A 72,089-nucleotide genomic window follows, 5' to 3' on the forward strand; every position below is an offset into this window, starting at 1 on the left:
CGAGCAGCCTCTTGGAAGAAAATGCAGAGCAAGTGTGCCCAACCCAATGGTCACTTGTGCTCCATCGGACGGACTCGCTCAAACACCGACACGCACCAAAGTAGCAACTTCCCAAAACGATGGAGTCCAGCAGCATATTCACCACAAGATTGTCAATGGCCACAGGAAGAAGCGGCTATCTTCAACCTGTCCCACTCACAATCTCACTCCCCGCTACAGTTACAACTCCACGCACTCTGTTACTGATACACACTCCCTGTTACTAATTGTGCAAGACTGTGTTACTCATATTCTGACACATTTATAATGATAGTTATACACTGTTACTGATATTCTTAGACTTGGTTACGACATACACAAACACACTGAAACACACACAGAAATGCTCAAACATACAGCAATACTGAAACATAGACATACATTCTAAATAAAGTCCAGCTTAAGCACACATACACACATAGCAAAACGCTGATACATTGAAACACATACATGCTCTGAAACTCACACGCCCACACACACAAATGCAGACACACACTGAAACTCACACGCACACACACACAGAAACTCACACGCACACACACACACACGCAGACACACACTGAAACTCACACGCACACACACACAAATGCAGACACACTGAAACTCACACGCACACACACACAAATGCAGACACACACTGAAACTCACACGCACACACACACAAATGCAGACACACACTGAAACTCACACGCACACACACACAAATGCAGACACACACTGAAACTCACACGCACACACACACAGAAACTCACACGCACACACACACACACGCAGACACACACTGAAACTCACACGCACACACACACAAATGCAGACACACTGAAACTCACACGCACACACACACAAATGCAGACACACACTGAAACTCACACGCACACACACACAAATGCAGACACACACTGAAACTCACACGCACACAAATGCAGACACACACTGAAACTCACACGCCCACACAGCGATACTTAAGCATGTAGAAGCACTGAAATATTGACGCACATTTTAAAGAAAGACAAGCTTACATTGCTTACAAGCTTTCGCACATATTGCAATACGCTGATATATTGTAACATACATGTGCTGTGAATCGCATACACACTGAAACACACACACACAGAAATGCAGACACACACAAGACATCCCAAGGTGCTTCACAGGAACTTTAGAAAATAAAATGTGACACCGAGCAACATAAGGAGATATTAGGGCAGATGACCAAAAGCTTGGTGAAACAAGTAGGTTTTAAGGAGCGTCTTGAAAGAAGAAAGAGAGGTAGAGAGGCAGAGAGGTTTCGGGAAGGAGTTCCAGAGCTTGGGACCCAGGCAGCAGAAGGCACGGCCACCGATGGTTGAGCGATTATAATCAGGGATGCTCAGGAGGGCAGAGTTAGAGGAGTGCAGACATCTCGGGCGGGTTGTGGGGCTGGAGGAGGTTACAGAGATAGGGAGGGGCGAGGGCCATGGAGGGATTTGTAAACAAGGATGAGAATTTTGAAATCGAGGCGTTGTTTAACCGGGAGCCAATGTAGGTCGGCGATCAGAGGGGTGATAGGTGAGCGGGACTTGGTGCGAGTTAGGACACGGGTAGCCAAGTTTTGGATCACCTCAAGTGGAACGTGGGAGATCAGCCAGGAGTGAGTCGGCATAGTCAAGTCTGGAGGTAACAAAGGCATGGATGAGGGCTTCAGCAGGAGATGAGCCGATGCGGGGGTGGGGTGGGGGAGTCATGCATTGTTACGGAGGTGGAACTAGGTGGTGTTTTTTTATGGCGTGCATATGGTACCAAGGTTGCGAGCAGCCTGGTTCAGCCTCAGACAAATGCTAGGGAGCGGGATGGAGTCAGTGATTAGGGAACATAGTTTGTGGCAGGGACCAAAGACAATGGCTTCGGTCTTCCCAATATTTACTTGGAGGAAATTTCTGCTCATCCAGTACTGGATGTCGGACAAGCAGTCTGACAATTTAGAGACAGTGGAGGGGTCGAGAGGTGAGGTAGAGCTGGGTGTCATCAGCATACATGTGGAAACTGACAGTGGTTTCGGATGACGTCGCCGAGAGGCAGCATGTGGATGAGTAATAGGAGGGGGCCAAGGATAGATCCTTGGGGAACACCAGAGGTAACGACGCGGGAGTGGGAAGAGAAGCCATTGCAGGTGATTCTCTGGTGACGATTAGATAGGTAAGAATGGAACCAGGCGCGTGCAGTCCCACCCAGCTGGACTGTGATGGAGAAGCGTTGGAGGAGGATGAAGTGGTCAACCGTGTCAAAAGCTAGAGACAGGTCGAGAAGGACGAGGAGGGATAGTTTACCTTTCTCACAGTCACAAAGGATGTCATTTGTGACTTTGACAAGAGCCGTTTCTGTATTGTGGCAGGGGCGGAAACCGGAATGGCAGGATTCAACAATGGAGTTCCGGGAAAGAGGGGCACGGATTTGGGAGGCAACAACACATTCAAGGACTTTGGAGAGGAAAGGGAGGTTGGAGATGGGGTGCTTGCTTGCGTGCACAGTGGGGTCAAGTGTTCGTTTTTGGACTAAAAGTGTGGTGACGGCAGATTTGAAGGATGGGGGTATAATACCCGAGGAGAACCGTTAACAATATCAGTACCATGGGAGCCAGAAAAGAAAGTTGGGTGGTTTAGTAACACACACACACACACACACAATCTGAAACACATTCACTTGGAAACACACACAGGTGCACATACACATTCTGAAACATACACACACACACATACATACACTGTGAAACACATACACACACACACATATACACTCTGAGACACACACATACATACTCTGAGACACACACACATACACACTCTGAGACACACACATACATACTCTGAGACACACACACATACACACTCTGAGACACACACACACACACAGACTCTGAGACACACACATACACACTCTGAGACACACACACATACACACTCTGAGACACACACACACACTCTGAGACACACACATACACTGAGACACACACACATACACACTCTGAGACACACACATACAGACACTCTGAGACACACACACACAGACACTAGAGACACACACATACACACTCTGAGACACACACACACAGACACTCTGAGACACACACATACACACTCTGAGACACACACACACAGGCACTCTGAGACACACACATACACACTCTGAGACACACACACACAGGCACTCTGAGACACACACATACACACTCTGAGACACACACATACAGACACTCTGAGACACACACACACAGACACTAGAGACACACACATACACACTCTGAGACACACACACACAGACACTCTGAGACACACACATACACACTCTGAGACACACACACACAGGCACTCTGAGACACACACATACACACTCTGAGACACACACACACACAGACACTCTGAGACACACACATACATACTCTGAGACACACACACACAGGCACTCTGAGACACACACATACACACTCTGAGACACACACACACACAGACACTCTGAGACACACACATACACACTCTGAGACACACACACACACAGACACTCTGAGACACACACATACATACTCTGAGACACACACACACAGACACTCTGAGACACACACACAACCCGAAACACATTCACTCAGAAACGCACACATATTCTGAAACTCACTCAGAAACACACAGTGCACACTGAAACGTACGCTCTGAAACACACACACACACACACACACACACCCAAATACAAGTGGCGCAGACATTCGACTTCCCTCTGATTTAGAATTTCTGTATCTGAATCAAAACGAACTCTCTCAGCACTGGTTGTCTTTTACACTCTCTGAGCTCGGGTCTTGGTGAGGCAAGACCCACATTTCAAACAGTGAAAGTGCTCCTCCAGACCCACGGACTTGTGACACAGATCAGGTGCCTGTGGCTCTTCAGCCAGCTGTCTGTTGAATCGACGTACTTGGAAGGGCAGTTACTCCATGCACAGTCCATACTGCGACTTGTATTGTGTCACACTGCCCTCAGTACAACAACGGCAACTTGCATTCACAGAACGCCTTTAACGTCGTAAAACGTCACACGGCGCTTAACAAAATTTGACGATGAGCCGCATAAGGAGATATTCGAAAAGGTGATCAAAAGCTTGGTCAAAGGGGTAGGTTTTAAGGAACGTCTTAAAGGAGGAGAGAGAGACGGGGAGGTTTCGGGAGGTTAGGGCCGAGGCAGCTGAAGGCACGGCCACCAATGGTAGAGCAAAGAATTGAAGGAGCGCAGAGATCAGGGAGGAGGAGCTGGAGGTGGTTACAGAGAAAGGAAGGAGTAGGTATTAAATGAAGCACGTTGCTCAGTACCTGGGCTCCAGAGACTGGGATCCACCCTCACCCACACACCATCCTGTCAGCGCTCCGTGTTCACCGGCACCAACGCAAAACAGCCACCAGCGGCAGAGTTCCCAGATCGCAACACGGACGTGGTGGGAATTGCACAGGGCGGGGCTTGTTGCCGGGAGAGGGAGCGGGGCGCGGGAGAGCAATGGAGAGCAGCGAGACAGCACGCTCTCTCAGCTCAGCTGGCTCAGAGTGTCACCGGGAAAGGTGCTCGAGTCAATTCCTGGGGGTGGAGGAAGAATGTGTGTCACTCACCCCCAGAACCCCACCCTCCGCGCCTGTAAGCAAATTCACTTCATTTGCATGTGGCAGGGAACGGGGCAACGAGGCAGCGACAGGCACGAGAAAAACAGCCACATCAAACGGCACGGGCCTCTGCTGGAACTTTGAAATCACTCTCTCGACCCAGATTGGCGAACTCTGCCCGGCAATACATTCTGCTCGCTCGCATTCAACTATTAACCCCTTCACCACCAACAGCTCTCTCTGGCCTGGCCCAGAGCTGTCAATACATACTTCTCGTTTATACACGCTGCTGAGTTACACACTCCCAATTTACGATCCCCCCTCCCACCCCCCCCCAAATTTACACACTCCAAATTCTGCCCCAATTTACATCCCCTGATTCACACCCCTCCAACGTACACACTCCCACTTTACCCCACCTTCCCCCCCCCCCAACCCCAATTTACACACTCCCAATTCCGCCCTGATTTACAGCTCCTGATTTGCACTCAAAGTCTGGGACCCTCAGTCGCAGTCTAGCTAAACATCAGGGACCCTCAGTCATAGTCTGGCTAAACGTCTGGGCCCCTCAGTCACAGTCTGGCTAAACGTCTAGGCCCCTCAGTCACAGTCTGGCTCCAGGTCTGGGACCCTCAGTCACAGTCGGGCTAAACGTCTAGGCCCCTCAGTCACAGTCTGACTGAATGTCTGGGCTCCTCAATCGCAGTCTGGCTGAATGTCTGGGGCAGTAGACGCTGGCTGGCCCAACGTCTGTGGTCCGTGTGTGTCTCAAAGGTTCTGGTTTTGATAAAATAGAAAGAGGAAGGAAAGTCAGTTCTTATTTTAGCTCGTATGAAAGCCAGAGGGGGTGTCCCCAGCCACGCCGAGACTCACAGTGTGACTCACTCACCCAACCTCGGGAGTCCAGTGTGAGCGACTCAGCATCTCACTCTCACACACACCCAACCTGCAGCACACGAGGGAGTCCAGTGTGACACTCAGTAACAACAATAATAACAACTTTTATTTAGTTAGCGCCTTTACTGTAGTAAAATGTCCCAAGGTGCTTCATTCACAACAGTATTGCAGATAAACAGATAAATTTGACACCGAGCCACAAAAGAAATTAAGGCAGATGATCAAAAGCTTGTTTAAAGAGGTCGGCTTTAAGGAGCATCTTAAAGGAGGAAAGAGAGGTAGAGAGGCAGAGAGGTTTAGGGAGGGAGTTCCAGAGCTTGGGGCCCAGGCAGCTGAAGGCACGGCCACCGATGGTTGAGCAGTTATAATGAGGGATGCTCTGGAGGGCAGAATTAGAGGAGCACAGACATCTTGTGGGATTGTGAGGCTGAAAAAGATGGCAGAGATAGGGAGGGGCGAGGGCCATGGAGTGATTTGTAAACCAGGATGAGAATTTTGAAATCGAGGCGTTGTTTAACCAGGAGCCAATGTCGGTCGGCGAGCACAGGGGGTGATGGGTGAGCGGGACTTGGTGCGGGTTAGGACACGGGCTGATGCGTTTTGGATGACATACGGTAGAATGTGAGAGGCCGGCCAGGAGTGCGTTGGAATAGTCAAGCCTAGAGGTAACAAAAGCATGAATGAGGGTTTGAGCAGCAGAAGTGCTGAGGCAGGGACAGAGGCAGGCAATGTTACGCAGGTGGAAATAGGCGGCTTTAGTTCTGTCGCGGATATGTGGGTGGAAGCTCGTTTCAGGGTCAAATATGACACCCAGGTTGTGAACAGTCTCACCTTTAGACTGATGCCAGGGAGAGGGATGGAGTCAGTGGTTGGGGATCGCAGCTTGTGGCGGGGACCAAAGACAATGGCTTCGGTCTTCCCAATATTTAAGTTGCGAAAATTTCTGCTCATCCAGTACTGGATATTGGACAAGCAATCTGACTATTTAGAGACCATGGAGGGGTCAAGAGAAGTGGTGTACATGTGGAAACTGACTCCGTGTTTCCGGATGATGTCGCCAAGGGGCAACATGCAGATGAGAAATAAGAGGGGGCCAAGGATAGATCCTTGGGGGACACCAGAGGTAACGATGCGGGAGTGGGAAGAGAAGCCATTGCAAGAGATTTACTGGCTACAATTAGATAGATAAGAATGGATCCAGGCGAGTGCAGTCCCACCCAGCTGGATGATGGGGGAGAGGCGTTGGAGGAGGATGGAGTGGTCAAGTGTGTCAAAGGCTGCAGTCAGGTCCAGGAGGACGAGGAGGGATAGTTTACCTTTGTCACAGTCACAAAGGATGTCATTTGTGATTTTGATGAGAGCCGTTTCGGTACTGTGGCAGGGGTGGAAACCGGATTGAAGAGATTCAAACACTGAATTCATGGAAATCCACATTCATGGATTTGGGAGGTGACAACACGTTCAAGTACTTTGGACTGGAAAGGGAGGTTGGAGATGGGACGATAGCTTGCAAGCACAGTGGGGTCAAGGGTTGTTGTTTTTGAGGAGAGGGGTGATGACGGCAGATTTGAAGGAGAGGGGGACAGTGCCTGAGGACAGAGAAGCGCAAACAATGTCGGCGAACATGGGAGCCAGAAAAGCAAGTTGGGTGGTCAGCAGTTTAGTGGGAATAAGGTCAAGGGATCAGGAAGTGGGTCTCATGGATCAGATGAGTTTGGAGAGATTAAGAGGGGAGATCAGAGAGAAATGAGAGAAATATATGAGCTTAGGGCGAGGGCAGGTGGGAGCGTCAGAGGAAGTTTGACCCTGTGGGCTCGGTGAGGGAAGGGAACTTGCAGAGGCAGCTGATTGGATGATCTCAATCTTTGAGACAAAGAAGTCCTTGAGCTCCTCACACTTGTCGTTGGAGGCGACTGTGGTGGAGACAGGGGAGAGGGGTTTGGGGAGAGGGGTTTGGGGAGACGGTTAGCGGTAGAGAATAGTCGTTTATTTTGCCAATCCAGAATGATCCTGGAATAGTGAGCAGTTTTTGTGGACAAGGTTAAGAACCTCACTCACTCACTCACTCATTCACTCACACAACCTCCAGCACACTCGGAAGTCCGGTGTAACAGACGCACTCACAGAGTCAAATACAAACTAGTACATACTGGGTCAGTACATCAACCCATGTACACACCACAGACCATAACCACCTATACTACTATAACCAGTATAGTATGGTATTAGGTGGTCCCTCGTATCGAGGATGACTTGCTTCCACACCAAAAAGGGACGAGTTCACAGGTGTTTCAATGAGGGACATTCTAGGTCCCGAACTACATATTGAAGGGTGGAAGATGCCTGTGTGTGGATTCTTTAGTGTGGGGTGGCCGTTGCACATCAGCCACCACATGGGCTTGACAGAACTAGGTCTTGATCCAGTGGCAAGGGTTAACCAAGACAACGAGAGACCAGCTCTGCTGCACGGACCTCGTGCGCACACATAACCTACTGTTCATAGATCGCATAACAGGTATCCCTTCTATAACTACAAATATCCAGGGCAGTCTCGGTGCCTAATGGGTCACAGTACACTCCCCATATCTCAGTATATCGCCCGTATCACAGTATATCCCCCATATCCCAGGACACCCCCCCCTGTATCCCAGGACACTCCCTGCCCCCGGTATCCCAGGACCCCCCCCCGCCCGTATCCCAGGTCACCCCACCCCCGGTATTCCAGGACACCGCCCCCCCCCCCGCCCGTATCCCAGGTCACCCCACCCCCGGTATTCCAGGACACCCCCCCCCCCCCCCGCCCGTATCCCAGGTCATCCCACCCCGTATCCCAGGACAACCCCCCCGTATCCCAGGACAACCCCCTATGTATCCCAGGACACTCCCTGCCCCCGTATCCCAGGGCCCCGCCCCCCCACCGCCCGTATCCCAGGTCACCCCACCCCCGGTATTCCAGGACACCCCCCTCCCCCGCCCATATCCCAGGTCACCCCACCCCGTATCCCAGGATAACCCCCCCGTATCCCAGGACAACCCCCCCTGTATCCCAGGACAACCCCCCCTGTATCCCAGGACCACCTCCCTCCATATCCCAGGACACCCCCCCCTGTATCCCAGGACAACCCCCCCTGTATCCCAGGACACCCCCCCCCCCTCTGTATCCCAGGACACCCCCCCCTGTATCCCAGGACACACACCTCCCCTGTATCCCAGGACACACCCCCCTTGTATCCCAGGACACACCCCCCTGTATCCCAGGACACCCCCCCCCCCCTGTATCCCAGGACACACCCCCCCCTGTATCCCAGGACACCCCCCCCTGTATCCCAGGACACCCCCCCCTGTATCCCAGGACACCCCCCCCTGTATCCCAGGACACACCCCCCCCCTGTATCCCAGGACACACCCCCCCTGTATCCCAGGACACCCCTCCCTGTATCCCAGGACACCCCACCCCCCGTATTCCAGGACCCCCCCCCCCCGTATCCCAGGACACCCCCCACCCCGTATCCCAGGACAACCCCCGCCCCCATATACCAGGACCCCCCCCCATATCCCAGGACAAACCCCGCCTGTATCCCAGGACACCCCCTCCCCTGTATCCCAGGACCCCCCCCCCCGTATCCCAGGACACCCCCCCATATCCCAGGACAACCCCCCCCCCCATATCCCAGGACAACCCCCCCCCGTATCCCAGGACAACCCCCTGTATCCCAGGACCCCCTCCCCTCGTATCCCAGGACAACCCACCCGGTATCCCAGGACATCCCCCCCCCCGTATCCCAGGACACCCCCCCCCCACCGTATCCCAGGACAACCCCCCCGGTATCCCAGGACACCCCCCGCCCCCATATCCCAGTACACCCACCGTATCCCAGTGCAGATCACAGCCCCATACCTCTCATTTCATTATACACAGGGACCCCCTCACTGGGGGAGGTCAAGGGGGTCTCAGTCCATTATACAGGGACCCCTCTCACTGGGAGACTCTGATTGAGGGGGTCTCGGTCTACTATTCACAGGGACCCCCCTCACTGGGGGAGATTGAGGGGGTCTCGATGCATTATACACAAGGACCCCCCCTCACTGGGGGAGATCGAGGGAATCTCGGTCCATTATACACAAGGACCCCCCTCACTGGGGGAGATCGAGGGGGTCTCGGTCCATTATACAGAGGGACCCCCCTCACTGGGGGAGATTGAGGGGGTCTCAATGCATTATGCACAGGGACCCCCCTCACTGGGGGAGATCGAGGGGGTCTCGGTCCATTATACGCAGGGATCCCCCTCACTGGGGGAGATCGAGGGGGTCTCGGTCCATTATACACAAGGACCCCCCTCACTGGGGGAGATCGAGGGGGTCTTGATGCATTATAGACAGGGACCCCCCTCACTGGGGGAGATCGAGGGGGTCTCGATGCATTATACACAAGGACACCCCTCACTGGGAGACTCTGAGGGGGTCTCGGTCTATTGTACACAGGGATCCCTCACTGGGGGAGATTGAGGGGGTCTCAATGCATTATACACAGGGACCCCCCACACTGGGGGAGATTGAGGGGGTCTTGATGCATTATACACAAGGACCTCCCTCACTGGGGGAGATCGAGGGGGTCTCGGTCCATTACACACGGAGACCCCTCTCACTGGGGGAGATTGAGGGGGTCTTGATGCATTATACTCAAGGAACCCCCCTTCACTGGGGGAGATTCAGGGGTTCTTGATGCATTATACACAAGGACCCCCCTCACTGGGGGAGATCGAGGGGGTCTCGGTCCATTATACACAGAGACCCCCCTCACTGGGGGTGATTGAGGGGGTATTGATGCATTATACACAAGGATCCCCCTCACTGGGGGAGATCGAGGGGGTCTCGGTCCATTATACACAGGGACCCCCTCACTGGGGGAGATCGAGGGGGTCTCGGTTCATTATACACAAGGATCCCCCTCACTGGAGGAGATTGTGGGGGTCTCGATGCATTATACACAGGGACCCCCCTCACTGGGGGAGATTGAGGGGGTCTCGGTCCATTATACACAGGGACCCCCTCACTGGGGGAGATCGAGGGGGTCTCGGTCCATTATACACATGGACCCCCTCACTGGGGGAGATCGAGGGGGTCTCGGCCCATTATACACAGAGACCCCCCTCACTGGGGGAGATCGAGGGGGTCTCGATGCATTGTACACAGGGACCCCCTCACTGGGGGAGATCGAGGGGGTCTCGGTCCATTATACACAGGGACCCCCTCACTGGGGGAGATCGAGGGGGTCGGTCCATTATACACAGGGACCCCCTCACTGGGGGAGATCGAGGGGGTCTCGGTCCATTATACACAGAGACCCTCCTCACTGGGGGAGATCGAGGGGGTCTCGGTCCATTATACACAGAGACCCTCCTCACTGGGGGAGATCGAGGGGGTCTCGATGTATTGTACACAGGGACCCCCTCACTGGGGGAGATCGAGGGGGTCTCGGTCCATTATACACAGAGACCCCCCTCACTGGGGGAGATTGAGGGGGGTCTCGATGCATTGTACACAGGCACCCCCCTCACTGGGGGAGATCGAGGGGGTCTCGGTTCATTATACACAAGAATCCCCCTCACTGGGGGAGATCGAGGGGGTCTCGATGCATTATACACAGGGACCCCCCCCTCGCTGGGGGAGATTGAGGGGGTCTCGGTCCATTATACACAGGGAGCCCCTCACTGGGGGAGATCGAGGGGGTCTCGGTCCATAATACACAAGGATCCCCCTCACTGGGGGAGATCGAGGGGGTCTCGATTCATTATACACAGGGACCCCCTCACTGGGGGAGATTGAGGGGGTCTCGGTCCATTATACACAGAGACCCCCCTCACTGGGGGAGATCGAGGGGGTCTCGGTCCATTATACACAGGGACCCCCCTCACTGGGGGAGATCGAGGGGGTCTCGGTCCATTATACACAAGGATCCCCCTCACTGGGGGAGATCGAGGGGGTCTCAATGCATTATACACAGGGACCCCCTCACTGGGGGAGATCGAGGGGGTCTCAATGCATTATACACAAGGATCCCCCTCACTGGGGGAGATCGAGGGGGTCTCAATGCATTATACACAGGGACCCCCTCACTGGGGGAGATCGAGGGGGTCTCAATGCATTGTACACAGGGACCCCCCTCACTGGCTCTGATTGAGGGGGTCTCAGTCCATTATACACAGAGACCCCCCTCACTGGGAGACCCAGGGGATCTTGGTCCATTATACACAAGGACCCCCCTCAATGGGCCTGAGCTTAGATGTGAAGACGGAGTGTTGACAGAATGAGTCCTGTTTGCACACACAGTTTGCAGGGTTTGAGTGATGATGTGGGGTTGGACCTGCTGCCCCAGTCGCCAGGTTAATCTATTTGTACCATTCAAAAAAACACTGTGCATTGTTACACATCTTCCAGTGGGGGGCGGCCGTATACCACAGAGTGTGGTCTCGCTATGTTAACACAACCGGCAGAGGGCTCACTCCCCAGCTACATACTGTCTCCAATGTGGATTCTGAGAATCACAGGACATGTAGAGTAGACACTGTGGGCTTACACCGGCATGTGATTGTGTGTGTGGGGGTTTACACGGTATGTGTGATTGTGTGTGTGGGGGTTTACACGGGGTGTGTGATTGTGTGTGGGGGTTTACACGGGGTGTGTGATTGTGTGTGGGGTTTACACGGGGTGTGTGATTGTGTGTGTGGGGGTTTACACGGGGTGTGTGATTGTGTGTGTGGGGGTTTACACGGGGTGTGTGATTGTGTGTGGGGGTTTACACGGGGTGTGTGATTGTGTGTGTGGGGTTTACACGGGGTGTGTGATTGTGTGTGTGGGGTTTACACGGGGTGTGTGATTGTGTGTGGGGTTTACACGGGGTGTGTGATTGTGTGTGTGGGGTTTACACGGTATGTGTGATTGTGTGTGTGGGGTTTACACGGGGTGTGTGATTGTGTGTGTGGGGTTTACACGGGGTGTGTGATTGTGTGTGGGGTTTACACGGGGTGTGTGATTGTGTGTGTGGGGTTTACACGGTATGTGTGATTGTGTGTGTGGGGTTTACACGGGGTGTGTGATTGTGTGTGGGGTTTACACGGGGTGTGTGATTGTGTGTGGGGTTTACACGGGGTGTGTGATTGTGTGTGTGGGGTTTATACGGGGTGTGTGATTGTGTGTGTGGGGTTTACACGGGGTGTGTGATTGTGTGTGTGGGGTTTACACGGTATGTGTGATTGTGTGTGGGGGGTTTACACGGGGTGTGTGATTGTGTGTGTGGGGTTTACACGGGGTGTGTGATTGTGTGTGGGGGGTTTACACAGGGTGTGTGATTGTGTGTGGGGTTTACACGGTATGTGTGATTGTGTGTGTGGGGTTTACACGGGGTGTGTGATTGTGTGTGGGGTTTACACGGGGTGTGTGATTGTGTGTGTGGGGTTTACACGGGGTGTGTGACTGTGTGTGGGGTTTACACGGGGTGTGTGATTGTGTGTGTGGGGTTTACACGGTATGTGTGATTGTGTGTGTGGGGTTTACACGGGGTGTGTGATTGTGTGTGTGGGGTTTACACGGGGTGTGTGATTGTGTGTGGGGTTTACACGGGGTGTGTGATTGTGTGTGGGGTTTACACGGTATGTGTGATTGTGTGTGTGGGGGTTTACACGGGGTGTGTGATTGTGTGTGTGGGGTTTACACGGGGTGTGTGATTGTGTGTGGGGTTTACACGGTATGTGTGATTGTGTGTGTGGGGTTTACACGGGGTGTGTGATTGTGTGGGGTTTACACGGGGTGTGTGATTGTGTGTGGGGTTTACACGGTATGTGTGATTGTGTGTGTGGGGTTTACACGGGGTGTGTGATTGTGTGTGTGGGGTTTACACGGGGTGTGTGATTGTGTGTGTGGGGTTTACACGGTATGTGTGATTGTGTGTGTGGGGTTTATACGGGGTGTGTGATTGTATGTGTGGGGTTTACACGGGGTGTGTGATTGTGTGTGTGGGGTTTACACGAGGTGTGTGATTGTGTGTGTGGGGTTTACACGGTGTGTGTGATTATGTGTGGGGGTTTACACGGGGTGTGTGATTGTGTGTGTGGGGTTTACACGGGGTGTGTGAATGTGTGTGTGGGGTTTACACGGGGTGTGTGATTGTGTGTGGGGTTTACACGGGGTGTGTGATTGTGTGTGGGGTTTACACGGGGTGTGTGAATGTGTGTGTGGGGTTTACACGGGGTGTGTGATTGTGTGTGGGGTTTACACGGTATATGTGATTGTGTGTGTGGGGTTTACACGGGGTGTGTGATTGTGTGTGTGGGGTTTACACGGTGTGTGTGATTGTGTGTGGGGTTTACACGGTGTGTGTGATTGTGTGTGTGGGGTTTACACGGGGTGTATGATTGTGTGTGTGGGGTTTACACGGGGTGTGTGATTGTGTGTGGGGTTTACACGGGGTGTGTGATTGTGTGTGTGGGGTTTACACGGTATGTGTGATTGTGTGTGTGGGGGTTTACACGGGGTGTGTGATTGTGTGTGGGGTTTACACGGGGTGTGTGATTGTGTGTGTGGGTTTACACGCGTGCGATTCAGTGTGTGGTTCAGTGTGTGGGTTTACATGGGGTGTCTGATTGTGTGTGGGTCTACACGCGTGTGATTGTGTGTGGGTTTACACGTGGTGTGATTCAGTGTGTGGGTTTACACGCGTGTGTGATTCAGTGTGTGGGTGCACACGGTATGTGATTCAGTGTGTGGGTTCACACACGTGTGATTCAGTGTGTGGGTTCACACACGTGTGATTCAGTGTGTGGGTTTACACACATGTGATTCAGTGTGTGGGTTCACACACGTGTGATTCAGTGTGTGGGTTCACACACGTGTGATTCAGTGTGGGGTTTACACACGTGTGATTCAGTGTGTGGGTTCACACACGTGTGATTCAGTGTATGGGTTCACACACGTGTGATTCAGTGTGTGGGTTCACACACGTGTGATTCAGTGTGTGGGTTCACACACGTGTGATTCAGTGTGTGGGTTCACACACGTGTGATTCAGTGTGTGGGTTCACACACGTGTGATTTAGTGTGTGGGTTCACACACGTGTGATTCAGTGTGTGGGTTCACACACGTGTGATTCAGTGTGTGGGTTCACACACGTGTGATTCAGTGTGTGGGATTACACACGTGTGATTCAGTGTGTGGGTTCACACACGTGTGATTCAGTGTGTGGGTTTACACACGTGTGATTCAGTGTGTGGGTTCACACACGTGTGATTCAGTGTGTGGGTTTACACACGTGTGATTCAATGTGTGGGTTTACACACGTGTGATTCAGTGTGTGGGTTTACACGGGTGTGAGATTTTGTGCGGGGAGGAGCTTGTGCAGCTCAACCCATTCGCCGCTGTGAGCCTGTGCATTGAACACCGCCACCTGTAATGAATGCAGTCTCTCTGGATTCCACCCGCATCGTGTGACTCTGACCTTCCCCAGGGGTCTGCACCTACAGCTGTGCCTCCAGCTGTGCGATCAGCCGTGTATCTGCAGCTGCACAGTCAGCCATGCCGTGACCTGTGTGTTCAGCTGTGTGTCCAGCTGTGTCTGCAGCTGTGCCTCGACCTGTGTGTCCAACCGTGAGTCCAGCTGTGTCTCAACCAGTGTGTCCAGCTGTGTGTCCAGCTGTGTCTCAACCAGTGTGTCCAGCTGTGTGTCCAGCTGTGTCTCAACCTGCGTGTCCAGCTGTGTGTCCAACTGTGTCTCGACCGGTGTGTCCAGCTGTGCCTTGCCCTGTGTGTCCAGCTGTGCCTCGACCGGTGTGTCCAGCTGTGCCTTGCCCTGTGTGTCCAGCTGTGCCTCGACCGGTGTGTCCAGCTGTGCCTTGCCCTGTGTGTCCAGCTGTGCCTCGACCGGTGTGTCCAGCTGTGCCTTGCCCTGTGTGTCCAGCTGTGCCTCGACCGGTGAGTCAAGCTGTGCCTTGCCCTGTGTGTCCAGCTGTGAGTCCAGCTGAGCCTTGCCCTGTGTGTCCAGCTGTGCCTTGCCCTGTGTGTCCAGCTGTGTGTCCAGCTGTGCCTTGCCCTGTGTGTCCAGCTGTGCCTTGCCCTGTGTGTCCAGCTGTGCCTTGCCCTGTGTGTCCAGCTGTGCCTCAACCTGTGTGTCCAGCTGTGCCTCGACCTGTGTGTCCAGCTGTGCCTCGACCTGTGTCCAGCTGTGAGTCCAGCTGTGCCTCGCCCTGTGTGTCCAGCTGTGCCTCGACCTGTGTGTCCAGCTGTGCCTCGACCTGTGTGTCCAGCTGTGTCCAGCCCTGTGTGTCCAGCTGTGAGTCCAGCTGTGCCTCACCCTGTGTGTCCAGCTGTGCCTCGACCTGTGTGTCCAGCTGTGCCTCGACCTGTGTGTCCAGCTGTGTCCAGCTGTGCCTTGCACTGTGTGTCCAGCTGTGAGTCCAGCTGTGCCTCGCCCTGTGTGTCCAGCTGTGCCTTGCCCTGTGTGTCCAGCTGTGTGTCCAGCTGTGCCTTGCCCTGTGTGTCCAGCTGTGCGTCCAGCTGTGCCTCGACCTGTGTGCCCAGCTGTGCCTCGACCTGTGTGTCCAGCTGTGAGTCCAGCTGTGCCTTGCCCTGTGTGTCCAGCTCTGCCTTGCCCTGTGTGTCCAGCTGTGAGTCCAGCTGTGCCTTGCCCTGTGAGTCCAGCTGTGCCTTGCCCTGTGTGTCCAGCTGTGTGTCCAGTTGTGCCTTGCCCTGTGTGTCCAGCTGTGAGTCCAGCTGTGCCTCGACCTGTGAGTCCAGCTGTGCCTTGCCCTGTGTGTCCAGCTGTGAGTCCAGCTGTGCCTTGCCCTGTGTGTCCAGCTGTGCCTTGCCCTGTGTGTCCAGCTGTGAGTCCAGCTGTGCCTTGCCCTGTGTGTCCAGCTGTGAATCCAGCTGTGCCATGCCCTGTGTGTCCAGCTGTGCCTTGCCCTGTGTGTCCAGCTGTGCCTTGCCCTGTGTGTCCAGCTGTGAGTCCAGCTGTGCCTTGCCCTGTGTGTCCAGCTGTGTGTCCAGCTGTGCCTTGCACTGTGTGTCCAGCTGTGCCTCGACCTGTGTGTCCAGCTGTGTGCCCAGCTGTGCCTTGCCCTGTGTGTCCAGCTGTGAGTCCAGCTGTGCCTTGCCCTGTGTGTCCAGCTGTGAATCCAGCTGTGCCATGCCCTGTGTGTCCAGCTGTGCATTGCCCTGTGTGTCCAGCTGTGTGTCCAGCTGTGCCTTGCACTGTGTGTCCAGCTGTGAGTCCAGCTGTGCCTTGCCCTGTGTGCCCAGCTGTGTGTCCAGCTGTGCCTTGCACTGTGTCCAGCTGTGAGTCCAGCTGTGCCTCGGCCTGTGTGTCCAGCTGTGTGTCCAGCTGTGCCTTGCCCTGTATGTCCAGCTGTGAGTCCAGCTGTGCCTTGCCCTGTGTGTCCAGCTGTACCCGAGGCACCAGGCCCTGCTCCGTCACAAAATCCCGTCACCTTCTCCCAGCGAACCTATAAGAAATAGCGGATCTCGCGTTCTGGGCCAGAATTCTGTCAGCCCGGCTCCGAGACAAATAACATAAGTGCAGTAATTAAAGGAGACTGATTGTGTTCAGGTATACGGCTCCCCAGAGTGTGTGGTTATTGGAAGTGACAAGGCTCCTCCATTCCTCGCCTCATATTTCTACCAAAATCAATACCTTTGACTGAGTACAAGACAATAATCGCTTGTATACAGTCCAGGAGTCGATCAAACGCATTATTAGTGCAGTCTCCCGGGGCCCTGGCAGAGCGGGAGGATGGGAGGAGGTGTAATGGTAACAAATGAAGAGACTTGGATTAACCCTCGACGGCCCAGCCCCGCAGGACCGAGCGCAGGCAGCTGGCTGGTTCCCTCAGACCCCCTGCACTGCAGACGGTACTGCCCACCCTTCACCCACCTTAGCTCAGGCTCGACCTATCCATCCTTGACCCGTCTCAGCGAAGGCGTGCCCTGCCCACCCCTCCCCTCCCGCCCCCCACCCTCAGCTCAAGCTACACCACACACACACACACAGAGCTGCTCGGACCCTGCCCACCCTCAGCTCCTACTTACAGCAGCTACACCAAAGAGCGTCGGGGCACACAGCTGCGGGCTGCCATTTTGTTTCCACTGTTGCTGATTCACATCTCAATGTTTTCTCAATTGCCACTCACGCCTGTGGATCATTGCCACCCCACTTCATTCACATCTATCCAAACAACTGCACCCCTTCATTTCTTAATGCTCTTAACCCAGTGGCGGAAGAGAAACAGTTCAATTTCAGGCATCAAACACTCCCAGGGCAGGTACAGGGGGTTAGATACAGAGTAAAGCTCCCTCTACACTGTCCCATCAAACACTCCCAGGGCAGGTACAGCACGGGGTTAGATACAGAGTAAAGCTCCCTCTACACTGTCCCATCAAACACTCAAAGGACAGATACAGCACAGGTTAGAATCATATCATAAAATACTATAGCAGAGGAGGACGACATGCAGGCCATCGAGTCTGCACCAGCTCGTTCAATGATCAATCAAGTTAGTCCCCTTGCCCCGCTCTTTCCCCATATCCCCACAATTTTTTCTCCCTCAAGTATTTATCCAATTCTCTTTTGAAAGCTACCATTGAATCTATAGTCACCAGCATATCAAGCAGTGCATTCCAAATCCTAGCCACTCATTGCATGCAAAAGTTTCTCCCCATGTCGCCTCTGATTCTTTTCCCAATCTGTGCCCTCTGCTTATCGACCCTTCAGCCTTTGGAAACAGCGTCTCTTTATTTACTCTATCGAAACCCTTCCTGATTTAAACATCTCGATCAAATCTCCGCTTAGCCTTCTCCGCTCGAAAGATAACAACCCCGGCTTCTCCAGTCTATCCGCGCAACTGTAATCCCTCAACCCTGGTACCACCCTAGTCAATCTGTTCAGGTTGTTCCTGAAATGTGGTGCCCAGAATTGGACACAGTACTCCAGTTGGGGCCGAACTGGTGTTTTATATCGGTTTATCATAACTTCCTGGCTTTTGGACACCTCCTTGATTTATAAAGCCCCGGATCCCATTTGATTTATTTACTGCTTTGTTAACCTGTCCTGCAAAAACAGCTCCAGGTCTCTCTCTTCTTGCACCCCCTTTACAATTGTACATTTGGCATGTCCTGTCTCTCCTCATTATTCCTACCAAAATGCATCACCTCACATTCTGCATTGAATTTCATCTGCCGTGTGAGCATCCGTTCTACCAGCCTGTGTCTTCTTGAAGCCTCGTGCTATCTTACTGCACTTCCAAGTTTTGTTTCATCTGCAAGTTTCCAAACGTTGCCCCACAGCCCCAAATCCAAGTCATTAATGTCTATTAAAAGACAGCAGTGGTCCAAGTACTGAATCTTGGGGAACTCCACTGTCTACCTGCCTCCAGTCCGTTCACCACAACTCTGCTAGCTATCCCTTGGCCAAATGCCCTTTTTATCCCATGGGCTTCAACTTTGCTAACAAGCCCAATATGTGGGACTTAATCAAATGCCTTTTTAAAACCCATCTGCACAACATCAACTGAACTGCCATCATCAACCCTCTCTGTTACTTCATCGAAAAACTCAATCAAGTTAGTCAAACACGATTTGCCCTGAACAAATCCGTGCTGGCTCTCTTTTATTAGTCCATGCTTGTCCAAGTGGCTGTTAATTTTCTCCTGGATTATTGGGCTGGAATTTAACGCGCAGATACTCTGGGAGCGGGGGCTCGGGCGCGATGGTGTGTGTGCAGCACGCCTGCCAGTGGCTATTTAACTCAGCAATAGGCGATCAGGCAGGAAGATGAGCCATGACCTGATTGAATGGTGGAGCAGGTTCGAGGGGCCGTATGGCCTACTGCTGTTCCTAATTCTTATGTTCTTATGTAAAGCTCCCTCTACACTGTCCCATCAAACATTCCCAGGGCAGCAACAGCATGGTTTAGTTACAGAGTAAAGCTCCCTCATCTCTGTTGTGTCAAATACTGCCGGGGTAAGAACAACACGGTATAAATGCAGAAAAAAGCTCCCACCACACTGTCCCACCAAACGCTCCCAGGAAAGGTACAGCACGGGTTCGATACAGAGTAAAGCTCCCTCTACACTGTCCCATCAAACACTCCCAAGAGAGGTACAGCATGGGTTAGATACAGAGTAAAGCTCCCTCTACACTGTCCCACCAAACATTCCCAAGAGAGATACAGCACGGGTTAGATACAGAGTAAAGCTCCCTCTACACTGACCCATCAAACACACCCAGGGCAGGTACAGGGGGTTAGATACAGAGTAAAGCTCCCTCTACACTGTCCCATCAAACACTCCCAGGGCAGGTACAGCACGGGGTTAGATACAGAGTAAAGCTCCCTCTACACTGTCCCATCAAACACTCCCAGGGCAGGTACAGCACGGGGTTAGATACAGAGTAAAGCTCCCTCTACACTGTCCCATCAAACACTCCCAGGGCAGGTACAGGGGGTTAGATACAGAGTAAAGCTCACTCTAGTGTCCCACAAGAGAGTCAGCACCTTCAGGGGAGAGGGGAGAGAGTCAGCACCTTCAGGGGAGGGGGGAGAGAGTCAGCACCTTCAGGGGAGGGGGGAGAGAGTCAGCAGCTTCAGGGGAGGGGGGAGAGAGTCAGCACCTTCAGGGGAGGGGGGAGAGAGTCAGCACCTTCAGGGGAGGGGGGAGAGAGTCAGCACCTTCAGGGGAGGGGGGAGAGAGTCAGCACCTTCAGGGGAGGGGGGAGAGAGTCAGTACCTTCAGGGGAGGGGGGAGAGTCAGCATCTTCAGGGGAGGGGGGGGAGAGTCAGCATCTTCAGGGGAGGGGGGAGAGTCAGCATCTTCAGGGGAGGGGGGAGAGAGTCAGCACCTTCAGGGGAGGGGGGAAGAGAGTCAGCACCTTCAGGGGAGGGGGGAGAGAGTCAGCACCTTCAGGGGAGGGGGGAGAGTCAGCACCTTCAGGGGAGGGGGAGAGAGTCAGCACCTTCAGGGGAGGGGGGAGAGAGTCAGCACCTTCAGGGGAGGGGGGAGAGAGTCAGCACCTTCAGGGGAGGGGGGAGAGTCAGCACCTTCAGGGGAGGGGGAGAGAGTCAGCACCTTCAGGGGAGGGGGGAGAGAGTCAGCATCTTCAGGGGAGGGGGGAGAGAGTCAGCACCTTCAGGGGAGGGGGGAGAGAGTCAGCACCTTCAGGGGAGGGGGGAGAGAGTCAGCACCTTCAGGGGAGGGGGGAGAGAGTCAGCACCTTCAGGGGAGGGGGGAGAGTCAGCATCTTTAGGGGAGGGGGGGAGAGTCAGCATCTTTAGGGGAGGGGGGAGAGAGTCAGCACCTTCAGGGGAGGGGGGAGAGAGTTTGCACCTTCAGGGGAGGGGGGAGAGAGTCAGCACCTTCAGGGGAGGGGGGAGAGAGTTTGCACCTTCAGGGGAGGGGGGAGAGTCAGCATCTTTAGGGGAGGGGGGGAGAGTCAGCATCTTTAGGGGAGGGGGGAGAGTCAGCACCTTCAGGGGAGGGGGGAGAGAGTCAGCACCTTCAGGGGAGGGGGGAGAGAGTCAGCATCTTCAGGGGAGGGGGGGAGAGTCAGCACCTTCAGGGGAGGGAAGAGAATCAGCACCTTCAGGGGAGGGGGGAATACTAAGGGGTCTATAGCTTCCCAATCAGAGCTCTGAAGCAAGAAGATATTTCGGATACAATTGAGGGCAGCAAGTTCTGCATTTTTTAAATTGAGACCCAGAGCAAATGAGAAGGATCTTTGGTGAGCGAGAGCTGGTTTGTGGGGCTTCGGGATCAGCAGGAACCCTCGCTGCGGGTGCCTTTTTGTTTTGTGGGCACGGGGTTGAGTGAAGACGGGGAGAATTGGTTTGAGCAGCAGCGTGAGGCTGGAGGCGAGAGATTGCGAGCAGCGGCCCGATTTCCATTCTACACACAGCCTGTCTGACAATGAGAATGTTTTATTGTCAGCTCGTTCCGTGGATCGATCGGGAGAAATGGGGCCCTGGCAGGGGGGCTCTCTGCCCGCGTTCTCTGCTGTGCAAATATTAAACCAATATCTCACCAAGCTTTCAGCTCCAACTCTCTGTAGAATTGGGAGGCCGAGAAAAATCGCCGCGTTCAAAACCAGTTAACCCGTTCACTGCCAAATGCGCCTCTGACACAGGCGAGCTTGTGTCTCCCCGATAAAGCGCACACGACCAACGTGATGCCTCAAGCACACGTTCACAAACCTGCAGAATGGGTTTGCGAATTCATTTCAATTTGGAGAAGTGTGAGCGTGCATTTTGGTGGGAGAAATTAAAGGGGCCACCGAATCCTTGCAAAATAAGTCCAAATTGGGATGGGAGGGATCGAGGGTGCAGATACACAAATCATTAAACGCAGGGCCGTCAAAAAAGCAAACAAAGCACTAGGGGCATTTCTGCAGTGATAGAATGGCAAAGCACAGAAGTTACACGAAACTTGGGTAGACCACAGAATCTTACAGCACAGAAGGAGGCCATTCGGCCTGTCGCCTCTCAGCCGGCTCTTTGAACGAGCGGTCCAATGCAGTTGACAACAGCCCAGCTTTTTTCCCCCGTAACCCTGCACATTGGTCCTCGTCAAGTACATGTCCAATTGCCTTTTGCAATTTCCCGTGGCATCTGCTCCCCACCGCCCTTTCGGGCAGCGCGTTCCAGATCTGAACAACCCTCCAGGATCGGAGACTCACACCGCACAGGAGGCCATTCAGCCCATCGTTCCTGTGCCGGCTCTTTGACAGAGCTATCCAATTAGTTACACCCCCACCCCCCCCCCCCCCTGCTCTTTCCCCATAACCCTGCAATTTTTCCCCCCTTTTCAAAACATTTATCCAATTCTCTTTTGAAAATGACGATTGAATCTGCTCCCACCGCCCTTTCAGGCAGCGCGTTCCAGATCATAACAACGGGCTAGTTATTTTTCCTCGTCTCGCCTCTGGTTCATTTGACTATTACCTTAAATCTGTGTCCGACCGTCCTGCCACTGGAACCAGTTTCTCCTTATTTACTCGATCAAACCCCTTCAAGATTTTGAACACCTCGATCAAATCTACCCTTAACCTACTCTGCTCTAAGCAGAATAACCCCAGTTTCTCCAGTAACTGAAGCCTTTCATCCCTGGTACAATTCTAGCAAATCACCTCTGCACCCTCTCGAAGGCCTTGACATCCTTCTGAAAGTGTGGTGCCCAGAATTGCCCACAATATTCAGCTGAGGCCCAACCAGTGTTTTATTAAAGGTTCATCAAGGTGCTCGACGAGGTGGCTGCAGAGAGGATATTTCCATTCATAGGGGAAACTAAAAGTAGGGGACGTAGTCCCAGAATAAGGGGCCGCCCGTTTAAAACTGAGATGAGGAGACATTTCTTCTCTCAGAGGGTTGTAAATCTGTGGAATTCTCTGCCCCAGAGAGCTGCAGAGGCTGGGACATTGAATATATTTAAGGCAGAGATAGACAGATTTTTGAGTGATAAGGGAATAAAGGGTTATGGGGAGCAGGCAGGGAAGTAGAGCTGAGCCCATGATCAGATCAGCCATGATCTTATTGATCCGACTCCTGCTCCTATTTCTTATGTTCTTATCATGACTTCCTTGCTTTTGGACTCTATGCCTCTGTTTATAAAGCCAAGAATCCTGTATCGGGTTTTTTTAAAACAGCCTTCTCAACATGTCCTGCCACCTTCAAAGATTTGTGTACGTACACTCACAGGTCTCTCTGTTCCTGCACACCTTCAAAATTGTACCATTTAGTTCTTATTGCCTCTTCTCATTCTTCCTCCAAAAATGTATCACTTCACATTTCTCTGGATTAAATGTCACCTGCCATATGTTGGCCCATTTCACCAGTCTGTCTGTGTGCTCCTGAAGCCTGTTACTGTCCTCCATGCTGTTTAATACCTGTTTGAATTTTGTGTCATCTGCAAGCTTTGGAATTATGCCCTGTATATCCAGGTTAGGTCATTAACATACATCAAAAAAAGCAGTGGTCCCCAAAACGATCCCTGGGGGCGGGGGGCATCACTGAGAATACTGTGTATAGTTCCCATCTCCATATTACAACAAAGATCTCGAAGCACCGGAGAAGGTGTAAACTAATGATTTGCAAGGATGGAACAGGCTGGAAAAGACAAGGCTGAGGGATGACCTGATTGAGGTGGTTAAGATTATGAAAGGTGGTTAAGATTATGATAGGGTGGACGTAGAGAAGGTGTTTCCACTTGTGGGCGAGTCAAAAACTAGGGGCCATAACTATAAAATAGAAACAGTCCATTCAGCTAAGCTAGTCCTTCAATCATTAGGGATGCAATATATGATTACCAAGATTGAGTAGGGCATATTAGGGACACCCAGCATGCCTTCAAAAAAAAAGATAATGTCTTACAAACCGGATTGTATTTTTGGAAGAAGTCACCAAGGTGGTGAATGAGGGAAGCTCAGTTGACGTTGACTATTTAGATTCCCCCAAAGCTTTTAACAAGGTACCGTACAAGAGGCTTCTGTGCAAGATCGGCACGGGTGGTAAAATACCAAGCTGGGTTGGGAACTGGCTGGAAGGATGTATGGGGTGGCTGTGGATGGATTTGGATCGGTTTTGAGACCGGTCACCAGTGGTGTCCCGCAGGGATCAGTGTTAGGACCATTACTCGTCACTTATTTTATTAATAATCTAGAAATCGGAGTTGGGGGCATGATCTTCACATTTGAAGACGATATTAAGATCTGTGCGAGAGAGTCACAACTGTGGACGATGCTCCGACTATCACAGGCAGACCTTGATGTGTTGGGGGATTGTTATGTTATGTTGGGGGATTGGGCAGTGAATGTGGGCAGGGTGAATGAATGCTCAACATACGTACACCCTTCAAGCATTGAAGCTGGTGGAGGAAGGAGGAGTTCTGGTCATTCTGGTGCATAGATCTTTAGAGGTTCATGAGCAATGCCGTGAAATGATAGCGAGAGTGAATAGGGTGTCGGGGTGTATTTATGGGACAACTGACTAGAAGACTATTTTGTCCTTGAAAAAATATTGTTCAGGCCTCACTTGAAATACTGTATTCCGTTTTGGTCTCCTCACATGGTGGGTGATACTGGGGCTTTGGAAAGGGTACAAAGGAGGGTCGCTAGACTAACAGGCAGGGAAGTGGAACTGAGTCCATGATCAGATCAGATCAGCCATGAGCTTATTGAATGGCGGAGCAGGCTCGATGGACCAAATGGCCTAATCCTGCTCCTATTTCTTATGTTCTTATGTTTAAAGCATCTTCGATACCAAGATCGGCTCAACAAGCTGGGAATCTACATTTTAGAGATGCATAGACTTGTGGATGATTTGATCGAGGTTTAGAAGATGATGAAGAGAATAGATTGTGTAGAGTTTGTTTCGACTAAATAGGTTAGGGAGGACCAGTGCAAGGCCGGTTATCGGTGAGATGTTAGGAAGTGGCATTTTTCCCAGAGAATAAGGCTGCCAGCTCGTGCGATAAATGCCGATTTGTTAAATTCTTTCCAGCGAGAGTTGGACCTGTTCCTGGCTGGGTGGAGATAAAGTCACGTAAAAAATAAGATAAATCAGAGCCAGAGTGGTGGCCTGGAACCCCAAAGAGAGGAATTTCCCAGAGCTCCCCCGCCCCCCCCAATTGGTTAGGATTTATCTGGTCTTTTGCCTCTCTCAGGAGATAATCCGGTTTCGGGTAGGGTGGTGGGGCGTATCTACCGTGATGCACAAAGCATTGCTGTTTTGTGGGATCCTTGAACACTCTCTTCCTCAGGCGGCCGAAGGCTGCACTGGCACACTGGAGGCGGAGTTGGGCCTCGTCGTCGATGTCTGTCCTTGATGATAGAAGGTATGGAAAGTGGTCCATGTTGTCCAAGGCTGCAAGCATCAGTCCCTCAAATCTGGCACCAAGCTTATGGTCAACAGGACTGTAGTGATAGCCGCCATCCTATATGGCTTGAGATGTGGACCATATACAGTAGACACCTCCGATCGCTGGAGAAATACCACCAACGATGTCTCCGCAAGGTCCTGCCCCCTGGGAGGATAGACACACCAATGTCAGTGTTCTTGACCAGGCCAACATCCCCAGCATCGAAGCACTGACCACACTTGACCAGCTCCGTTGGGCTGACCACATTGTCCGCATGCCCGATACAAGACTCCCAAAGTAAGCGCTCTACTTGGAACTCCTATCCTGGCAAGCGAGCCCCAGGTGGGCAGAGGAAACATTTCAAGGACTCCCTCAAAGCCTCCTTGATAAAGTGCAACAACCCCACCGGCACCTGGGAGTCCCTGGCCCAAGACCGCCCGAAGTGGAGGAAGAGCATCTGGGAGGGCGCTGAGCACCTCGAGTCTCGTCACTGAGAGCATGCAGAAAACAAGCGCAGGCAGCAGAAGGAGCGTGTGGCAAACCCGACTCCCCACCCACCCTTTCCCTCAACCACTGTCTGTCCCACCTGTGACAGAGACTGTAATTCCCGTATTGGACTGTTCAGTCACCTGAGAACTCACTTTTAAAGTGGAAGCAAGTCTTCCTCGATTTCGAGGGACTGCCTCTGATGATGTGTCGGACAGGCTGAGGATCCATCTATGCATGTATCATGTATAGTTGTGTTGTTCCTTTTTATGTTATTTTAATTTTTTTCCCTCATACGCCCTTTTAGCTTCTTTTATTCTGCTATTTACCTCTTCTCTTATTTTCTTTTACTCTCCTTCAGCTTGTTCATTATTGTTATTGTTGTAGTCCTCATAGGACCGCTTCTTGTCAACTCTGGTTGGATGTATTCCTGGAGGTTTTATCACATGCCTTCCGCTTCCAACTACCCCACCCAATCAAACAGCCTTTCTTCCCCATCTCCAGTACTTTCATAAAGTGTACAAAGAAAATGAAAATAAAAGCTTTTTTAAAAAAAAATGCGATTTTTCTTCCCGGATTTGCTCACAGCAGTGTCCTGGAGTTTAATCTTTAATTCCTGGAGCCTCCAGGACAATCCTGGAGATTTGGAAACCCTTATTTCTACTTCCATATCATCGCCTGTCTCCGCCCCTGCCTCAGCACTTCTGCTGCTGAAACCCTCATCCCTGTCTTTGTTACCTCCAGACTTGACTATTCCAATGCACTCCTGGCTGGCCACCCACATTCTACCCTACGTAGACTTGAGGTGATCCAAAACTCAGCAGCCCATGTCCTAACTCGCACCAAGTCCCGCTCACCCATCACCCCCTGTGCTCACTGCCCCGTGTCCTAACTCGCACCAAGTCCCGCTCACCCATCACCCCCTGTGCTCACTGCCCCGTGTCCTAACTCGCATCGAGTCCCACTCACCCATCACCCACTGTGCTCACTGCCCCGTGTCCTAACTCACACCAAGTCCCGCTCACCCATCACCCACTGTGCTCACTGCCCCGTGTCCTAACTCGCATCGAGTCCCACTCACCCATCACCCACTGTGCTCACTGCCCCGTGTCCTAACTCGCAACAAGTCCCACTCACTCATCACCCCCTGTGCTCACTGCCCCGTGTCCTAACTCGCATCGAGTCCCACTCACCCATCACCCACTGTGCTCACTGCCCCATGTCCTAACTCGCATCGAGTCCCACTCACCCATCACCCACTGTGCTCACTGCCCCATGTCCTAACTCGCAACAAGTCCCACTCACCTATCACCCCCTGTGCTCACTGCCCCGTATCCCAACTCGCACCAAGTCCCGCTCACCCATCACCCCCTGTGCTCGCTGACCGACATTGGCTCCTGGTTAAGCAATGCCTCGATTTCAAAATTCGCATCCTTGTTTTCAAATCCCTCCATGGCCCTCGCCCCTCCCTATTTCGGTAATCTCCTCCAGCCCCACAACCCTCTGCGATATCTGCGCTCCTCTAATTCTGCCTTCCTGAGCATCTCTGATCATAATCACTTAAACATTGGTGGCCATGCCTTCAGCTGCCTGGGCCCTAAGCTCTGGAATTCCCTCCCTCAACCTCCCTATCTCCTATAAGTCGCTCCTTAAAACCTACCTCTTTCAGCAAGCCTCTCGTTATCTGCCCTAATTTCTCCTTATATGACTCGGTATAAAATGTTGTTTTATGATGCACCTCTGAAGTGCCTTGGGTAGCTTTACTGCATTCACGTTACTGAATAAATGCAACTTATTGTTGTAGATAAGGGAGCTGTTCACATCCTTTCTGTCCAGCACAGTGTTACAGTTTAATCACTGGGTTGTTAATGACCAATTTCATACAGTAAATAAGAGAAACGTTCCAGTAGCACGAGGGTCGGTAACCAAGTCATACAACACAGATTTAAGGTCATTGACAAAAGAAACAGCGAGGAGATGAAGGGAAATTTGTTACACGGCGAGTTATGATGATCGGGAAAGGCTGGTGGAGCAGATTCAATAGTAACTTTCAAAAGGGAATTGGATAAATAATTAAAGGGGAGAAAACTGCAGGGCTATGGGGAAAGGGCAGGGTAATTATTAATTGGATAGCTCTTTCAATGAGCCAGCACTGGGACAATGGGCTGAATGGCTTCCTTCTGTGCTGTATCATTCATTGTTTCGATGAATAACTTTAATCTCCGAGTCACAATATAGTCACTCTACTGATTCATCCATTTTCCTCCTGTGTTATTTCTGTCTCATAATGAAAGAAAGCCATGCATTTATAAACCTCTGACCCAGCATGGGCAACATTCTGAGCAATCTTCGTGTGTGTATAAATCACAAGGATATAAATGTAGCTGTTGCACTCACACAGCGTTAATCAATCGCTGATACACCATTGGGCTGTTACACACTACATGTTTCCGACATTACAACAGTGACTACACTTCAAAAGCACTTCATTGAATGTAAAGCGCTTTGGGATGCCCTGAGAGCATTATATAAATGTGTTTTTCCTTTTCTTTCTAGACCATTTACATTAGTTCATCGCAATCAGCATCGGCACTTCGAGAATGTGCAGCACAGAAGCAGACCATCTGGTCCATGCCAGTGTTTATATTCCACCCGAGCTTCCTCTCACTCGACTTCTCCGAACCCCATCAGCATATCCTTCGAGTCCTTTCTCCCTCGTGCACCACCAACGCTGCCTCCGCAACATCCTGCAAATCCATTGGCAGCACAGACGCACCAACGTCAGTGTCCTCGCTCAGGCCAACATCCCCAGCATCGAAGCACTGACCGCACTCGACCAGCTCCGCTGGGCAGGGCCACATTGTCCGCATGTCCCCAGACACGAGACTCCCAAAGCAAGCGCTCGACTCGGAACTCCCACACGGCAAGCGAGCCCCAGGTGGGCAGAGGAAACGTTTCAAGGACACCCTCAAAGCCTCCCTGATAAAATGCAACATCCCCACCGACACCTGGGAGTCCCTGGCCCAAGACCGCCCGAAGTGGAGGAAAAGCAACCGGAAAGACGCTGGACACCTCGAGTCTCGTCGCCGAGAGCGTGCAGAAATCAAGCGGCGACAGCGGAAGAAGCGTGCGGCAACCCAGGCAAACCCACCCACCCTTTCCTTCAACCACTGTCTGTCCCATCTGTGACAGAGACTGTAGGTCCCAGATTGAGCTCATCAGTTACCTGAGAACTCATTTCCAGTGTGGAAGCATGTCTCCTGTGGGACTGACTATTCCTTTCTTCCTCATGTACTGATCTACCTTCCCCTAAAATGTAGCTATGCTATTCGCCTCAACTATTCCCAGTAGTAGAGAGTTCCACACACAGAATGTAGGTGTCTATGGTAGGTGTGTGTCTGGTATGTGAGCCTGCCACACATATATATGGCGCCGTTCGTGACCTCATGACATCCCAAAGCACTTTACAGCCAATGAAGTACTTTTTGAAGTGTAGTCACTGTTGTAATGCGGGAAATGCAGCAGCCAATTTGCGCACAGCAAGCTCCCACAAACCGCAACATGATAACGACCAGATAATCTGTTAAGGAATACAGATTGGCCAGGATACCGGGGAGAACTCATATGCTCTTGTTTGAAATAATGGCGTGGGACCTTTTACATCCACCTGAGAGTGCAGACTTGGGTTAACACCTCATTGAAAAGACGGCACCTCCAACAGTGCAGTGTTCCCTCAGTGCAGACACGGGAGTGCCAGCCTGGATTTGGTGCGATTACGAGACTCTGGAGTGGGGCTTGAACCCACAAACTTCTGACACAGTGTGGAAAGTGCGACCCACTGCACCATGGCAGACAGGGTGAAAGTCAGTGACACACACAGACACCCACATGCGGACCCACACCATGGTGGGCCACGGCAGTGAGACAACGAGGGCTTTTTACCAGGTCAGGAGGCATGCAAGTGTTCTGTGCCACATTTATCGTCACTGCATCGCTCCGGCACACCACGGCCTTACCTCCCGTTCCCATGATTTACACACCACGTCTGAACCTTCGCTGGGCTCCCTCTATGGCAAGTATATCCTTTCTTAGGTAAGGAGACCAAAACTGCACACAATACTCCAGGTGTGGTCTCACCAAGCCCTATATAACTGTAGTAAGACATCCTTGCTCCTGTACTCAAATCCTCTTGCAATGAAGGCCAACATACCATTTGGCTTCCTCACTGCTTGCTGAACCTGCGTATTTGCTTTCAATGACTGGTGCACAAGGACACCCAGGTCCCCTCTGTACATCGACACTTCCCAAGCCATCACCATTTTAATAATACTTTGTCCTTATGTTTTTCCGACCAAAGTGGTTAACTTAACAGTTATCCATGTTATACTGCACCTGCCATGTGTTTGCCCACTCACTCAACCTATCTAAATCAACTTGCAGCGTCTTTGCATCCTCCTCACAACTCACAATCCCACCTAGTTTTGTGTCGTCAGCAAACTTGGAAATATTACATTTGGTTCCCTCATCTAAATCATTAATATATACAGGCAACTCTCGATTATCCGTACACGGATCGAAGGGAGAACCCGCTGCAACGGCACACGCCCGACCACACAGCCGGATTTGTTGTTCCACTAAAGTCTGATACTGCCCGTTTTATTGACCAGCCCCCCAACGTCCCCAACTCCCCACCTCCCCACAACCCCGTCCTCTCACACCCAAGTTGAATTTTATCGAGTTGTGTTTATCTCATCTCTGCACATCTGAAACCGTGTGCTTATCGGGGATATTTTAACTCTTGGCCAGAGTGGAAGTCGGACGATGCATGGTCGAACGGCTGTTACACATCTCCCCCAATTTTCGGACGCCAGCAGCGATCCCGTTTGCACTCTCGCCAAAAGTGTGAGTGAAACGCATTGTAATGTTAAAGGAAGATTTCTCAATAGTAGTCGACGGTTTCCGTCGTGTTGCTAAATAAACATGCATGGCTCGGGTGGGGACCCGGCATGCTGGCACCGTCCGACTTGTCTGTGCTCTTTGATGATGGTCTCACTTTTTCATAAAATGCATTGAAAGCGATACACATCTATACAAGTTGATAACACCAGTCATAACATGTTGGTTGTGCAGAAAGGAAGTAACAAATAAAAAAGATTGCAGGAAGCAAGCAAAACCGATAGAAATGTACTCTACTGCACTCGCCCGAGCGGCAGACTTGTTTATCCGGAATAGCCCGACACCCGAGGGCCCCGTATAATCGCGAGTTGCCTGTATTGTGAATAGCTGAAACCCACGCACAAATCACTGTGGTACCCCACTAGTCACCTCCCGCTCCCACTCACACACCATGCCTGTACCTCCCACTTCCATTATTCACACACCATGCCTGTAGCTCCCACTCCCATTATTCACACACCATGCCTGTAACTCCCACTCCCATTATTCACACACCATGCCTGTACCTCCCACTCCCATTATTCACACACCATGCCTGTACCTCCCACTCCCATTATTCACACACCATGCCTGTACCTCCCACTCCCATTATTCACACACCATGTTTGCAACTCCACTCCCATTATTCACACACCATGCCTGTACCTCCCACTCCCATTATTCACACACCATGCCTGTACCTCCCACTCCCATTATTCACACACCATGCCTGCAACTCCACTCCCATTATTCACACACCATGCCTGTACCTCCCACTCCCATTATTCACACACCATGCCTGTACCTCCCACTCCCATTATTCACACACCATGCCTGTAACTCCACTCCCATCATTCACACACCATGCCTGTAACTCCCACTCCCATTATTCACACACCATGCCTGTACCTCCGCTCCCATTATTCACACATCATGCCTGTAACTCCACTCCCATCAATCACACACCATGCCTGTACCTCCGCTCCCATTATTCACACACCATGCCTGTACCTCCCACTCCCATTATTCACACATCATGACTGTACCTCCCACTCCCATTATTCACACACCATGCCTGTACCTCCACTCCCATTATTCACACACCATGCCTGTACCTCCTGCTCCCATGATTCACACACCATGCCTATACCTCCCGCTCCCATTATTCACACACCATGCCTGTACCTCCCTATGCCTGCACCTCCCACTCACATTATTCACACATCATGCCTGTACCTCCCATTCCCATTATTCACACATCATGCCTATACCTCCACTCCCATTATTCACACATCTTGCCTGTACCTCCACTCCCATTATTCACACATCATGCCTGTACCTGCACTCCCATTATTCACACATCATGCCTGTACCTCCACTCCCATTATTCACAAACCATGCCTGTACCTCCACTCCCATTATTCACACATCATGCCTGTACCTCCACTCCCATTATTCACACATCATGCCTGTACCTCCCACTCCCACTATTCACACATCATGACTGTACCTCCCACTCCCATTATTCACACATCATGCCTGTACCTCCACTCCCATTATTCACAAATCATGCCTGTACCTCCACTTCCATTATTCACACACCATGCCTGCACCTCCCACTTCCATTATTCACACACCATGCCTGTACTTTCCACTCCCATTATTCACACACCATGCCTGTACCCCCCGCTCCCATTATTCACACACATTGCCTGTATCCCCACTCCCATTATTCACACACCATGCCTGTACCCCCCGCTCCCATTATTCACACACCATGCCTGTACCTCCACTCCCATTATTCACACACCATGCCTGTACCTCCACTCCCATTATTCACACACCATGCCTGTACCTCCCACTCCCAATATTCACAAACCATGCCTGTACCACCACTCCCATTATTCACACACCATGCCTGTACCTCCACTCCCATTATTCATACACCATGCCTGTACCTCCACTCCCATTATTCACACACCATGCCTGTACCTCCCACTCCCATTATTCACACACCTTTGCCTATACATCCCACTCCCATGATTCACACACCATGCCTGTACCTCCCACTCCCATTATTCACACATCATGCCTGTAACTCCCACTCCCATTATTCACACATCATGCCTTTCCCTCCACTCCCATTATTCACACATCATGCCTGTAACTCCCACTCCCATTATTCACACATCATGCCTTTCCCTCCACTCCCATTATTCACACATCATGCATGTACCTCCAGCTCCCATTATTCACACACTATGCCTGTACCTCCCGCTCCCATTATTCACACACCATGCCTGTACCTCCCACTCCCATTATTCACACACCATGCCTGAAACTCCACTCCCATTATTCACACACCATGCCTGTACCTCCCGCTCCCATTATTCACACACTATGCCTGTACCTCACGCTCCAATTATTCACACACCATGCCTGTGCCTCCCTATGCCTGTACCTCCCACTCCCATTATTCACACACCATGCCTGTACCTCCACTCCCATTAATCACACACCATGCCTGTACCTCCCACTCCCATTATTCACACACCATGCCTGTACCTCCCGCTCCCATTATTCACACACCATGCCTGTACAGCCTGCTCCCATTATTCACACACTATGCCTGTACCTCCCACTCTCATTATTCACACACCATGCCTGTACTTCTCGCACCCATTATTCACAAACCATGCCTGTACTTCCCGCACCCATTATTCACACACCATGCCTGTACCTCCCGCTGCCATTATTCACACACCATGCCTGTACCTCCCTATGCCTGCACCTCCCACTCACATTATTCACACACCATGCCTGTACCTCCACTCCCATTATTCACACACCATGCCTGTACCTCCACTCCCATTATTCACACACCATGCCTGTACCTCCCACTCCCATTGTTCACACACCATGCCTGTACAACCACTCCCATTATTCACACACCATGCCTGTACTTCCCGCTCCCATTATTCACACACCATGCCTGTACCTCCCTCCCATTATTCACACACCATGCCTGTACCTCCACTCCCATTATTCACACACCATGCCTGTACCTCCCACTCCCATTATTCACACACCATGCCTGTACCTCCCATTCCCATTATTCATACATCATGCCTATACCTCCACTCCCATTATTCACACATCATGCCTGTACCTCCACTCCCATTATTCACACATCATGCCTGCACCTGCAATCCCATTATTCACACATCATGCCTGTACCTCCACTCCCATTATTCACACACCATGCCTGTACCTCCACTCCCATTATTCACACATCATGCCTGTACCTCCCACTCCCACTATTCACATATTATGCCTGTACCTCCCACTCCCATTATTCACACATCATGCCTGGACCTCCACTCCCATTATTCACACACTATGCCTGTACCTCCACTCCCATTATTCACACACCATGCCTGTACACCCCTATGCCGGTACCTCCCACTCACATTATTCACAAACCATGCCTGTACCTCCACTCCCATTATTCACACACCATGCCTGTACCTCCACTCCCATTATTCACACACCATGCCTGTACCTGCCACTCCCATTATTCACACACCATACCTGTACCACCACTCCCATTATTCACACACCATGCCTGTACCTCCACTCCCATTATTCATACACCATGCCTGTACCTCTACTCCTATTATTCACACACCATGCCTTTACCTCCCACTCCCATTATTCACACACATTGCCTGTACCTCCCACTCCCACTATTCACACATGATGCCTGTACCTCCCACTCCCATTATTCACACATCATGCCTGTAACTCCCACTCCCATTATTCACACATCATGCCTTTCCCTCCACTCCCATTATTCACACATCATGCATGTACCTCCAGCTCCCATTATTCACACACTATGCCTGTACCTCCCGCTCCCATTATTCACACACCATGCCTGTACCTCCCACTCCCATTATTCACACACCATGCCTGAAACTCCACTCCCATTATTCACACACCATGCCTGTACCTCCCGCTCCCATTATTCACACACTATGCCTGTACCTCACGCTCCAATTATTCACACACCATGCCTGTACCTCCCTATGCCTGTACCTCCCACTCCCATTATTCACACACCATGCCTGTACCTCCACTCCCATTAATCACACACCATGTCTGTACCTCCCACTCCCATTATTCACACACCATGCCTGTACCTCCCGCTCCCATTATTCACACACCATGCCTGTACAGCCTGCTCTATTATTCACACACTATGCCTGTACCTCCCACTCTCATTATTCACACACCATGCCTGTACTTCTCGCACCCATTATTCACAAACCATGCCTGTACTTCCCGCACCCATTATTCACACACCATGCCTGTACCTCCCGCTGCCATTATTCACACACCATGCCTGTACCTCCCTATGCCTGCACCTCCCACTCACATTATTCACACACCATGCCTGTACCTCCACTCCCATTATTCACACACCATGCCTGTACCTCCACTCCCATTATTCACACACCATGCCTGTACCTCCCACTCCCATTGTTCACACACCATGCCTGTACAACCACTCCCATTATTCACACACCATGCCTGTACTTCCCGCTCCCATTATTCACACACCATGCCTGTACCTCCCTCCCATTATTCACACACCATGCCTGTACCTCCACTCCCATTATTCACACACCATGCCTGTACCTCCCACTCCCATTATTCACACACCATGCCTGTACCTCCACTCCCATTATTCACACATCATGCCTGCACCTGCACTCCCATTATTCACACATCATGCCTGTACCTCCACTCCCATTATTCACACACCATGCCTGTACCTCCACTCCCATTACTCACACATCATGCCTGTACCTCTACTCCCATTATTCACACATCATGCCTGTACCTCCCACTCCCACTATTCACATATTATGCCTGTACCTCCCACTCCCATTATTCACACATCATGCCTGTACCTCCACTCCCATTATTCACACACTATGCCTGTACCTCCACTCCCATTATTCACACACCATGCCTGTACACCCCTATGCCGGTACCTCCCACTCACATTATTCACAAACCATGCCTGTACCTCCACTCCCATTATTCACACACCATGCCTGTACCTCCACTCCCATTATTCACACACCATGCCTGTACCTCCCACTCCCATTATTCACACACCATACCTGTACCACCACTCCCATTATTCACACACCATGCCTGTACCTCCACTCCCATTATTCATACACCATGCCTGTACCTCTACTCCCATTATTCACACACCATGCCTTTACCTCCCACTCCCATTATTCACACACATTGCCTGTACCTCCCACTCCCACTATTCACACATGATGCCTGTACCTCCCACTCCCATTATTCACACACCATGCCTGTACCATCACTCCCATTATTCACACATCATGCCTGTACTTCCCGCTCCCATTATTCACACACCATGCCTGTACCTCCCTCCCATTATTCACACACCATGCCTGTACCTCCACTCCCATTATTCACACACCATGCCTGTACCTCCCACTCCCATTATTCACACACCATGCCTGTACCTCCCATTCCCATTATTCATACATCATGCCTATACCTCCACTCCCATTATTCACACATCATGCCTGTACCTCCACTCTCATTATTCACACATCATGCCTGTACCTGCATTCCCATTATTCACACATCATGCCTGTACCTCCACTCCCATTATTCACACATCATGCCTGCAACTCCCACTCCCATTATTCACACATCATGCCTGTACCTCCCATTCCCATTCTTCATACATCATGCCTGTACCTCCACTCCCATTATTCACACATCATGCCTGTACTTCCCGCTCCCATTATTCACACACCATGCCTGTACCTCCCTCCCATTATTCACACACCATGCCTGTACCTCCCACTCCCATTATTCACACACCATGCCTGTACCTCCCACTCCCATTATTCACACACCATGCCTGTACCTCCCATTCCCATTCTTCATACATCATGCCTGTACCTCCACTCCCATTATTCACACATCATGCCTGTACCTCCACTCTCATTATTCACACATCATGCCTGTACCTGCACTCCCATTATTCACACACCATGCCTGTACCTCCACTCCCATTATTCACACACCATGCCTGTACCTCCCACTCCCATTATTCACACACCTTGCCTGTACCTCCCACTCCCATTATTCACACACCATACCTGTACCTCCCACTCCCATGATTCACACACCTTGCCTGTACCTCCACTCCCATTATTCACACATCATGCCTGTACCACCACTCCCATTATTCACACACCATGCCTGTATCTCCCACTCCCATTATTCACACACCATGCCTGTACCTCCCACTCCCATTATTCACACATCATGCCTGTAACTTCCAGTCCCATTATTCACACATCATGCCTTTCCCTCCGCTCCCATTATTCACACACCATGCCTGTACATCCGCTCCCATTATTCACACATCATGCCTGTACCTCCACTCCCATTATTCACACACCATGCCTCTACCTCCCACTCCCATTATTCACACACCATGCCTGTACCTCCACTCCCATTATTCACACACCACGCCTGTACCTCCACTCCCATTTTTCACACACCATGCCTGTAACTTCCAGTCCCATTATTCACACATCATGCCTTTCCCTCCACTCCCATTATTCACACACCATGCCTGTACATCCGCTCCCATTATTCACACATCATGCCTGTACCTCCACTCCCATTATTCACACACCATGCCTCTACCTCCCACTCCCATTATTCACACACCATGCCTGTACCTCCACTCCCATTATTCACACATCATGCCTGTACCACCACTCCCATTATTCACACACCATGCCTGTATCTCCCACTCCCATTATTCACACACCATTCCTGTACCTCCACTTCCATTATTCACACACCACGCCTGTACCTCCACTCCCATTTTTCACACACCATGCCTGTACCTCCACTCCCATTATTCACACTCTATGCCTGTCCCAACCACTCCCATTATTCACACACCATGCCTGTACCTCCACTCCCATTATTCACACACCATGCCTGTACCTCCCACTCCCATTATTCACACACCATGCCTGTACTTACCACTCCCATTATTCACACACCATGCCTGTACCCCCACTCCCATTATTCACACACCATTCCTGTACCCCCGCTCCCATTATTCACACACCATGCCTGTACCTCCGCTCCCATTATTCACACACCATGCCTGAACCTCCACTCCCATTATTCACACACCATGCCTGTACCTCCACTCCCATTATTCACACACCATGCCTGTGCCTCCCACTCCCATTATTCACACACCATGCCTGTACCTCCCATTCCCATTATTCACACATCATGCCTGTACCTCCACTCCCATTATTCACACATCATTCCTGTACCTCCACTCCCATTATTCACACACCATGCCTTTACCTCCCACTCCCATTATTCACACACCTTGCCTGTACCTCCCACTCCCACTATTCACACATGATGCCTGTACCTGCCACTCCCATTATTCACATATCATGCTTGTACCTCCACTCCCATTATTCACACATCATGCATGTACTTCCCACTCCCATTATTCACACACCATGCCTATACCCCCGCTCCCATTATTCACACATCATGCCTGTAACTCCCACTCCCATTATTGACACATCATGCCTTTCCCTCCACTCCCATTATTCACACATCATGCCTTTACCTCCCGCTCCCATTATTCACACACTATGCCTGTACCTCCCGCTCCCATTATTCACACACCATGCCTGTACCTCCCGCTCCCATTATTCACACACTATGCCTGTACCTTCCGCTCCCATTATTCACACACCATGCCTGTACAGCCCGCTCCCATTATTCACACACCATGCCTGTACCTCCACTCCCATTATTCACACACCATGCCTGTACCTCCACTCCGATTATTCACACACCATGCCTGTACCTCCCACTTCCATTATTCACACACCATGCCTGTACCACCACTCCCATTATTCACACACCATGCCTGTACCTCCACTCCCATTATTCATGCACCATGCCTGTACCTCCACTCCCATTATTTACACACCATGCCTGTATCTCCCACTCCCATTATTCACACACCTTGCCTATACCTCCCACTCCCATTATTCACACACCATGCCTGTACCTCCCACTCCCATTATTCACACATCATGCCTGTAACTCCCACTCCCATTATTCACACATCATGCCTTTCCCTCCACTCCCATTATTCACACATCATGCCTGTACCTTCAGCTCCCATTATTCACACACTATGCCTGTACCTCCCGCTCCCATTATTCACACACCATGCCTGTACCTCCCACTCCCATTATTCACACACCATGCCTGTACCTCCCACTCCCATTATTCACACACCTTGCCTATAACTCCCACTCCCATTATTCACACACCATGCCTGTACCTCCCACTCCCATTATTCACACATCATGCCTGTAACTCCCACTCCCATTATTCACACATCATGCCTTTCCCTCCACTCCCATTATTCACACACCATGCCTGTACCTCCCGCTCCCATTATTCACACACTATGCCTGTACCTCCCGCTCCCCTTATTCACACACCATGCCTGTACAGCCCGCTCCCATTATTCACACACTATGCCTGTCCCTCCCACTCCCATTATTCACACACCATGCCTGTACTTCCCGCACCCATTATTCACAAACCATGCCTGCACTTCCTGCACCCATTATTCACACACCATGCCTCTACCTCCCGCTCCAATTATTCACACACCATGCCTGTAACTCCCTATGCCTGTACCTCCCGCTCCCATTATTCATACACCATGCCTGTACAGCCTGCTCCCATTATTCACACACTATGCCTGTACCTCCCAATCCCATTATTCACACACCATGCCTGTACTTCTCGCACCCATTATTCACAAACCATGCCTGTACTTCCCGCACCCATTATTCACACACCATGCCTGTACCTCCCACTCCCATTATTCACACACCATGCCTGTACCTCCCTATGCCTATACCTCCCACTCACATAATTCACACACCATGCCTGTACCACCACTCCCATTACACTATGCCTGTACCTCCCGCTCCCAATATTCACACACTATGCCTGTACCCCCCTATGCCTGTACCTCCCACTCAAATTATTCACACACCATGCCTGTACCATCACTCCCATTATTCACACATCATGCCTGTACTTCCCGCTCCCATTATTCACACACCATGCCTGTACATCCACTCCCATTATTCACACACCATGCCTGTACCTCCACTCCCATTATTCACACATCATGACTATACCTCCACTCCCATTATTCACAGATCATGCCTTTCCCTCCACTCCCATTATTCACACATCATGCCTGTACCTCCACTCCCATTATTCACACATCATGCCTGTACCTCCACTCCCATTATTCACACACCATGCCTGTACCACCACTCCCATTATAAACACACCATGCCTGTACCTCTACTCCCATTATTCACACACCATGCCTGTACCGCCACTCCCAATATTCACACACCATGCCTGTACCACCACTCCCATTATTCACACACCATGCCTGTACCTCCACTTCCATTATTCACACACCATGCCTGTACCTCCCACTCCCATTATTCACACACCTTGCCTGTACCTCCCACTCCCATTATTCACACACCTTGCCTGTACCTCCCACTCCCACTCCCATTATTCACACAGCATGCCTGTACCTCCCACTCCCATGATTCACACACTTTGCCTGTACCTCCACTCCCAATATTCACACATCATGCCTGTACCACCACTCCCATTATTCACACACCATGCCTGTATCTCCCTATGCCTGAACCTCCCACTCCCATTATTCACACACCATGCCTGTACCTCCACTCCCATTATTCACACACCATGCCTGTACCTCCCAATCCCATTATTCACACACCATGCCTGTACTTCTCGCACCCATTATTCACAAACAATGCCTGTACCTCCCACTCCCACTCCCATTATTCACACAGCATGCCTGTACCTCCCACTCCCATGATTCACACACTTTGCCTGTACCTGCACTCCCATTATTCACACATCATGCCTGTACCTTCACTCCCATTATTCACACACCATGCCTGTACCTCCACTCCCATTATTCACACATCATGCCTGTACCTCCACTCCCATTATTCACACATCATGCCTGTACCTCCCACTCCCACTATTCACATATCATGCCTGTACCTCCCACTCCCATTATTCACACATCATGCCTGTACCTCCACTCCCATTATTCACACATCATGCCTGTACCTCCACCACCCTTTATTCACACATCATGCCTGTACCTCCACTCCCATTATTCACACACCATGCCTGTACCTCCACTCCCATTATTCACACACCATGCCTGTACCTCCACTCCCATTATTCACTCATCATGCCTGTACCTCCCACTCCCACTATTCACATATCATGCCTGTACCTCCAACTCCCATTATTCACACATCATGCCTGTACCTCCACTCCCATTATTCACACACTATGCCTGTAACTCCCACTCCCATTATTCACACACCATGCCTGTACCTCCACTTCCATTATTCACACACCATGCCTGTACCTCCACCACCCTTTATTCACACATCATGCCTGTACCTCCACTCCCATTATTCACACACCATGCCTCTACCTCCCACTCCCATTATTCACACACCATGCCTGTACCTCCACTCCCATTATTCACACATCATGCCTGTACCACCACTCCCATTATTCACACACCATGCCTGTATCTCCCACTCCCATTATTCACACACCATTCCTGTACCTCCACTTCCATTATTCACACACCACGCCTGTACCTCCACTCCCATTTTTCACACACCATGCCTGTACCTCCACTCCCATTATTCACACTCTATGCCTGTCCCAACCACTCCCATTATTCACACACCATGCCTGTACCTCCACTCCCATTATTCACACACCATGCCTGTACCTCCCACTCCCATTATTCACACACCATGCCTGTACTTACCACTCCCATTATTCACACACCATGCCTGTACCCCCACTCCCATTATTCACACACCATTCCTGTACCCCCGCTCCCATTATTCACACACCATGCCTGTACCTCCGCTCCCATTATTCACACACCATGCCTGAACCTCCACTCCCATTATTCACACACCATGCCTGTACCTCCACTCCCATTATTCACACACCATGCCTGTGCCTCCCACTCCCATTATTCACACACCATGCCTGTACCTCCCATTCCCATTATTCACACATCATGCCTGTACCTCCACTCCCATTATTCACACATCATGCCTGTACCTCCACTCCCATTATTCACACACCATGCCTTTACCTCCCACTCCCATTATTCACACACCTTGCCTGTACCTCCCACTCCCACTATTCACACATGATGCCTGTACCTGCCACTCCCATTATTCACATATCATGCTTGTACCTCCACTCCCATTATTCACACATCATGCATGTACTTCCCACTCCCATTATTCACACACCATGCCTATACCCCCGCTCCCATTATTCACACATCATGCCTGTAACTCCCACTCCCATTATTGACACATCATGCCTTTCCCTCCACTCCCATTATTCACACATCATGCCTTTACCTCCCGCTCCCATTATTCACACACTATGCCTGTACCTCCCGCTCCCATTATTCACACACCATGCCTGTACCTCCCGCTCCCATTATTCACACACTATGCCTGTACCTTCCGCTCCCATTATTCACACACCATGCCTGTACAGCCCGCTCCCATTATTCACACACCATGCCTGTACCTCCACTCCCATTATTCACACACCATGCCTGTACCTCCACTCCGATTATTCACACACCATGCCTGTACCTCCCACTTCCATTATTCACACACCATGCCTGTACCACCACTCCCATTATTCACACACCATGCCTGTACCTCCACTCCCATTATTCATGCACCATGCCTGTACCTCCACTCCCATTATTCACACACCATGCCTGTATCTCCCACTCCCATTATTCACACACCTTGCCTATACCTCCCACTCCCATTATTCACACACCATGCCTGTACCTCCCACTCCCATTATTCACACATCATGCCTGTAACTCCCACTCCCATTATTCACACATCATGCCTTTCCCTCCACTCCCATTATTCACACATCATGCCTGTACCTTCAGCTCCCATTATTCACACACTATGCCTGTACTTCCCGCTCCCATTATTCACACACCATGCCTGTACCTCCCACTCCCATTATTCACACACCATGCCTGTACCTCCCACTCCCATTATTCACACACCTTGCCTATAACTCCCACTCCCATTATTCACACACCATGCCTGTACCTCCCACTCCCATTATTCACACATCATGCCTGTAACTCCCACTCCCATTATTCACACATCATGCCTTTCCCTCCACTCCCATTATTCACACACCATGCCTGTACCTCCCGCTCCCATTATTCACACACTATGCCTGTACCTCCCGCTCCCCTTATTCACACACCATGCCTGTACAGCCCGCTCCCATTATTCACACACTATGCCTGTCCCTCCCACTCCCATTATTCACACACCATGCCTGTACTTCCCGCACCCATTATTCACAAACCATGCCTGCACTTCCTGCACCCATTATTCACACACCATGCCTCTACCTCCCGCTCCAATTATTCACACACCATGCCTGTAACTCCCTATGCCTGTACCTCCCGCTCCCATTATTCATACACCATGCCTGTACAGCCTGCTCCCATTATTCACACACTATGCCTGTACCTCCCAATCCCATTATTCACACACCATGCCTGTACTTCTCGCACCCATTATTCACAAACCATGCCTGTACTTCCCGCACCCATTATTCACACACCATGCCTGTACCTCCCACTCCCATTATTCACACACCATGCCTGTACCTCCCTATGCCTATACCTCCCACTCACATAATTCACACACCATGCCTGTACCACCACTCCCATTACACTATGCCTGTACCTCCCGCTCCCAATATTCACACACTATGCCTGTACCCCCCTATGCCTGTACCTCCCACTCAAATTATTCACACACCATGCCTGTACCATCACTCCCATTATTCACACATCATGCCTGTACTTCCCGCTCCCATTATTCACACACCATGCCTGTACATCCACTCCCATTATTCACACACCATGCCTGTACCTCCACTCCCATTATTCACACATCATGACTATACCTCCACTCCCATTATTCACAGATCATGCCTTTCCCTCCACTCCCATTATTCACACATCATGCCTGTACCTCCACTCCCATTATTCACACATCATGCCTGTACCTCCACTCCCATTATTCACACACCATGCCTGTACCACCACTCCCATTATAAACACACCATGCCTGTACCTCTACTCCCATTATTCACACACCATGCCTGTACCGCCACTCCCAATATTCACACACCATGCCTGTACCACCACTCCCATTATTCACACACCATGCCTGTACCTCCACTTCCATTATTCACACACCATGCCTGTACCTCCCACTCCCATTATTCACACACCTTGCCTGTACCTCCCACTCACATTATTCACACACCTTGCCTGTACCTCCCACTCCCACTCCCATTATTCACACAGCATGCCTGTACCTCCCACTCCCATGATTCACACACTTTGCCTGTACCTCCACTCCCAATATTCACACATCATGCCTGTACCACCACTCCCATTATTCACACACCATGCCTGTATCTCTCTATGCCTGAACCTCCCACTCCCATTATTCACACACCATGCCTGTACCTCCACTCCCATTATTCACACACCATGCCTGTACCTCCCAATCCCATTATTCACACACCATGCCTGTACTTCTCGCACCCATTATTCACAAACAATGCCTGTACCTCCCACTCCCACTCCCATTATTCACACAGCATGCCTGTACCTCCCACTCCCATGATTCACACACTTTGCCTGTACCTGCACTCCCATTATTCACACATCATGCCTGTACCTTCACTCCCATTATTCACACACCATGCCTGTACCTCCACTCCCATTATTCACACATCATGCCTGTACCTCCACTCCCATTATTCACACATCATGCCTGTACCTCCCACTCCCACTATTCACATATCATGCCTGTACCTCCCACTCCCATTATTCACACATCATGCCTGTACCTCCACTCCCATTATTCACACATCATGCCTGTACCTCCACCACCCTTTATTCACACATCATGCCTGTACCTCCACTCCCATTATTCACACACCATGCCTGTACCTCCACTCCCATTATTCACACACCATGCCTGTACCTCCACTCCCATTATTCACTCATCATGCCTGTACCTCCCACTCCCACTATTCACATATCATGCCTGTACCTCCAACTCCCATTATTCACACATCATGCCTGTACCTCCACTCCCATTATTCACACACTATGCCTGTAACTCCCACTCCCATTATTCACACACCATGCCTGTACCTCCACTTCCATTATTCACACACCATGCCTGTACCTCCACCACCCTTTATTCACACATCATGCCTGTACCTCCACTCCCATTATTCACACACCATGCCTGTACCTCCACTCCCATTATTCACACATCATGCCTGTACCTCCACTCCCATTATTCACACATCATGCCTGTACCTCCCACTCCCACTATTCACACATCATGCCTTTCCCTCCACTCCCATTATTCACACATCATGCCTGTACCTCCACTCCCATTATTCACACATCATGCCTGTACCTCCACTCCCATTATTCACACACCATGCCTGTACCACCACTCCCATTATAAACACAGCATGCCTGTACCTCTACTCCCATTATTCACACACCATGCCTGTACCACCACTCCCAATATTCACACACCATGCCTGTACCACCACTCCCATTATTCACACACCATGCCTGTACCTCCACTTCCATTATTCACACACCATGCCTGTACCTCCCACTCCCATTATTCACACACCTTGCCTGTATCTCCCACTCCCATTATTCACACACCTTGCCTGTACCTCCCACTCCCATTATTCACACAGCATGCCTGTACCTCCCGCTCCCATTATTCACACACCATGCCTGTACCTCCCGCTCCCATTATTCACACACTATGCCTGTACCTTCCGCTCCCATTATTCACACACCATGCCTGTACAGCCCGCTCCCATTATTCATGCACCATGCCTGTACCACCACTCCCATTATTCACACACCATGCCTGTACCTCCACTCCCATTATTCATGCACCATGCCTGTACCTCCACTCCCATTATTCACACACCATGCCTGTATCTCCCACTCCCATTATTCACACACCTTGCCTATACCTCCCACTCCCATTATTCACACACCATGCCTGTACCTCCCACTCCCATTATTCACACATCATGCCTGTAACTCCCACTCCCATTATTCACACATCATGCCTTTCCCTCCACTCCCATTATTCACACATCATGCCTGTACCTTCAGCTCCCATTATTCACACACTATGCCTGTACCTCCCGCTCCCATTATTCACACACCATGCCTGTACCTCCCACTCCCATTATTCACACACCATGCCTGTACCTCCCACTCCCATTATTCACACACCTTGCCTATAACTCCCACTCCCATTATTCACACACCATGCCTGTACCTCCCACTCCCATTATTCACACATCATGCCTGTAACTCCCACTCCCATTATTCACACATCATGCCTTTCCCTCCACTCCCATTATTCACACACCATGCCTGTACCTCCCGCTCCCATTATTCACACACTATGCCTGTACCTCCCGCTCCCCTTATTCACACACCATGCCTGTACAGCCCGCTCCCATTATTCACACACTATGCCTGTCCCTCCCACTCCCATTATTCACACACCATGCCTGTACTTCCCGCACCCATTATTCACAAACCATGCCTGCACTTCCTGCACCCATTATTCACACACCATGCCTCTACCTCCCGCTCCAATTATTCACACACCATGCCTGTAACTCCCTATGCCTGTACCTCCCGCTCCCATTATTCATACACCATGCCTGTACAGCCTGCTCCCATTATTCACACACTATGCCTGTACCTCCCAATCCCATTATTCACACACCATGCCTGTACTTCTCGCACCCATTATTCACAAACCATGCCTGTACTTCCCGCACCCATTATTCACACACCATGCCTGTACCTCCCACTCCCATTATTCACACACCATGCCTGTACCTCCCTATGCCTATACCTCCCACTCACATAATTCACACACCATGCCTGTACCACCACTCCCATTATACTATGCCTGTACCTCCCGCTCCCAATATTCACACACTATGCCTGTACCCCCCTATGCCTGTACCTCCCACTCAAATTATTCACACACCATGCCTGTACCATCACTCCCATTATTCACACATCATGCCTGTACTTCTCGCTCCCATTATTCACACACCATGCCTGTACATCCACTCCCATTATTCACACACCATGCCTGTACCTCCACTCCCATTATTCACACATCATGACTATACCTCCACTCCCATTATTCACAGATCATGCCTTTCCCTCCACTCCCATTATTCACACATCATGCCTGTACCTCCACTCCCATTATTCACACATCATGCCTGTACCTCCACTCCCATTATTCACACACCATGCCTGTACCACCACTCCCATTATAAACACACCATGCCTGTACCTCTACTCCCATTATTCACACACCATGCCTGTACCGCCACTCCCAATATTCACACACCATGCCTGTACCACCACTCCCATTATTCACACACCATGCCTGTACCTCCACTTCCATTATTCACACACCATGCCTGTACCTCCCACTCCCATTATTCACACACCTTGCCTGTACCTCCCACTCCCATTATTCACACACCTTGCCTGTACCTCCCACTCCCACTCCCATTATTCACACAGCATGCCTGTACCTCCCACTCCCATGATTCACACACTTTGCCTGTACCTCCACTCCCATTATTCACACATCATGCCTGTACCACCACTCCCATTATTCACACACCATGCCTGTATCTCCCTATGCCTGAACCTCCCACTCCCATTATTCACACACCATGCCTGTACCTCCACTCCCATTATTCACACACCATGCCTGTACCTCCCAATCCCATTATTCACACACCATGCCTGTACTTCTCGCACCCATTATTCACAAACAATGCCTGTACCTCCCACTCCCACTCCCATTATTCACACAGCATGCCTGTACCTCCCACTCCCATGATTCACACACTTTGCCTGTACCTGCACTCCCATTATTCACACATCATGCCTGTACCTTCACTCCCATTATTCACACACCATGCCTGTACCTCCACTCCCATTATTCACACATCATGCCTGTACCTCCACTCCCATTATTCACACATCATGCCTGTACCTCCCACTCCCACTATTCACATATCATGCCTGTACCTCCCACTCCCATTATTCACACATCATGCCTGTACCTCCACTCCCATTATTCACACATCATGCCTGTACCTCCACCACCCTTTATTCACACATCATGCCTGTACCTCCACTCCCATTATTCACACACCATGCCTGTACCTCCACTCCCATTATTCACACACCATGCCTGTACCTCCACTCCCATTATTCACTCATCATGCCTGTACCTCCCACTCCCACTATTCACATATCATGCCTGTACCTCCAACTCCCATTATTCACACATCATGCCTGTACCTCCACTCCCATTATTCACACACTATGCCTGTACCTCCACTCCCATTATTCACACACTGTCCCTGCACCTCCCACTCCCATTATTCACACACCATGCCTGTACCCACCGCTCCCATTATTCACACACTATGCCTGTATCTCCCATTCCCTTTATTCCCACACCATGCCTGTACCTCCCACTCCCATTATTCACATATCATGCTTGTACCTCCACTCCCATTATTCACACATCATGTATGTACCTCCCACTCCCATTATTCACACACCATGCCTGTACCCCCTGCTCCCATTATTCACACATCATGCCTGTAACTCCCACTCCCATTATTCACACATCATGCCTTTCCCTCCACTCCCATTATTCACACATCATGCCTGTACCTCCCGCTCCCATTATTCACACACTATGCCTGTACCTCCCGCTCCCATTATTCACACACCATGCCTGTACCTCCCACTCCCATTATTCACACACCATGCCTGTACCTCCACTCCCATTATTCACACACCATGCCTGTACAGCCCGCTCCCATTATTCACACACTATGCCTGTACCCCCCGCTCCCATTATTCACACACCATGCCTGTATCTCCACTCCCATTATTCACACACCATGCCTGTACCCGCCGCTCCCATTATTCACACACCATGCCTGTACCTCCACTCCCATTATTCACACACCATGCCTGTACCTCCACTCCCAGTATTCACACACCATGCCTGTACCTCCCACTCCCATTATTCACACACCATGCCTGTACCACCACTCCCATTATTCACACACCATGCCTGTACCTCCCCTCCCATTATTCATACACCATGCCTGTACCTCCACTGTCATTATTCACACACCATGCCTGTACCTCCCACTCCCATTATTCACACACCTTGCCTATACCTCCCACTCCCATTATTCACACACCATGCCTGTACCTCCCACTCCCATTATTCACACATCATGCCTGTAACTCCCACTCCCATTATTCACACATCATGCCTTTCCCTCCACTCCCATTATTCACACATCATGCCTGTACCTCCCGCTCCCATTATTCACACACCATGCCTGTACCTCCCACTCCCATTATTCACACACCATGCCTGTACCTCCACTCCCATTATTCACACACCATGCCTGTACAGCCCGCTCCCATTATTCACACACTATGCCTGTACCCCCCGCTCCCATTATTCACACACCATGCCTGTATCTCCACTCCCATTATTCACACACCATGCCTGTACCCGCCGCTCCCATTATTCACACACCATGCCTGTACCTCCACTCCCATTATTCACACACCATGCCTGTACCTCCACTCCCAGTATTCACACACCATGCCTGTACCTCCCACTCCCATTATTCACACACCATGCCTGTACCACCACTCCCATTATTCACACACCATGCCTGTACCTCCCCTCCCATTATTCATACACCATGCCTGTACCTCCACTGTCATTATTCACACACCATGCCTGTACCTCCCACTCCCATTATTCACACACCTTGCCTATACCTCCCACTCCCATTATTCACACACCATGCCTGTACCTCCCACTCCCATTATTCACACATCATGCCTGTAACTCCCACTCCCATTATTCACACATCATGCCTTTCCCTCCACTCCCATTATTCACACATCATGCCTGTACCGCCCGCTCCCATTATTCACACACTATGCCTGTACCTCCCGCTCCCATTGTTCACACACCATGCCTGTACCTCCCACTCCCATTATTCACACACTATGCCTGTACCTCCACTCCCATTATTCACACACCATGCCTGTACCTCCCGCTCCCATTATTCACACACTATGCCTGTAACTCCCGCTCCCATTATTCACACACCATGCCTGTACAGTCTGCTCCCATTATTCACACACTATGCCTGTACCTCCCACTCCCATTATTCACACACCATGCCTGTACTTCCCACACCCATTATTCACAAACCATGCCTGTACTTCCTGCACCCATTCTTCACACAACATGCCTCTACCTCCCGCTCCAATTATTCACACACCATGCCTGTACCTCCCTATGCCTGTACCTCCCACTCCCATTATTCACACACCATGCCTGTACCTCCGCTCCCATTATTCACACATCATGCCTGTACCTCCACTCCCATTATTCACACACCATTCCTGTACCTCCACTCCCATTATTCACACACCATGCCTGCACCTCCCACTTCCATTATTCACACACCATGCCTGTACTTACCACTCCGATTATTCACACACCATGCCTGTACCCCCCGCTCCCATTCTTCACACACCGTGCCTGTACCCCCCGCTACCATTGTTCACACACCATGCCTGTACCTCCCGCTCCCATTATTCACACACCATGCCTGTACCTCCACTCCCATTATTCACACACCATGCCTGTACCTCCCACTCCCATTATTCACACACCATGCCTGTACCTCCGCTCCCATTATTCACACATCATGCCTGTACCTCCACTCCCATTATTCACACACCATTCCTGTACCTCCACTCCCATTATTCACAGACCACGCCTGTACCTCCACTCCCATTTTTCACACACCATGCCTGTACCTCCACTCCCATTATTCACACACCATGCCTGTACCTCCACTCCCATTATTCACACACCATGCCTGCACCTCCCACTTCCATTATTCACACACCATGCCTGAACTTACCACTCCCATTATTCACACACCATGCCTGTACCCCCCGCTCCCATTCTTCACACACCATGCCTGTCCCCCCCGCTCCCATTATTCACACACCATGCCTGTACCTCCCGCTCCCATTATTCACACACCATGCCTGTACCTCCCACTCCCATTATTCACACACCATGCCTGTACCTCCACTCCCATTATTCACACACTATGCCTGTACCTCCACTCCCATTATTCGCACACCATGCCTGTACCTCCCACTTCAATTATTCACACACCATGCCTGTACCTCCACTCCCATTATTCACACACCATGCCTGTACCTCCCACTCCCATTCTTCACACACCAGGCCTGTACCCCCCGCTCCCATTATTCAAACATCATGCCTGTACCTCCCGCTCCCATTATTCACACACCATTCCTGTACCTCCCGTTCCCATTATTCACACACCATGCCTGTACCTCCACTCCCATTATTCACACACCATGCCTGTACCTCCCATTCCCATTATTCACACATCATGCCTATACCTCCACTCCCATTATTCACACATCATGCCTGTACCTCCACTCCCATTATTCACACATCATGCCTGTACCTCCACTCCCATTATTCACACACCATGCCTGTACCTCCACTCCCATTATTCACACATCATGCCTGTACTTCCACTCCCATTATTCACACATCATGCCTGTACCTCCCACTCCCATTATTCAAACACCATGCCTGTACCTCCACTCCCATTATTCACACACCATGCCTGTACCTCCGCTCCCATTATTCACACATCATGCCTGTACCTCCACTCCCATTATTCACACACCATTCCTGTACCTCCACTCCCATTATTCACAGACCACGCCTGTACCTCCACTCCCATTTTTCACACACCATGCCTGTACCTCCACTCCCATTATTCACACACCATGCCTGTACCTCCACTCCCATTATTCACACACCATGCCTGCACCTCCCACTTCCATTATTCACACACCATGCCTGAACTTACCACTCCCATTATTCACACACCATGCCTGTACCCCCCGCTCCCATTCTTCACACACCATGCCTGTACCCCCCGCTCCCATTATTCACACACCATGCCTGTACCTCCCGCTCCCATTATTCACACACCATGCCTGTACCTCCACTCCCATTATTCACACACCATGCCTGTACCTCCCACTCCCATTATTCACACACCATGCCTGTACCTCCACTCCCATTATTCACACACTATGCCTGTACCTCCACTCCCATTATTCGCACACCATGCCTGTACCTCCCACTTCAATTATTCACACACCATGCCTGTACCTCCACTCCCATTATTCACACACCATGCCTGTACCTCCCACTCCCATTCTTCACACACCATGCCTGTACCCCCCGCTCCCATTATTCACACACCATGCCTGTAGCTCCCGCTCCCATTATTCACACACCATGCCTGTACCTCCACTCCCATTATTCACACACCATGCCTGTACCTCCCACTCCCATTATTCACACACCATGCCTGTACCTCCACTCGCATTATTCACACACTATGCCTTTACCTCCACTCCCATTATTCACACACCATGCCTGTACCTCCCACTCCCATTATTCACACACCATGCCTGTACCTCCCACTCCCATTATTCACACACCATGCCTGTATCTCCACTCCCATTATTCACACACGATGCCTGCACCTCCCACTCCCATTATTCACACACCTTGCCTGTACCTCCACTCCCATTATTCACACACCATGCCTGTACCTCCCAGTCCCATTATTCACACACCATGCCTGTACATCCCACTCCCATTATTCACACACCATGCCTGTACCTCCACTCCCATTATTCACACACCATGCCTTTACCTCCACTCCCATTATTTACACACCATGCCTGTACCACCACTCCCAGTATTTACACACTATGCCTGGACCACCACTCCCATTATTCACACACCATGCCTGTACCTCCTACTCCCATTATGCACACACCATGCCTGTACTTCCCACTCCCATTATTCACACACCATCCCTGTACCGCCACTCCCATTATTCACACACCATGCCTGTACTTCCCGCACCCATTATTCACACACCATGCCTGTACCTCCCACTCCCATTATTCACACACCATGCCTGTACCTCCACTGTCATTATTCACACACCATGCCTGTACCTCCCACTCCCATTATTCACACACCTTGCCTATACCTCCCACTCCCATTATTCACACACCATGCCTGTACCTCCCACTCCCATTATTCACACATCATGCCTGTAACTCCCACTCCCATTATTCACACATCATGCCTTTCCCTCCACTCCCATTATTCACACATCATGCCTGTACCTCCCGCTCCCATTATTCACACACTATGCCTGTACCTCCCGCTCCCATTGTTCACACACCATGCCTGTACCTCCCACTCCCATTATTCACACACTATGCCTGTACCTCCACTCCCATTATTCACACACCATGCCTGTACCTCCCGCTCCCATTATTCACACACTATGCCTGTAACTCCCGCTCCCATTATTCACACACCATGCCTGTACAGTCTGCTCCCATTATTCACACACTATGCCTGTACCTCCCACTCCCATTATTCACACACCATGCCTGTACTTCCCACACCCATTATTCACAAACCATGCCTGTACTTCCTGCACCCATTCTTCACACAACATGCCTCTACCTCCCGCTCCAATTATTCACACACCATGCCTGTACCTCCCTATGCCTGTACCTCCCACTCCCATTATTCACACACCATGCCTGTACCTCCGCTCCCATTATTCACACATCATGCCTGTACCTCCACTCCCATTATTCACACACCATTCCTGTACCTCCACTCCCATTATTCACACACCACGCCTGTACCTCCGCTCCCATTTTTCACACAGCATGCCTGTACCTCCACTCCCATTATTCACACACCATGCCTGTACCTCCACTCCCATTATTCACACACCATGCCTGCACCTCCCACTTCCATTATTCACACACCATGCCTGTACTTACCACTCCGATTATTCACACACCATGCCTGTACCCCCCGCTCCCATTCTTCACACACCGTGCCTGTACCCCCCGCTACCATTGTTCACACACCATGCCTGTACCTCCCGCTCCCATTATTCACACACCATGCCTGTACCTCCACTCCCATTATTCACACACCATGCCTGTACCTCCCACTCCCATTATTCACACACCATGCCTGTACCTCCGCTCCCATTATTCACACATCATGCCTGTACCTCCACTCCCATTATTCACACACCATTCCTGTACCTCCACTCCCATTATTCACAGACCACGCCTGTACCTCCACTCCCATTTTTCACACACCATGCCTGTACCTCCACTCCCATTATTCACACACCATGCCTGTACCTCCACTCCCATTATTCACACACCATGCCTGCACCTCCCACTTCCATTATTCACACACCATGCCTGAACTTACCACTCCCATTATTCACACACCATGCCTGTACCCCCCGCTCCCATTCTTCACACACCATGCCTGTCCCCCCCGCTCCCATTATTCACACACCATGCCTGTACCTCCCGCTCCCATTATTCACACACCATGCCTGTACCTCCCACTCCCATTATTCACACACCATGCCTGTACCTCCACTCCCATTATTCACACACTATGCCTGTACCTCCACTCCCATTATTCGCACACCATGCCTGTACCTCCCACTTCAATTATTCACACACCATGCCTGTACCTCCACTCCCATTATTCACACACCATGCCTGTACCTCCCACTCCCATTCTTCACACACCAGGCCTGTACCCCCCGCTCCCATTATTCAAACATCATGCCTGTACCTCCCGCTCCCATTATTCACACACCATTCCTGTACCTCCCGCTCCCATTATTCACACACCATGCCTGTACCTCCACTCCCATTATTCACACACCATGCCTGTACCTCCCATTCCCATTATTCACACATCATGCCTATACCTCCACTCCCATTATTCACACATCATGCCTGTACCTCCACTCCCATTATTCACACATCATGCCTGTACCTCCACTCCCATTATTCACACACCATGCCTGTACCTCCACTCCCATTATTCACACATCATGCCTGTACTTCCACTCCCATTATTCACACATCATGCCTGTACCTCCCACTCCCATTATTCAAACACCATGCCTGTACCTCCACTCCCATTATTCACACACCATGCCTGTACCTCCGCTCCCATTATTCACACATCATGCCTGTACCTCCACTCCCATTATTCACACACCATTCCTGTACCTCCACTCCCATTATTCACAGACCACGCCTGTACCTCCACTCCCATTTTTCACACACCATGCCTGTACCTCCACTCCCATTATTCACACACCATGCCTGTACCTCCACTCCCATTATTCACACACCATGCCTGCACCTCCCACTTCCATTATTCACACACCATGCCTGAACTTACCACTCCCATTATTCACACACCATGCCTGTACCCCCCGCTCCCATTCTTCACACACCATGCCTGTACCCCCCGCTCCCATTATTCACACACCATGCCTGTACCTCCCGCTCCCATTATTCACACACCATGCCTGTACCTCCACTCCCATTATTCACACACCATGCCTGTACCTCCCACTCCCATTATTCACACACCATGCCTGTACCTCCACTCCCATTATTCACACACTATGCCTGTACCTCCACTCCCATTATTCGCACACCATGCCTGTACCTCCCACTTCAATTATTCACACACCATGCCTGTACCTCCACTCCCATTATTCACACACCATGCCTGTACCTCCCACTCCCATTCTTCACACACCATGCCTGTACCCCCCGCTCCCATTATTCACACACCATGCCTGTAGCTCCCGCTCCCATTATTCACACACCATGCCTGTACCTCCACTCCCATTATTCACACACCATGCCTGTACCTCCCACTCCCATTATTCACACACCATGCCTGTACCTCCACTCGCATTATTCACACACTATGCCTTTACCTCCACTCCCATTATTCACACACCATGCCTGTACCTCCACTCCCATTATTCACACACCATGCCTGTACCTCCCACTCCCATTATTCACACACCATGCCTGTACCTCCACTCGCATTATTCACACACTATGCCTTTACCTCCACTCCCATTATTCACACACCATTCCTGTACCTCCACTCCCATTATTCACAGACCACGCCTGTACCTCCACTCCCATTTTTCACACACCATGCCTGTACCTCCACTCCCATTATTCACACACCATGCCTGTACCTCCACTCCCATTATTCACACACCATGCCTGCACCTCCCACTTCCATTATTCACACACCATGCCTGAACTTACCACTCCCATTATTCACACACCATGCCTGTACCCCCCGCTCCCATTCTTCACACACCATGCCTGTACCCCCCGCTCCCATTATTCACACACCATGCCTGTACCTCCCGCTCCCATTATTCACACACCATGCCTGTACCTCCACTCCCATTATTCACACACCATGCCTGTACCTCCCACTCCCATTATTCACACACCATGCCTGTACCTCCACTCCCATTATTCACACACTATGCCTGTACCTCCACTCCCATTATTCGCACACCATGCCTGTACCTCCCACTTCAATTATTCACACACCATGCCTGTACCTCCACTCCCATTATTCACACACCATGCCTGTACCTCCCACTCCCATTCTTCACACACCATGCCTGTACCCCCCGCTCCCATTATTCACACACCATGCCTGTAGCTCCCGCTCCCATTATTCACACACCATGCCTGTACCTCCACTCCCATTATTCACACACCATGCCTGTACCTCCCACTCCCATTATTCACACACCATGCCTGTACCTCCACTCGCATTATTCACACACTATGCCTTTACCTCCACTCCCATTATTCACACACCATGCCTGTACCTCCCACTCCCATTATTCACACACCATGCCTGTACCTCCCACTCCCATTATTCACACACCATGCCTGTATCTCCACTCCCATTATTCACACACGATGCCTGCACCTCCCACTCCCATTATTCACACACCTTGCCTGTACCTCCACTCCCATTATTCACACACCATGCCTGTACCTCCCAGTCCCATTATTCACACACCATGCCTGTACATCCCACTCCCATTATTCACACACCATGCCTGTACCTCCACTCCCATTATTCACACACCATGCCTTTACCTCCACTCCCATTATTTACACACCATGCCTGTACCACCACTCCCAGTATTTACACACTATGCCTGGACCACCACTCCCATTATTCACACACCATGCCTGTACCTCCTACTCCCATTATGCACACACCATGCCTGTACTTCCCACTCCCATTATTCACACACCATCCCTGTACCGCCACTCCCATTATTCACACACCATGCCTGTACTTCCCGCACCCATTATTCACACACCATGCCTGTACCTCCCACTCCCATTATTCACACACCATGCCTGTACCTCCACTCCCATTATTCACATACCATGCCTGTACCTCCACCCCCATTATTCACACACCATGCCTGTACCTCCACTCCCATTATTCACACACTGTCCCTGCACCTCCACTCCCATTATTCACACACCATGCCTGTACCCACCGCTCCCATTACTCACACACTATGCCTGTATCTCCCATTCCCTTTATTCCCACACCATGCCTGTACCTCCCGCTCTCATTATTCACACACCATGCCTGCACTTCCCGCACTCATTATTCACACACCAGGCCTGTACTTCCAACACCCATTGTTCATACACCATGCCTGTACCTCCCACTCCCATTATTCACACACTATGCCTGTACCTCCCACTCCCATTATTCACACATCATGCCTGTACCTCCACTCCCATTATTCACACACCATGCCTGTACCTCCACTCCCATTATTCACACACCATGCCTGAACCTCCACCCCCATTATTCACACACCATGCCTGTACCCCCCACACCCATTATTCACACACTATGCCTGTACCTCCCATTCCCATTATTCACACATCATGCCTGTACCTCCACTCCCATTATTCACACACCAGGCCTGTACTTCCAACACCCATTATTCATACACCATGCCTCTAACTCCCACTCCCATTATTCACACACTATGCCTGTACCTCCCACTCCCATTATTCACACATCATGCCTGTACCTCCACTCCCATTATTCACACACCATGCCTGTACCTCCACTCCCATTATTCACACACCATGCCTGAACCTCCACCCCCATTACTCACACAACATGCCTGTACTTCCCGCACCCATTATTCACACACCATGCCTGTACCCCCGGCTCCCATTATTCACACACCATGCCTGTACCTCCATTCCCATTATTCACACACCATGCCTGTGCCTCCTACTCCCATTATGCACACACCATGCCTGTACTTCCCACTCCCATTATTCACACACCATCCCTGCACCGCCACTCCCATTATTCACACACCATGCCTGTACTTCCCGCACCCATTATTCACACACCATGCCTGTACCTCCCACTACCATTATTCACACACTATGCCTGTACCTCCACTCCCATTATTCACACACCATGCCTGTACCTCCACCCCCATTATTCACACACCATGCCTGTACCTCCACTCCCATTATTCACACACGATGCCTGCACCTCCCACTCCCATTATTCACACAGCATGCCTGTACTCCCCGCTCCCATTATTCACACACTATGCCTGTACCTCCCATTCCCATTATTCACACACCATGCCTGTACCTCCACTCCCATTATTCACACACCATGCCTGTACCACCACTCCCATTATTCACACACCATGCCTGAACCTCCACTCCCATTATTCACACACTATGCTTGTACCTCCCACTCCCATTATTCACACACCATGCCTGTACCCCCCGCACCCATTATTCACACACTATGCCTGTACCTCCCGCTCTCATTATTCACATACCATGCCTGCACCTCCAACTCCCATTATTCACACACTATGCCTGTACTTCCAACACCCATTATTCATACACCATGCCTGTACCTCCCACTCCCATTATTCATACACTATGCCTGAATCCTCAACCCCATTATTCACACACCATGCCTGTACCTCCACTCCCATTATTCACACACTATGCCTGCACCTTCCACTCCCATTTTTCACACACCATACCTGTATCTCCCACTCCCATTATTCACACACCATGCCTGTACTTCCCACTCCCATTATTCACACCGCATGCCTGTATCCCCCGCTCCCATTATTTACACACCATGCCTGAACCTCCACTCCGATTATTCACACATCATGCCTGTAACTCCCACTCCCATTATTCACACACCATGCCTGTACCTCCCACTCCCATTATTCACACACGATGCCTGTACCTCCACTCCCATTATTCACACACCATGCCTGTACCTCCTACTCCCATTATTCACACTCCATGCCTGTACCTCAACTCCCATTATTCACACACCATGCCTGTACTTCCCGCTCCCATTATTCACACACCATGCCTGTAGCTCCACTCCCATTATTCACACACCATGCCTGTACTTCCCGCTCCCATTATTCACACACCATGCCTGTACCCCGGCTCCCATTATTCACACACCATGCCTGTACCTCCATTCTCATTATTCACACACCATGCCTGTACCTCCTACTCCCATTATGCACACACCATGCCTGTACTTCCCACTCCCATTATTCACACACCATCCCTGTACCGCCACTCCCGTTATTCACACACCATGCCTGTACTTCCCGCACCCATTATTCACACACCATGCCTGTACCTCCCACTCCCATTATTCACACACCATGCCTGTACCTCCACTCCCATTATTCACACACCACGCCTGTACCTCCACCCCCATTATTCGTACACCATGCCTGTACCTCCACTCCCATTATTCACACACGATGCCTGCACCTCCCACTCCCATTATTCACACACCATGCCTGTACCCCCCGCTCCCATTATTCACACACCTTGCCTGTACCTCCCATTCCCATTATTCACACACCATGCCTCTACCTCCACTCCCATTATTCACACACCATGCCTGTACCACCCCTCCCATTATTCACACACCATGCCTGAACCTCCACCCCCATTATTCACACACCATGCCTGTACCTCCACTCCCATTATTCACACACTATGACTGTACCTCCCACTCCTAATATTCACACACCATGCCTGTACCTCCCACTCCCATTATTCACACACTATGCCTGTACCTTCCACTCCCATTATTCACACACCATGCCTGTACCTCTCGCTCCAACTATTCACACACCATGCCTGTACCTCCCGCTCTCATTATTCACACACCATGCCTGCACCTCCCACTCCCATTATTCACACACTATGCCTGTACTTCTCGCACCCATTATTCACAAACAATGCCTGTACTTCCAACACCCATTATTCACACACCATGCCTGTACCTCCACTCCCATTATTCACACACTGTCCCTGCACCTCCTACTCCCATTATTCACACACCATGCCTGTACCCCCGCTCCCATTATTCACACACCATGCCTGTACCTCCCATTCCCTTTATTCCCACACCATGCCTGTACCTCCAACTCGCATTATTCACACACTATGCCTGTACCTCCCACTCCCATTATTCACACACCATGCCTGTACCTCTCGCTCCCATTATTCAGACACCATGCCTGTACCTCCCGCTCTCATTATTCACATACCATGCCTGTACTTCCCGCACCCATTATTCACACACCATGCCTGTACTTCCAACACCCATTATTCATACACCATGCCTGTACGTCCCACTCCCATTATTCACACACTATGTCTGTACCTCCACCCCCATTATTCACACACCATGCCTGTACCCCCCGCTCCCATTATTCACACACCATGCCTGTACCTCCCATTCCCTTTATTCCCACACCATGCCTGTACCTCCAACTCGCATTATTCACACACTATGTCTGTACCTCCCACTCCCATTATTCACACACCATGCCTGTACCTCTCTCTCCCATCATTGAGACACCATGCCTGTACCTCCCGCTCTCATTATTCACATACCATGCCTGTACTTCCCGCACCCATTATTCACACACCATGCCTGTACTTCCAACACCCATTATTCATACACCATGCCTGTACCTCCCACTCCCATTATTCACACACTATGCCTGTACCTCCACCCCCATTATTCACACACCATGCCTGTACCTCCACTCCCATTATTCACTCACTATGCCTGCACCTTCCACTCCCATTATTCACACACCATGCCTGTATCTCCCACTCCCATTATTCACACACCATGCCTGTACTTCCCACTCCAATTATTCACACAGCATGCCTGTATCCCCCGCTCCCATTATTTACACACCATGCCTGTACCTCCTCTCCAATTATTCACACACCACGCCTGTACCTCCACCCCCATTATTCGTACACCATGCCTGTAGCTCCACTCCCATTATTCACACACGATGCCTGCACCTCCCACTCCCATTATTCACACACCATGCCTGTACCCCCCGCTCCCATTATTCACACACCTTGCCTGTACCTCCCATTCCCATTATTCACACACCATGCCTCTACCTCCACTCCCATTATTCACACACCATGCCTGTACCACCCCTCCCATTATTCACACACCATGCCTGAACCTCCACCCCCATTATTCACACACCATGCCTGTACCTCCACTCCCATTATTCACACACTATGACTGTACCTCCCACTCCTAATATTCACACACCATGCCTGTACCTCCCACTCCCATTATTCACACACTATGCCTGTACTTCCCACTCCCATTATTCACACACAATCCCTGTACCGCCACTCCCATTATTCACACACCATGCCTGTACTTCCCGCACCCATTATTCACACACCATGCCTGTACCTCCCACTACCATTATTCACACACTATGCCTGTACCTCCACTCCCATTATTCACACACCATGCCTGTACCTCCATCCCCATTATTCACACACCATGCCTGTACCTCCCATTCCCTTTATTCCCACACCATGCCTGTACCTCCAACTCGCATTATTCACACACTATGTCTGTACCTCCCACTCCCATTATTCACACACCATGCCTGTACCTCTCTCTCCCATCATTGAGACACCATGCCTGTACCTCCCGCTCTCATTATTCACATACCATGCCTGTACTTCCCGCACCCATTATTCACACACCATGCCTGTACTTCCAACACCCATTATTCATACACCATGCCTGTACCTCCCACTCCCATTATTCACACACTATGCCTGTACCTCCACCCCCATTATTCACACACCATGCCTGTACCTCCACTCCCATTATTCACACACTATGCCTGCACCTTCCACTCCCATTATTCACACACCATGCCTGTATCTCCCACTCCCATTATTCACACACCATGCCTGTACTTCCCACTCCAATTATTCACACAGCATGCCTGTATCCCCCGCTCCCATTATTTACACACCATGCCTGTACCTCCACTCCAATTATTCACACATCATGCCTGTAACTCCCACTCCCATTATTCACACACCATGCCTGTACCTCCCACTCCCATTATTCACACACAATGCCTGTACCTCCACTCCCATTATTCACACACCATGCCTGTACCTCCCACTCCCATTATTCACACTCCATGCCTGTACCTCAACTCCCATTATTCACACACCACGCCTGTACTTCCCTCTCCCATTATTCACACACCATGCCTGTACCTCCACTCCCATTATTCACACACCATGCCTGTACTTCCCGCACCCATTATTCGCACACCATGCCTGTACCCCCGGCTGCCATTATTCACACACCATGCCTGTACCTCCATTCCCATTATTCACACAACATGCCTGTACATCCTACTCCCATTATGCACACACCATGCCTGTACTTCCCACTCCCATTATTCACACACAATCCCTGTACCGCCACTCCCATTATTCACACACCATGCCTGTACTTCCCGCACCCATTATTCACACACCATGCCTGTACCTCCCACTACCATTATTCACACACTATGCCTGTACCTCCACTCCCATTATTCACACACCATGCCTGTACCTCCATCCCCATTATTCACACACCATGCCTGTACCTCCACTCCCATTATTCACACACTATGCCTGTACCACCACTCCCATTATTCACACACCTTGCCTGTACCTCCACTCCCATTATTCACACACCATGCCTGTACCTCCCAGTCCCATTATTCACAAACCATGCCTGTACCTCCCACTCCCATTATTCACACACCATGCCTGTACCTCCACTCCCATTATTCACACACCATGCCTGTACCCCCCACACCCATTATTCACACACTATGCCTGTACCTCCCATTCCCATTATTCACACACCATGCCTGTACCTCCCACTCCCATTATTCACACACTATGCCTGTACCTCTCGCTCCCATTATTCACACATCATGCCTGTACCTCCCGCTCTCATTATTCACACACCATGCCTGTACTTCCCGCACCTATTATTCACACACCAGGCCTGTACTTCCAACACCCATTATTCACACACCATGCCTCTAACTCCCACTCCCATTATTCACACACTATGCCTGTACCTACCACTCCCATTATTCACACACCATGCCTGTACCTCCCACTCCCATTATTCACACACCATGCCTGTACCTCCACTCCCATTATTCACACACTTTGCCTGTACCTCCACTCCCATTATTCGCACACCATGCCTGTACCTCCCACTTCAATTATTCACACACCATGCCTGTACCTCCACTCCCATTATTCACACACCATGCCTGTACCTCCCACTCCCATTCTTCACACACCATGCCTGTACCCCCCGCTCCCATTATTCACACACCATGCCTGTAGCTCCCGCTCCCATTATTCACACACCATGCCTGTACCTCCACTCCCATTATTCACACACCATGCCTGTACCTCCCACTCCCATTATTCACACACCATGCCTGTACCTCCACTCCCATTATTCACACACCATGCCTGTATCTCCACTCCCATTATTCACACACCATGCCTGTACCTCCCACTCCCATTATTCACACACCTTGCCTGTACCTCCACTCCCATTATTCACACACCATGCCTGTACCTCCCAGTCCCATTATTCACACACCATGCCTGTACCTCCCACTCCCATTATTCACACACCATGCCTGTACCTCCATTCCCATTATTCACACACCATGCCTTTACCTCCACTCCCATTATTTACACACCATGCCTGTACCACCACTCCCAGTATTTACACACTGTGCCTGGACCACCACTCCCATTATTCACACACCATGCCTGTACCTCCTACTCCCATTATGCACACACCATGCCTGTACTTCCCACTCCCATTATTCACACACCATCCCTGTACCGCCACTCCCATTATTCACACACCATGCCTGTACTTCCCGCACCCATTATTCACACACCATGCCTGTACCTCCCACTCCCATTATTCACACACCATGCCTGTACCTCCACTCCCATTATTCACATACCATGCCTGGACCACCACTCCCATTATTCACACACCATGCCTGTACCTCCTACTCCCATTATGCACACACCATGCCTGTACATCCCGCACCCATTATTCACACACCATGCCTGTACCTCCCACTCCCATTATTCACACACCATGCCTGTACCTCCTACTCCCATTATGCACACACCATGCCTGTACTTCCCACTCCCATTATTCACACACCATCCCTGTACCGCCACTCCCATTATTCACACACCATGCCTGTACTTCCCGCACCCATTATTCACACACCATGCCTGTACCTCCCACTCCCATTATTCACACACCATGCCTGTACCTCCACTCCCATTATTCACATACCATGCCTGTACCTCCACTCCCATTATTCACACACCATGCCTGGACCTCCACCCCCATTATTCACACACCATGCCTGTACCTCCACTCCCATTATTCACACACTATGCCTGCACCACCACTCCCATTATTCACACACCTTGCCTGTACCTCCACTCCCATTATTCACACACCATGCCTGTACTTCCAACACCCATTATTCACACACCATGCCTGTACCTCCATCCCCATTATTCACACACCATGCCTGTACCTCCACTCCCATTATTCACACACTATGCCTGTACCACCACTCCCATTATTCACACACCTTGCCTGTACCTCCACTCCCATTATTCACACACCATGCCTGTACCTCCCAGTCCCATTATTCACAAACCATGCCTGTACCTCCCACTCCCATTATTCACACACCATGCCTGTACCTCCACTCCCATTATTCACACACCATGCCTGTACCCCCCACACCCATTATTCACACACTATGCCTGTACCTCCCATTCCCATTATTCACACACCATGCCTGTACCTCCCACTCCCATTATTCACACACTATGCCTGTACCTCTCGCTCCCATTATTCACACATCATGCCTGTACCTCCCGCTCTCATTATTCACACACCATGCCTGCACTTCCCGCACTCATTATTCACACACCAGGCCTGTACTTCCAACACCCATTGTTCATACACCATGCCTGTACCTCCCACTCCCATTATTCACACACTATGCCTGTACCTCCCACTCCCATTATTCACACATCATGCCTGTACCTCCACTACCATTATTCACACACCATGCCTGTACCTCCACTCCCATTATTCACACACCATGCCTGGACCTCCACCCCCATTATTCACACACCATGCCTGTACCTCCACTCCCATTATTCACACACCATGCCTGTACCTCCCATTCCCTTTATTCCCACACCATGCCTGTACCTCCAACTCGCATTATTCACACACTATGTCTGTACCTCCCACTCCCATTATTCACACACCATGCCTGTACCTCTCTCTCCCATCATTGAGACACCATGCCTGTACCTCCCGCTCTCATTATTCACATACCATGCCTGTACTTCCCGCACCCATTATTCACACACCATGCCTGTACTTCCAACACCCATTATTCATACACCATGCCTGTACCTCCCACTCCCATTATTCACACACTATGCCTGTACCTCCACCCCCATTATTCACACACCATGCCTGTACCTCCACTCCCATTATTCACTCACTATGCCTGCACCTTCCACTCCCATTATTCACACACCATGCCTGTATCTCCCACTCCCATTATTCACACACCATGCCTGTACTTCCCACTCCAATTATTCACACAGCATGCCTGTATCCCCCGCTCCCATTATTTACACACCATGCCTGTACCTCCTCTCCAATTATTCACACACCACGCCTGTACCTCCACCCCCATTATTCGTACACCATGCCTGTAGCTCCACTCCCATTATTCACACACGATGCCTGCACCTCCCACTCCCATTATTCACACACCATGCCTGTACCCCCCGCTCCCATTATTCACACACCTTGCCTGTACCTCCCATTCCCATTATTCACACACCATGCCTCTACCTCCACTCCCATTATTCACACACCATGCCTGTACCACCCCTCCCATTATTCACACACCATGCCTGAACCTCCACCCCCATTATTCACACACCATGCCTGTACCTCCACTCCCATTATTCACACACTATGACTGTACCTCCCACTCCTAATATTCACACACCATGCCTGTACCTCCCACTCCCATTATTCACACACTATGCCTGTACTTCCCACTCCCATTATTCACACACAATCCCTGTACCGCCACTCCCATTATTCACACACCATGCCTGTACTTCCCGCACCCATTATTCACACACCATGCCTGTACCTCCCACTACCATTATTCACACACTATGCCTGTACCTCCACTCCCATTATTCACACACCATGCCTGTACCTCCATCCCCATTATTCACACACCATGCCTGTACCTCCCATTCCCTTTATTCCCACACCATGCCTGTACCTCCAACTCGCATTATTCACACACTATGTCTGTACCTCCCACTCCCATTATTCACACACCATGCCTGTACCTCTCTCTCCCATCATTGAGACACCATGCCTGTACCTCCCGCTCTCATTATTCACATACCATGCCTGTACTTCCCGCACCCATTATTCACACACCATGCCTGTACTTCCAACACCCATTATTCATACACCATGCCTGTACCTCCCACTCCCATTATTCACACACTATGCCTGTACCTCCACCCCCATTATTCACACACCATGCCTGTACCTCCACTCCCATTATTCACACACTATGCCTGCACCTTCCACTCCCATTATTCACACACCATGCCTGTATCTCCCACTCCCATTATTCACACACCATGCCTGTACTTCCCACTCCAATTATTCACACAGCATGCCTGTATCCCCCGCTCCCATTATTTACACACCATGCCTGTACCTCCACTCCAATTATTCACACATCATGCCTGTAACTCCCACTCCCATTATTCACACACCATGCCTGTACCTCCCACTCCCATTATTCACACACAATGCCTGTACCTCCACTCCCATTATTCACACACCATGCCTGTACCTCCCACTCCCATTATTCACACTCCATGCCTGTACCTCAACTCCCATTATTCACACACCACGCCTGTACTTCCCTCTCCCATTATTCACACACCATGCCTGTACCTCCACTCCCATTATTCACACACCATGCCTGTACTTCCCGCACCCATTATTCGCACACCATGCCTGTACCCCCGGCTGCCATTATTCACACACCATGCCTGTACCTCCATTCCCATTATTCACACAACATGCCTGTACATCCTACTCCCATTATGCACACACCATGCCTGTACTTCCCACTCCCATTATTCACACACAATCCCTGTACCGCCACTCCCATTATTCACACACCATGCCTGTACTTCCCGCACCCATTATTCACACACCATGCCTGTACCTCCCACTACCATTATTCACACACTATGCCTGTACCTCCACTCCCATTATTCACACACCATGCCTGTACCTCCATCCCCATTATTCACACACCATGCCTGTACCTCCACTCCCATTATTCACACACTATGCCTGTACCACCACTCCCATTATTCACACACCTTGCCTGTACCTCCACTCCCATTATTCACACACCATGCCTGTACCTCCCAGTCCCATTATTCACAAACCATGCCTGTACCTCCCACTCCCATTATTCACACACCATGCCTGTACCTCCACTCCCATTATTCACACACCATGCCTGTACCCCCCACACCCATTATTCACACACTATGCCTGTACCTCCCATTCCCATTATTCACACACCATGCCTGTACCTCCCACTCCCATTATTCACACACTATGCCTGTACCTCTCGCTCCCATTATTCACACATCATGCCTGTACCTCCCGCTCTCATTATTCACACACCATGCCTGTACTTCCCGCACCTATTATTCACACACCAGGCCTGTACTTCCAACACCCATTATTCACACACCATGCCTCTAACTCCCACTCCCATTATTCACACACTATGCCTGTACCTACCACTCCCATTATTCACACACCATGCCTGTACCTCCCACTCCCATTATTCACACACCATGCCTGTACCTCCACTCCCATTATTCACACACTTTGCCTGTACCTCCACTCCCATTATTCGCACACCATGCCTGTACCTCCCACTTCAATTATTCACACACCATGCCTGTACCTCCACTCCCATTATTCACACACCATGCCTGTACCTCCCACTCCCATTCTTCACACACCATGCCTGTACCCCCCGCTCCCATTATTCACACACCATGCCTGTAGCTCCCGCTCCCATTATTCACACACCATGCCTGTACCTCCACTCCCATTATTCACACACCATGCCTGTACCTCCCACTCCCATTATTCACACACCATGCCTGTACCTCCACTCCCATTATTCACACACCATGCCTGTATCTCCACTCCCATTATTCACACACCATGCCTGTACCTCCCACTCCCATTATTCACACACCTTGCCTGTACCTCCACTCCCATTATTCACACACCATGCCTGTACCTCCCAGTCCCATTATTCACACACCATGCCTGTACCTCCCACTCCCATTATTCACACACCATGCCTGTACCTCCATTCCCATTATTCACACACCATGCCTTTACCTCCACTCCCATTATTTACACACCATGCCTGTACCACCACTCCCAGTATTTACACACTGTGCCTGGACCACCACTCCCATTATTCACACACCATGCCTGTACCTCCTACTCCCATTATGCACACACCATGCCTGTACTTCCCACTCCCATTATTCACACACCATCCCTGTACCGCCACTCCCATTATTCACACACCATGCCTGTACTTCCCGCACCCATTATTCACACACCATGCCTGTACCTCCCACTCCCATTATTCACACACCATGCCTGTACCTCCACTCCCATTATTCACATACCATGCCTGGACCACCACTCCCATTATTCACACACCATGCCTGTACCTCCTACTCCCATTATGCACACACCATGCCTGTACATCCCGCACCCATTATTCACACACCATGCCTGTACCTCCCACTCCCATTATTCACACACCATGCCTGTACCTCCTACTCCCATTATGCACACACCATGCCTGTACTTCCCACTCCCATTATTCACACACCATCCCTGTACCGCCACTCCCATTATTCACACACCATGCCTGTACTTCCCGCACCCATTATTCACACACCATGCCTGTACCTCCCACTCCCATTATTCACACACCATGCCTGTACCTCCACTCCCATTATTCACATACCATGCCTGTACCTCCACTCCCATTATTCACACACCATGCCTGGACCTCCACCCCCATTATTCACACACCATGCCTGTACCTCCACTCCCATTATTCACACACTATGCCTGCACCACCACTCCCATTATTCACACACCTTGCCTGTACCTCCACTCCCATTATTCACACACCATGCCTGTACTTCCAACACCCATTATTCACACACCATGCCTGTACCTCCATCCCCATTATTCACACACCATGCCTGTACCTCCACTCCCATTATTCACACACTATGCCTGTACCACCACTCCCATTATTCACACACCTTGCCTGTACCTCCACTCCCATTATTCACACACCATGCCTGTACCTCCCAGTCCCATTATTCACAAACCATGCCTGTACCTCCCACTCCCATTATTCACACACCATGCCTGTACCTCCACTCCCATTATTCACACACCATGCCTGTACCCCCCACACCCATTATTCACACACTATGCCTGTACCTCCCATTCCCATTATTCACACACCATGCCTGTACCTCCCACTCCCATTATTCACACACTATGCCTGTACCTCTCGCTCCCATTATTCACACATCATGCCTGTACCTCCCGCTCTCATTATTCACACACCATGCCTGCACTTCCCGCACTCATTATTCACACACCAGGCCTGTACTTCCAACACCCATTGTTCATACACCATGCCTGTACCTCCCACTCCCATTATTCACACACTATGCCTGTACCTCCCACTCCCATTATTCACACATCATGCCTGTACCTCCACTACCATTATTCACACACCATGCCTGTACCTCCACTCCCATTATTCACACACCATGCCTGGACCTCCACCCCCATTATTCACACACCATGCCTGTACCTCCACTCCCATTATTCACACACCATGCCTGTACCTCCCATTCCCTTTATTCCCACACCATGCCTGTACCTCCAACTCGCATTATTCACACACTATGTCTGTACCTCCCACTCCCATTATTCACACACCATGCCTGTACCTCTCTCTCCCATCATTGAGACACCATGCCTGTACCTCCCGCTCTCATTATTCACATACCATGCCTGTACTTCCCGCACCCATTATTCACACACCATGCCTGTACTTCCAACACCCATTATTCATACACCATGCCTGTACCTCCCACTCCCATTATTCACACACTATGCCTGTACCTCCACCCCCATTATTCACACACCATGCCTGTACCTCCACTCCCATTATTCACTCACTATGCCTGCACCTTCCACTCCCATTATTCACACACCATGCCTGTATCTCCCACTCCCATTATTCACACACCATGCCTGTACCTCCACTCCCATTATTCACACACCATGCCTGTACCTCCCACTCCCATTGTTCACACACCATGCCTGTACAACCACTCCCATTATTCACACACCATGCCTGTACCTCCACTCCCATTATTCACACACTATGCCTGCACCACCACTCCCATTATTCACACACCTTGCCTGTACCTCCACTCCCATTATTCACACACCATGCCTGTACTTCCAACACCCATTATTCACACACCATGCCTGTACCTCCATCCCCATTATTCACACACCATGCCTGTACCTCCACTCCCATTATTCACACACTATGCCTGTACCACCACTCCCATTATTCACACACCTTGCCTGTACCTCCACTCCCATTATTCACACACCATGCCTGTACCTCCACTCCCATTATTTACACACCATGCCTGTACCCCCCACACCCATTATTCACACACTATGCCTGTACCTCCCATTCCCATTATTCACACACCATGCCTGTACCTCCCACTCCCATTATTCACACACTATGCCTGTACCTCTCGCTCCCATTATTCACACATCATGCCTGTACCTCCCGCTCTCATTATTCACACACCATGTCTGTACTTCCCGCACCCATTATTCACACACCAGGCCTGTACTTCCAACACCCATTATTCA

This window comes from Pristiophorus japonicus, chromosome 31 (assembly GCF_044704955.1).
Source record: "Pristiophorus japonicus isolate sPriJap1 chromosome 31, sPriJap1.hap1, whole genome shotgun sequence".
Taxonomy (NCBI): Eukaryota; Metazoa; Chordata; class Chondrichthyes; family Pristiophoridae; genus Pristiophorus; species Pristiophorus japonicus.